Raw genomic sequence first — 66,910 nt, 5'->3', positions numbered from 1 at the left:
GTTAGGATGGACGTTAGGGGAAGACAGCTTGTGTCCTTCGCCTCTGACCATGACCTCCAGTACCTGAATGACGGAAGCCCGACCTATATACGAGGGGTGACTTATAGCAGCTGCTTGGACTTGACTTTCGTTTCAAAGTGCCTTAACAACAGCGTTCGGTGGTTTTCGGATGTAGAAACCCATGGCAGCGACCATATCCCAACCTATCTGATTATTACCGGCCATTTCACATTTTCCCCAGCCACGTGTAGGCAGCGCATTGACTGGACAGTTTTTAAATTACTTATGGAGGCTGCTTGCGCAGAGGGCTTCTCTATCGGTCTTGAACAAAAAATTAAAGAGGCCGTGGAACACTCCACCTGCCCCTATAACCCTGTCGCTAACTACACCGATTTTGACTTCGAATTGCAGCGACTGCGATCACAACGACGCAGGGCAGAGCGCAGATACCGACGCACAAAGTCGCGCCTAGACCTAAGAGATGCTAGGCGCATACAGAAGAAGATTCAGCGCAGAATTCAGGCACTGCAAACACAACGGTGGAGAACATTTTGCCAAATACTTGATCCACGGAAGCCTTTGTCACGCGTTTGGAGTGTAATTCGGGGTCTTCGCACGCACCCTCAACACCGCTACCCGTTCAAATCCGTAGCGCTCCACCAAAGGCGCAGTGTGGTTGAGGTAGCTGAAGATTTCTGCGCAAGAATAACAGGCCCTCCGAATCCAGGCGCAATGCTGCACTGCAACAATGTTCCACCCTCACGGGATTCTCGGATGGATGCACTATTCTCCATGGAAGAACTTGATGCTGCGCTGGCTTGTTGTAGGTCATTATCACCAGGGCCCGATGGTGTGACGTACTCCGCACTTTCCGACCTTGGCCAAGAAGCTCGACGGGCTCTTTTGGACACTTATAACAAGTCATGGACTGCTGGCATAGTTCCTCAGGATTGGAAGACCAGTCGTCTGGTTCCACTTTTTAAGCCGGGGAAATCACCGCTCGACCTTTCATCATACCGTCCAATTGCACTCGCCAGCTATGTCGGCAAAGTCATGGAAAGAATGCTGCTCACACGCGTGGAATGGTACTTGGAGCGATATCAGATTTATCCAACCTTCATGTCTGGGTTCCGACGGGACCGCTCTTCTATCGACAACGTGATTGACCTTGTAACGTCGGTGCACCACAGCAAAAGTTTGAAAAGATTGACCGTGGCATTGTTTTTGGATATCAAGGGCGCGTACGACAACGTAACGCATCAGGCCATTTTGGACGCAATGGAAGCTGCTGAGATCGGAGGCCGCACGTTCAGCTGGATACGCAGCTATTTATCAGAGAGGTGGCTTTTTGTCCTGACTGCGGACGGACTAACGTCCTTACACCGATATTCGCGCGGAGTCACTCAGGGTGGAGTGCTGAGCCCAGTTCTCTTCAACCTTGCTCTTATCGGCCTGGTCGACGTATTGCCACAACCTGCTCAGATCTCGGTATATGCAGACGACATCTGTATTTGGGCATCAGGGGTGACCCGTCCTCAAGTTCGTGCAAGACTTCAAAAAGCGGCATCGATATTGACATCTTATCTTCGCTTGCAGGGCCTGGACATTTCGACCGAAAAGTGTTCACTTGTGGCGTTCACACGCAAAATAATGTCACGTTACACCATTCGCATCAATGGCAAATCCATTCCCTATGAGAGAAGCCACAGATTCCTTGGTGTTGTCATCGACAGGAACCTCTCGTGGAGTCCACATATCTACGACATGAGAAAGAGGCTAATTTCGATTGTCCACGTCCTCTCCTTCCTCGGGGGAAAGTCGTGGGGCGCATCAGTGCGCTCGATGCTACAACTGTACCGTTCCCTATTTCTGGGCTACATGCGGTACAGTCTTCCGATATTCAGTTCCATTAGAAACACAAATATCAAGACTCTTCAAAGTGTGCAAGCGCAAGCTCTCCGTATCTGTCTTGGACTGCCTAAATGTGCATCAACAGCAGCAACTGTTCTTGTTGCCCGGGAACATCCTGTTAGTACATACATTGCTGTTGACACCATGAGAACACATATTCGGCCCCTCACACGGATTCCTTGTCATCACCTCGCAACACTCCCAATAATTAGGCCGCGTACTGCGTTCGCCAAAGTCATTGAAGCCCATCGCGCATATCTTGCATCGCAGTTCACCCCTGCGTCAAGACCGAGCTCACCCTTATGGAGTCTTCATGAACCTCGGGTTCACCTCTATATTCCTGGAATTACAAAGAAAGCTGGAGATTCACTGCCCGCTCTCAAACAACTGACATTGAATCACCTGCATTCTTACCACAGTCACCGCATGCATATTTACACAGATGGATCAGTTCACTCGACCAGTTCGGCGGGGTCGGTGGTGATACCGGCCAGATCCATCTTCATGAAAGTGAAGACGACCCATCCAACATCTTCAACTGGTGCGGAACTCGCAGCCTTACGGGCTTCGGTAGAGTTCATCAGTCAAGAACCTCCACATGACTGGACGGTTTTCACCGACTCTAAAGCAGCCCTTCAAGCCCTGCAAGCTGCGCTACGCCGCGGGTCGCAGGAGCAACTTGTTGCTGAGATCCGTCTACTGTACCACGGCACCGTTTCCAAAGGTCATGACATCATTTTTCAATGGCTTCCAGGACACTGTGGTATTAACGGTAATCACCAGGCCGATCCGGCTGCGCGTTCTGCTCACAACGACGGGCTTCCAGTGAGGATCCCAATATCGAGACCTGACGCTGCGTGTGGGCTTCGCCTTTTGGCGCTGGAGCTCACACTTTCAGCGAGGAACACGGGAGAGTTTTGCAACCTCCGCCTCAAGGCACTGGACCCTGAACTGCGCCTTCTTCTTCCACGTAACTTAGAACGTCGCGACGCAACACTGTTATGCCGTTTATGGATCGGTGCTGCATTTACCAATTACTATACTTTCCGGATGGGGATGGCCGACAGCCCTGCCTGTGAGAGCTGTGGTTGCGAGGAGACAATCGCTCATCTTCTCTGTGAGTGCCCTGCATTTGCGAGTGCAAGACATACACTGTGTTGTGCCCTGGACCGCCTCGATCCTCGCCCATTAACAGAGCAAAAGATCCTCGGTCCGTGGCCACAGCAGTCGACTGCCCTCAAGGCATACAAGGCCCTCTTTGCCTACTTGAGAGCGACTGGATTGAGTGACAAATTGTGACAGCGTTGTGCGTGTGTGTGTTATGCCTTTTTCCCTTCTCTCTTCCTCCTTTTAGTCCCCTAATCCCTCTTCCCCATGCAGGGTAGCCAACCGGAACCCCTTTCTGGTTAACATCCCTGCCTTTCCCTCCTCCTATCTATCTATCTATCTATCTATCTATCTATCTATCTATCTATCTATCTATCTATCTATCTATCTATCTATCTATCTATCTATCTATCTATCTATCTATCTATCTATCTATCTATCTATCTATCTATCTATCTATCTATCTATCTATCTATCTATCTATCTATCTATCTATCTATCTATCTATCTATCTATCTATCTATCTATCTATCTATCTATCTATCTATCTATCTATCTATCTATCTATCTATCTATCTATCTATCTATCTATCTATCTATCTATCTATCTATCTATCTATCTATCTATCTATCTATCTATCTATCTATCTATCTATCTATCTATCTATCTATCTATCTATCTATCTATCTATCTATCTATCTATCTATCTATCTATCTATCTATCTATCTATCTATCTATCTATCTATCTATCTATCTATCTATCTATCTATCTATCTATCTATCTATCTATCTATCTATCTATCTATCTATCTATCTATCTATCTATCTATCTATCTATCTATCTATCTATCTATCTATCTATCTATCTATCTATCTATCTATCTATCTATCTATCTATCTATCTATCTATCTATCTATCTATCTATCTATCTATCTATCTATCTATCTATCTATCTATCTATCTATCTATCTATCTATCTATCTATCTATCTATCTATCTATCTATCTATCTATCTATCTATCTATCTATCTATCTATCTATCTATCTATCTATCTATCTATCTATCTATCTATCTATCTATCTATCTATCTATCTATCTATCTATCTATCTATCTATCTATCTATCTATCTATCTATCTATCTATCTATCTATCTATCTATCTATCTATCTATCTATCTATCTATCTATCTATCTATCTATCTATCTATCTATCTATCTATCTATCTATCTATCTATCTATCTATCTATCTATCTATCTATCTATCTATCTATCTATCTATCTATCTATCTATCTATCTATCTATCTATCTATCTATCTATCTATCTATCTATCTATCTATCTATCTATCTATCTATCTATCTATCTATCTATCTATCTATCTATCTATCTATCTATCTATCTATCTATCTATCTATCTATCTATCTATCTATCTATCTATCTATCTATCTATCTATCTATCTATCTATCTATCTATCTATCTATCTATCTATCTATCTATCTATCTATCTATCTATCTATCTATCTATCTATCTATCTATCTATCTATCTATCTATCTATCTATCTATCTATCTATCTATCTATCTATCTATCTATCTATCTATCTATCTATCTATCTATCTATCTATCTATCTATCTATCTATCTATCTATCTATCTATCTATCTATCTATCTATCTATCTATCTATCTATCTATCTATCTATCTATCTATCTATCTATCTATCTATCTATCTATCTATCTATCTATCTATCTATCTATCTATCTATCTATCTATCTATCTATCTATCTATCTATCATTAAGTCTCGAGGAAGCTGTTTTTAATTTTTAGGTGAGATACGTCTCTCGCAAATTCTCTGTCGTGATGCGTGCGGAAGTTTGATTCAAGGATTGTTATATTCAGGTAAGTGAATTCATAACCGGCAATGTTAGCATGTCTGGACAAAGGGACATTGGGAAGAGATAGAGTGTGCACGATGGTTGTTGGATCGTATTCAGAAGCCCGTCTCTGTTTGGGCGATATACCCAAATTTACACGTCGAACACTCAAGAAGGTATACCTCTTTCGAGCTGTAACAATTAAAGTTTCCTTTGATTTTAATGGAGAAGTCGCAGGCTGTGCTGAAGGCAGTGCTTGATGAAATCATCTGGGCGCAGACCTGACAACAAGGCTTATTGCAGTGTACGCAGCCCGCGCTTAGAGGAAAGCAAATGTTGGACGAAGTTAAAATGTAACGAATGTTTCTTTCACTGGACACCCTTCTGGACTGTAACTCATCACGCGCCAAGCGCAGGAAGGAGAGGGGGGGGGGGGTTAACTCGGGCGCATTGTAGCAGCCTTTATCCAACCCCTACAAATAGACGTGTGAAATAACCATGTAGCACTCTGAAGAAGACTGGTCCCCAGCCGAAAGTCGGAACGTAAGTAGTACCTTGTTATGCTTTTAAGCGTGTGCCAGTCTACTTCATATAATATCAGGTTGCCCAGAACTCGATGGACAGCCTGCAACGAAGCAAGCTTCAGACAAATCAACAACCAAACAACGTTTAAATGCGGCAAATTTGCAGTATATGTGCTATGACCTAAAATAGATTGAAAACTATACATTGACAGATTTGACGCTAGCTACTGGCCTCAGTCACCCCTGATGAAGGAGCCGAGTCGGCTTCGAAACGTTGGGATAAAATTTAATTTTTTGGTTGGAGATGTACAGTTTATTATAAATATCACCTAAAATAGAGAAAAGGATAAGGCACGGAAGAAAATATTCACTCAGTCATTTAGTTTTTTTTTAACTCCTAATGTTTGTGTCACACTTCTAGCAGCGTGGCCAGCGTGCGAGCAATGCAAGACCGTTTCATAGAGTACAGAACCTTTGTCGCTGTTATCGGAACTATAGCCTAATATTTGTTCTGAATGTACGCCGAAGAATAATTTCCTATGCTGCCTTTTCATTCAAAACCTTTGGCGCTGGTTGTGACGGTATAGTTGAGAACTTGAGAGCGGACTGTGTTTTTCTTCCTATAAAAACCGCAAATAGAGCATCTGCGTGAAGTTGTCTACCATTGATTTTTCCGAGAATGCTCATCATTTTTTTCCACCAGAACTAGGAGAATTTTGTGAACGGCCCTTACATTGGGTGGTGACAAATTAGGACTTATGAATGTTTAAAAGATTACACAAGACCTGGGCCAACCATGAGTTTCTGCAAATCATTCAGCTTTATTTTCAGGTGTATGAGTTGCAATTCAACTAGTCCATCCTCTCAAGTTCTGCCATTTGCTCACGCAAGAGACGCCGTTTGATCTTCCCGAAGCCGCTCCTTGGAATGGAATCAGTGAAGAAAATACCAGCTTCGATGAGAGGGGCTGTCGGCAGGTTTTCTGCAATGCAGGGCAGACAAGAGCGAGAAGTTGGACATGTTGGTACTGTTTTATCTTGAAGAAATTCAGAAAAGAACAAATTCACGCGTTCTTTCAGATTAGTATGAGGGAACGCCTCCTAAGACGTACCATACACAGCGCATTTTATAGTACCGCGTAAGAAAGCACTTGTTCCGCTGATAATGACATCATATTATGCTGTAAAGGCGGCATAAATAAGCAACCTGAACACTAGTGTACAGCTGGCGTGTATATATCAGTTTTGAGTAAGGAAACACGTGTGCACCTGTCAACGCAGGCAGGTCGCAGGTCCAGGGCTGTTCTGATTGATGGAGTCGCGCACCATTGAATTTTGGCGTATTCTCATTTATAAAGAAAGACGGCAATGGGTACCGATGTTCTTGTGTAGGACTATTGCCGTATTGATAATTTTTTTAATTAGGGGCATCGGAATTGAAAACGTTACAACCATTGTGCGGAAGGTAGGCTAACAGTGGGCTCACGGCTGGTTTGCATGGGCGCATGACTGCGTGTTCCCTTCAGTATTGCAGGCGCTGGTACTACGGTTCCCTGGGAGACGTGCCCCATCTCCAACACTTTCGGAAAATCAAGAAAATGCTTTTCAGTGATAATACGTGCTCTGGAAGGAATTAGATCCTGTGTCATTTATATGATTGCTTGTTTATTGATGTTTTTGAATAACTGATTTTTTTGTCAGAGCTGCATTGCACGAGGAAAAATTTGGAGAAAAAATGCGAGATGCTGTATCGACCTCATTTTAGCAAAACTTTGAGTTGGCCTAGTTGGTATAGGTTGATTGTAAAACGACGCAAAGAACGAGGGACCAGAGAAAGAAAGACACAGGGCAAGCGCTGCCTCGCAACTAAAGGCTTTACTTGCTAAAACCTTCGTATATAAAGGAAAACTCAAAGGCATGAAAACTGATAGATAAGCCATGAAAACACAACAATAAGAACCACCCAAAACGACCTCGTTTTGTAACTACGCGGTGCGTACCGGCCCATACCACACACGAAGTCGATGCCGTGCTCCTACCTCTCACGAAGCTTTTGATGCGCTGGGCAAGCTCTCGACTCGGCTTGTGCTCGGGTCTGGTGACGACAACAGCCGCCAGGTGACCCTCACCCTGGGAGGCAACGATGGGCACGACCGCAGCCTCGGCGACGCTCGGATGAAAGTGGAGGCATTCTTCCACGGTGGAAAGGCCGCTCCGGAGTGCGGCAGGCAGAGTGGCAGCTTTCACTCGTCCCGTGATGAAGAGCCTGCCGTCTTCGTTGTAGTAGCCCAGGTCGCCTGGAAATGAAAGCCAAAGGTAAAATCAACGAATCTATTGACAGTACTCTTGTCAGTAGATGACCAGTTTCCTAGCTTAAGTTGTTCGCCAAAGTTATGCAGATTGTTTACCCAGCTCGCGTTTTTTTTACAATCCAGTGCACTTTCGCTCGGCTTCAAAAAACAAAAAAAAAACGTTCGAGTGGCCGTTACCAAAGGGGAAGAAAGCACACCAGACATCATTCGTGTGTGGTTATAGCGAGAACAAACCAAGTAATACGTCTTATAAGCACCGTTAGCTATGTTAGGCCAATTCAAGAACCAATGCTTTTCTCATTGATTGTCAATTATATCTGTCCTGCACGATTAGCGACTGCCGCTCTGCATCGGAAAGGTGGTCTGTGAACAACTTCATGTTACACGAGGAGTTCGAACAACGTTGGAGATTAGGGGATTTTTTTTATATGGGTAGAAACGTTCTTCTGGATAACACTTATCTCCACAAGAAACTGCACCGAAATGATCGGCTTTGTTTTCGGCAGAAAGGAATGTTCGTACTGTATGGTTAAACATATTCAGGCAAACTTCTATAAACACAGCAGTGGCCTTGTTGCAGATTGGGTAGCAATTAGATTACTGCAGTGACATCGCACTACATTCTTTTTTTCCTCGGAAAATTGTAATGTAATGAACATCTTTCATTGGCGTGTAATTCTGTACTGTATTGATTCACTCTGCGACCGTAATTTTAGAGCAAAAGTGATCAAATATTTTCTAAATCACCTTTATTCAAGATTTGTTTGCTGCGTCTAGTGGCTTCAAAGCAGGAGGGATGATCGGAAAGCCCGAGCAAGGAAGCGAGACAATTTGTATATGTGGGCAAGCGGCGAAAGGGATGCAGGTGTGAGCCGCTCTCTTGAGCCGAGTTCAACGAAGCGGAGGCTATGAGGCTCTGGCTCCGCATACGCACGCAAGCGCGCGCGCGCACGCACACACACACACACACACACACACACACACACACACACACACACACACACACACACACACACACACACACACACACACACACACACACACACACACACACACACACACACACACACACACACACACACACACACACACACACACACACACACACACACACACACACACACACACACACACACACACACACACACACACACACACACACACACACACACGCACACACACGCGCGCGCGCGCGCACACACGCACGCGCGCACACACGCACACACGCACACACGCACGCACACACACACACACACACACACACACACACACACACACACACACACACACACACACACACACACACACACACACACACACACACACACACACCACACACACACACACACACGGACGCGCGCACACACACGGACGCGCGCACACGCGCACACGCGCGCACACACACCCACACACACACGTGCTGGCACAGTAACGCCATTGTGCGATTTATTCTGATGTTCGAAGTCTGGGTTTTTGAAAAGGTTTTCACACTGCACAAAAACGGGCTGCTCTCCACTGCACGTGCAGAGCTGCTGCTTAGCTCGGACCGGGACACCCTTTCTTCGCGGAAGGGCAAAATGTTCGCAGCCACGTTTGGAGAATAACTGCTCTTTTGTTAGAATAAATGAGGAAATCTTAAATTCTTGTTGGAGCCTCAACCAGTGCGCTTCTTTGTGCGCTTTACAACTAAACATTAATTGCACCTCGGAATTAAATGTGACGTAATGTTGTTTTTTGAAAACTAGTTGGTATTGTAGATTTATAAATTTTTCGTTACTTTTAGGAAAGTAATTTAGCGCTGCAGGCCTGGCTCTATAACATTTACATCGCATAGGAGACGGGCTGGGGTCAAATAACGGTGTCCGAGGGGCCCCACTGATTTCCTCAAGCGTACGTGCAGTTGTCCCTGGACCTGGTGCTCTGCTTTATTTGCCATAAAATGATTAAAGAGGCCCCACTTAGTTTTTCGCAAAGCCATTGTCTGAACGGGCCATGCATTCGTTCCATCCTCAGACAGCATAACACTAAAGGTAATTTGAAACTTATGTTCCTAATGAAATGAATTGCATGCATCACGATTATATGACCTGAAGTTCAGCTTAAGATAAGGGCAACGCAGCGAGCTATGGAAAGACACCGGAAGCGGGCAGAGTTGGTGAGGGAACAAACTCTTGTTAATGACATCCTAATCGAAATCAAGAGGAAGAAAGTGGCTTGGGCAGAGCATGTAATGCGAAGGCAAGATAACCGGTGGGCCTTAAGGCTAACGGAGTGGACTCCAAGAGAAGACAAACGTAGCAGGGGGCGGCAGAAGGTTAAGTGGGCGGATCAGATTAAGAAGTTCGCAGGCAAAGGGTGGGCGAATCTGGCAAAGACACAGGTTAGTTGGAGAGGCATGGGAGATGGCTTTACCCTGCAGTGGGTGTAGCCAGACTGATGATGATGATGATGAGCTCTTTCGTTGTAAGTAATAGTTCTGTCAAAATAAAACTGACTAAGAAAGAAAGAAATCATGAAAGGATGCCTCTATCAGCAAAAATCCGGAAGAACATATGGTCGCCTCTTGTTATATTCCTTGGACGGCTTCTCCGCATTCAGCTCCTTTAAGCGTTTGTCATTTACCACGTGCTGCATTAGCTACAAAATATTTTTCTACGATTGGCGCAGAAAATCTGTACCTGTGCGCTGGTTATGATCGGGTTTTAAGAAATTACGCTTGTTAAGGCTTCGCGTTGAGAGTAATCGAGCGGCAAAGATCAGGCAGTGTAACAAGCCACAAAGCTGGCGGTATTGGCAGGTCTCTAAGCATGCGTTATTAGGTGATAAATTTCAATGTCGCCGTTCTGAGGATAGCTTATATATCTATATATGAGGGTGCAAAGAACAAACATCACGAAGAAGCCGTATGAAGCTGCGCAGCACATGAATTAGGGCTGTGAACTGTACTGTTTCCAATGGCACTGCTTTTCTCAATAAAAATTTGAAACCATCCCGGATAACTCCCAGAGCAGCATACTGGTGGCCACCGGTTTCTGAAATCTGTGCCTAGTAGACAGATGGAACGAACGAAGAGTATAAAATACGAACACCAGGGTGAAGACCGGACTATAAAAATTGGTATACAGTCCATCGACATTTATCAAACCTGGTTATTTCAAATTAGTGCCTGCATTAAACATATAGATTAGTCCTTACAAAATTCGGTGTATAAGGACACGAATGTCATCGAGTATATCGAACCCAAATTTCTCCAGTCGTTTATATATCGAACTGCGCACGGCTCCCCTGCAGGAGGCGCTTCTCCTAATAGCGCTCTTCGATTACTCTTTGCGCACAGAGACGGGTAATCTCCACAGGCGTGGCAGTCTGTCGGGAGCACGAGCGCTTTGAAACCATCTTACAAAGTAAATACAAGTGTGCTTGCGGGTGGTCTTCGATATCCTGTGCTCAATTTCAGCATCACATGGCTGTGATGTGGTGAAGTCATCCCAACTTAAAAATCTTTGCGGTGGCATTCGCCTGGCGTATTTCGCTCGCTTCGCTGCCCAGGGTTTCGCAGAAAGCAACTGCGCAATGACTCTAATGAACCATTACTCTATATTTTTCTGATAACATGAGTGATGAACCATTACTCTATATTCTTCTGATAACATGAGTAGATGTCCCATTATAGGCAGTAGCTATTTCCAGAAAACCGTCCTCTGTACTCTTGTTCCTGAGTTAGAGATAAGCTTATCTACTGCCACTTTTGATGCATAAAATTATCGATATATTGAACAATTTTGCAATGCACTTAGAGCTCGGTATGTCTGAGTTGGACTGTATCACTCAAATGATCCAATTTTACATCTAGTATTTGTATGAATGCAGTAATCAGGAGATGCCAACTACACGGATTCGTTGCTTGCCTCACTATGTGCACCAGCCCTGCTCGATGAACAGTTAGACCAATGCTCGGGAGGATCCTTGTGTCTCTTTATCACATTTATAAAATCGGATGTGCGCCTGGGAGCCATCCCAGGGAGCTTCGATTGAGTGCAGAAACGGTCTTTCGTAGGTAGAGTTCGCGAAGTTCGTGAGAGATTGAAGCTCAAATAGCACGCAGTGTACGAAGAAAGCTCGTTCACAGAACAGCTGGAAGCAAACTTAGTGGAGGCTATTTTGCTTTGTCTTGCTAAAAGGGTCGTTGAAATGACAGGGAGTACAAACTCAGCAACCGATTTCTCAATCTGAGAAAATCTTTAGAGCTTCCAGTGTGAGCTAATAGTATTAAAATGTGTGGTGCTCTTGGACCCACCAACACTGCGAAGCCTTCTTGACGCTCCTTGAAATGTTCGGTAAGATGTAACCGAAATGGAACAGTCCTTGTGCAGAAAAGACGCCCAGTCGGGGGAGGGGCTTCAAAGCTCTTATGAAATTTCGTCGTGCAACATCGCTGTACTATTGCGTGGTTGAAAAACAACGCAACGCAAGCGGAAAAGCAAGCTGGAAACTAAGCACGATATTATATGCTTTGGGTGATTTATTGTACCATGGGATTACGAGAGACGCCGTAGTAGAGGATTCTGGTTTTGTTTTGTTTTGACCACCTGGGGTTCCTTACGTGCTCTCACAGCCCACAACGCATTGAGTTTTGCATTTATCCTTTACTGAATTGCTTTCAATATATTCCGAACGAATATTTTGTTCCCAAGAGTTCGCGAAGCTCTTGAGAGATTGAAGCTCAAAGAGCACGCAGTGTACGAAGAAAACTCGTTCACCTACACCAAAAACTGTGTGGACACTGAAGTCACATTAAGCGTGCAATTCTATAGCTCACGGTTTCACATTTGCCCCAGCCTTTGTAGCAGCTTCGGTGTGTGCTTGCTTCTGTTTCATCGCAAATGTCAGTCCATCGAAAGCAATATTCAGACTGCTATCGGCAGTATCAGGTGTCCGCTATACTGTGACAGTGCCGACGTTTGCAAGTGTCCCATTTTACGGTGATTTCTTATTTCGATTCTCTTTGGAAGTTGCTGTCTAGAAAATACGTTGCTCGAAAGCCGGTAGACAGGTTGTGATGACGTCACAAGGTAACGGGACACCCCTCGACGAATAATTTGTCATTACCACCTGAAATGGTGGGCGGGTTGTTATTATGTTACTTCTCTCGACAAATCACTGAACATTCAATGAAAATGAAATAAGACAGGAAAATTTGGGTCTATGGGGGTATAGAACCTGGGCCTGCGGTGTACGCGAGGGGGACGATTGCACTGCGCCCCGACGGCCCGACGTTTGCTGCTGAATAAAGGCGCGTCTACTGAATGCAGAATTGTCTTAGAAGCGTACATAAGTAAAAATTCTGAGCATATAAATTACACACGTCGCAATTAAACGAGTACAAAATTACGTTTTCGGTAAATTTTCTTCTTACTTGGCGTGGCGTAGCACCATAATGCTGCACCCACTGAAAATTCCGTTCGCAATGTGCGACGGTGGCCCAGCAGAGGGCGCCATAATGCAAGCACGAATGCTTTAGGGTTACCGCACGTAAGTTGTCTTAAGTGCCTGCTTGAATTTTTGGTTACCTTCCATCTACTCGTCTGTTATGAATCCATTTGTTGCGAAAAGATAACAGCTGCCTTCCAATTCGCTCAGCTGGCTGGAGCTTCGCTTTTCGATGTGTAGGGCCGTGACGCCACGATAGTGCCGGCGCGTTGCCATGCCGTCTTCCGCAGGGGCGCAGTAGTGTACGTATAGACAAAGCTTTATCTGGATATGATGGAAAACGTTGTGGATATTCGAAGAAGTTTAATGGTAGCACTGGAATGTAGTGACACAGAGTTAGTAGCCGTGCGTTAAGCGTGAAGAATTTTGGCTAAACACAGACGTCTATGTATCACCGCCGTATAAATGAAAGATAAAGTTCAAGCAACAAAATCACGAGCTGTTGAAAGATGTGATATTTTGCAAAGATTAGTACTTTTTTGTAAATAACATTAAATAGAACCATATGTGCGCTCACCCGTTCGAACCCAGCCTTCATTGTTGGTGAAGCTTGCCGTCTCTGCCGGGTCCTTGTAGTAGCCCACCATAAAGTGAGGAGTGTGAAAGAGCACTTCACCCGTCTGGTTTGGACCCAGCAGAGTTCCTGTAGCAGCGTCTACGATCTGAAAAAAAGGTATCTTCGTGATTGGGCAAATCATGTGCGTGCAGAGCGTAGGTTTTAACGCACGGGCTTTGTTCGGCATTGTTCTCGTCGAATGCATAAACCACCAGAGCCGGAATGCGGTATGAACAAGGACGTTGCAGTACCCTTCAAGCGAAGTCCGTCAGCACGCGGTAATGTGGGATGATAGGAGTCACGGCAAAACAGCAGCCGCTGTGAATGGGTGGTACACCATGCGCACACTGACGACCTAAACGGTATGTAGCTTTCCACTACCAGGGAGCGTTTAAGTAAGGCAGAGGTTTTTTAGACACAGGATGCAAACTATGAGGACCAGTTGTCATTGCGTGGACTGACATCTAGCTGGCGCGCATTTTCAAATAGGTATATTTATTTATTTATTTATTTATTTATACAGAATACCCCTAAAGACCCTCGAGAGGGTATTACATAGGGGGGGGGGGGCACAGGCAAATGAACAGAATAAAACAAAACCACAAATATAAAACAACAAAAGCAAAAATAAGACACTTCGCATGACATAAGTAAGCAAAAAGATCAAAAGAATGGCAGCGCGGCAAAGAACGAAGATTACTGCAGTATTAAAATTATACAAACAGAACACTAATGCAATGAATCATTTAATAACATACCCTGCAATAACATACCATTAAAAATAACGATGTATGCGAAGAGTTAAGCAGTAGTTATTGAAGATATAAGATTAAAATATTTATAAGGATCAGTGGTGGTTGTGATATGTGAAGGCAGAGTGTTCCAGTCAGATATTGTGCGTGGTAAGAATGAATGTGCATAGTTAAATGTTCTGCACGTGAAACGCCTAACTTTAAAGGGATGATCGCGGCGGTCAAAAATCGAAGGAGGCAAAGAAAAAAAGTCGTTATGAAGAAATGGATGATGATAAAGTTTATGAAAAAGTGATAGTCGTGCAGTTAGTCGTGCCATAACACTTTAATGTGTTATGGCAAATGCGTTCGCAGCTGCCTGAAAGTGTCGAGAGTCAACATCGTTGAGTAAGTTTCCCGTTTCAATACAATATTAATTACATCGTGAAGGTTCTGAATATGAACGAATGAAGTACAACACCTGCGAGGGGTCAATGGCGACAATACGGAGGCAATTATATCTTGTGTCGGGTTTTGTGGCAGATAAGCAGCTAAGGTTACCACGCGCCAAACAATCGAAAATAACTGATTGGTCGAGCGTAAGGTGCACCGGCCAGCCCACTGAAATGAATGCCAGGATTTTCCTCGCACACTGTAATTACACAATGAGATGAGAATTGCTGGCACGTTGAACAATGGTGGTAAAGGTGACAGAAGAGCTGCTGGCTTGGCATTTTTTCGCCTGAGTGGATGATGAAAACCTTCGAGAATTTCGAACGCTGTTTACTCTGGCCACGCTACGAAATATAAACTCCGGACTACACATCGAGAGCTTCCAACAGGCGTCGTTTAGTGCTGGGCATTGTGAAACACAGTGGCATGCTGGCGTCACTTATTCAGTCAATAATCAGTGTAGGCGAAAAGAAAATGAAAAATTCGGCGATTTATAGTGACGGTCGTCTTACCCCATGAGAGGCAAAGAAAACAATCCCTGGATTCAAACGCAAACAGCTGATATGATCTGCAGCATGCAATTCTTCGGGTTTCATTGAACTTTTGGGCTTTAAAACAGGACTGTCATGGTCATAATGTAAAAAAAAAAGGTTCGTCTTACAGCTGGGATTCTGCGCGAAAAGTTTCGATATTTAAACATATGCAGAGTACGGGGGAAGAAATGCGAGGCTTGCTGAGAGAAGATGGCTTGCATTGAGGGAATCTATTCACACGATGATTGCTCGATGAAGAAGTACCGAAAAGTGTTTACCCAGTGAGGCCTCCCCCGAGAAGGTCACGCCTAGAACATGAGTATTGGGCATGTCATAGACGAGGACTAGGTGTGGGATTTTCTCATTAATCAGGATATAGCTGGCAACGTAGAGGAGTTCTGTAGTATTAACGAAAGGGTGGCAGATATCGTAATTAGGCTGAATAAGAGGTAGAAGCTGAAGGTAGTGCAGGCCTACGCGCCCATATCTAGTCATGATGAACAGACTGTATAAAGCTTCTATTAAGACGTGGAATCGGCAATTAACGAAGTAAAAACACAGTACACTGTAAAAGTGGGCGACTTCAAGGCGAAAGTGGACAAAAAGCAAGCTGGCGACCAGGCGGTAGGCGACTATGGGATAGCTTCTAGGAATAGCAGGGGAGAGCTATTGGTAGAGTTCGCCGATAGAAATAATTTACACATCATGAATACGTTTTCCGAAAACGACAGAACAGGAAGTGGACCTGGAAGAGCCCCAATGGTAAGGCTAAAAATGAAATTGACTGCATACTATGTGCTCACCCTGGCATCGTTCAGGATGTGTATGTCCTCGAAAAGCTGCGCTGTAGCGACCGCAAAATGGTGAGGTCTCAAATCAGCTTAGACTTGAAGAGGGAACGGAAGAAGCTAGTAAAGATGAAGTCCATTAACGAGCTAGCAGTAAGAGGGAAAATAGAGGAATTCAGGATATGGCTGCAGAACTGATATTAAGCTTTGACTGAGGAAGAAGTTCTTAATGATACAATGAACGATAATCTCACAGCTATCATTAGGGACTGCGCAGTAGAAGTAGGTGGTAGGACGGTTCCACAGGATACCGGCAAGCTATCTCAAGAGACGAAAGATCTGATTAAGGAACATCAAAGCATGAGGGCGTCTAACCCTACAGACAGAATAGAACTAGCAGATATATCGAAGTTAATAAATAAGCGCAAGGTAGCCGACATAAGGAAGCTTAATATGGAGAGAATCGAGCATGCTCTAAAGAACGGAGACAGCCAAATTTGGTGAAAGGAAACTAGGCACAGGTAAAATGAAGACATATGCGTTAAGAGACAAGGAGGGCAATATCATTAGCAATATGGATAAGATAGCTAAAGTAGCCGAAGAGTTCTACCCAAATTTATACAGTAGCCAATACAATCAGGACGTTAATGATGGAGACAGTAGCGCACAGCAATGCGTCCTCACGGCAGTAACGAAAGAGGAAATAAAGAAAGCCTTAGGAGCAATGCAAACGGCAAAATCAGCTGGTGAGGATTAGGTAACAGCAGATTATCGGAGGGGAGATTCTGCAAGAGAAACTAGCCACCCGGTGTACTCAATCCCTTATTGCCTCGACCTTACCAGAAGCTTGGAAGAATCGAAATATAAACTGATTTCATAAGAATGAAGACGCCAAAGATTTGAAAAATTACAGACCGATCAGAATACTGTCCGTTGCCTACAACGTATTTACTAAGATAATCGCTAATAGAGTGAGGGCAACCTTAGACATTAATCAACCAAATGATCAGGCAGGCTTTCTTAAAGGATATTGCACAAGAGATCATATTCACATTCCGCATCAGGTGATACAGAAATGCGTCGAATATAAGCAACCCCTATATATAGCCTTCATTGATTACAAAAAAGCATTTGACTTAGTGGAAATCTCAGCATTCATAGAAGCATTGCGGAAACAGGGTGCACAAGAACCTTATGTCAAAATACTGGAAGATATATATATATATATATATATATATATATATATATATATATATATATATATATATATATATATATTGAAACTGTACAGCTACCATAGTCCTCCATAGAGTCTGCAATAAAATTCTAATAAGAAAAGCCGTCAGGCAAGGGGAGACGATCTCCCCAATGCTATTCATCGCCTGTTTACAGGAGGTATTCCGAGGCCTGAATTGGGAAGTGTTGGGGATAAGAGTTTATGGAGAACACCTAAATAACTTCCGATTCGCTGATGATATTGACTTCCCGAGTCATTCAGGAGGTGAACTGCAAATTATGATCAATGAGTTAGACAGGCAGAGCAGAACGCTGGGTCTAAAAATAAACATGCTGAAGAACAAGGTGATGTTCAACAGTCTAGCAAGGGAACAGCAGTTCAGAGTTGGCAGCGAGGGGCTGGAAGTGCTAAAGGAATACTCCTTAGGGCAGGTAGTGACAGCAGATCCGGATCATGAGTGGGATATAACTAGAAGGATAAGAATGAGGTGGAGTGCATATGACAGGTTCTCTCAGATCATAATAGCAGGTTACCAATATCCCTGAGGAGAAAAGTATACAACAGCTGTATCTTTCCGGTACTCACCTACGGGGAAGAAACGTGGAGGCTAACGAAAAGGGTTCAGCTTAAGTTAAGGACAACGCAGCGAGCCATGGAAAGGAAAATGATAGGTGTAACGTTAAGAGACCGGAAGCGGGCAGAGTGGGTGAGGGAACAAACGCGAGTTAATGATATCCTGGTCGAAATCAAGAGGCAGAAATGGGCTTGGGCAGGGCATGCACTGCGAAGGCATGATAACCGCTGGTCCTTAAGGCTAACTGAGTGGATTCCAAGAGAAGGCAAGCGTAGCAGGGGCGGAAGAAGGTTAGGTGGGCGGATGAAATTAGGAAGTTTGCAGGCATAGGGCGGGCGCAGCTGGCAAAGGAGGGCCTAATTGGAGAGACATTGGAGAGGCCTTCGCTCTGCAGTGGGTGTAGTCAGGCTGATGATGATGATGATGATGATGATGATTGTTGTGGTGAACTTCACCGTCCGGAATGAGGTATGTATTTTATCAGTGTCGTGAGAGTGGAAATCTTAAATCTGATGTGAATTTGCGGCCGACTTGACTCCCATGAACATCGGTATTTACTGTACTTACTACCTGCTGTAAAAAAAGGGATTTCTGCCCATAACGCAGCATTGTTCTCGGCTTCACATGGCTCGTGCGGCTAACATTTTACTTTCTTGAAATATCTCAGTAAGAAATGGAGCATTCAGACACGGGCTTACCTTCAATCGCGCGCTGGAGACTGGGAAGCCTACGTCGCCGGCCGAGAATTCTCCACTAGGCGGAGCTGAGAGATACCCGCTAACTTCCGTCATGCCGTAGCAGCTTCGGACCTCGGAAGGCGAGAAAGCTGATAAGATCTCCGATTTTATCTTCTCGGACATGGGCGTTCCCAGAGTGGTGAACTTCTTCACGTGGGGAAACGACTGTCCACTGTTCTTCACATCGAAGACTATTTGAAGAATCTTCATGGGCGTAGCGTGCACAACATTGGCCTTAAAAGCAAGAAGTACACAGCCCGACAAGAGGTCAGTAATCACGGAAAAAATACTATTAGTGAAATGTATCGAGAGGAAATCCTCAATGTGCCGTATATTTTAATTATGAAAAAGATTTGCTCATTTCTGCCCAGATGAGCACCGCCTGATGGGTACAAAATAAAGCTACACAGTTAGTCCAATGTACTGGGGGTAACCACGATGACGGAGAAGTTATTTTATTAGGCAGTGATTGCCGATCCGCGTCCACATGACTTCTGAGAAAGTTGTGTGCCCTATCTTTGTAGCCGTACAGCCGCTCTTGGGTGTATTCTAATGAAGAATTACTCCATAAATAAACACTCCTACTGCCGTATTTGCCCGAATCTAGGCCGATATATTAAAGAAAAAACCACGAGTTATGAAACTCTTCAGTCGACTTAGACTGGAGGATTTTGTCGCGGCAGTTTTAAAATGCGGTGACAACAGATAAAAGATAGAAATAAGTAGTATGTAGATGGCGCGTCAGCGAAACGCCAAAAGAAGACGGCATTGTAGTCATTACTATACGTGGCCGATGCCGATAAAAGCCCACAAGAGCACTGTCTGCCTTTTTGACCTCGTTTTCTCTTCGTGTGGCGGCTTGGGAACGATCCGGGGCTGTGCAAGTTTTTCACGCGTGATTTTTCACCGATATGATGGCACCAAGCAGACGGTGTGATTCAAACGAAACGTTGTGCTCGCTGCAGAGCAGTCTTCGAACCTGCAAGCCGGTCGGGGCTTTGGGTCGACAAAAAGATATATTGTTCACCGCTAGACGGGCAGCCTGGTATTTGCTTGCGCCGCAAAAGAGGAGGGCCTTTTAAGAGCCCAACGAAAGGGCGCCTTCCCGAAGGGCAATGAGAACTGGCTGAGCTCGTGAAATTGAGGAGCTCAGCGGTGCTTCCAGCGACCACACAAGTGCTACATGCCAAAGCGAGTGAGCTGGCAAACGAGCGAGTAGTTTGTCCTAATTTGCTCCTGTTCTACAGTGCCCATTTTGAAATACCTAAACCTGGTTAGATACAAACCTTGGCTCATCTATGTCTTCGAAATAAATGAAGCGGAACAAAATATCTCAGGCGGAGAGGGTTGTTTACGTCTGCTAATTGGTTTCAATGTAAGGCACTCTTCAACAAAACTCAATTTAGAGCTTCGTTAATGCCCCGCCTTGGCCAGGTAGCTTTTAATCTTTTTACATCACTTAGATTCTTGAGAAAGTAAAGTACACCTTACAAAAAGACGTGTTTACTTTACCCAATGTCGCGCTGGATCGACTTCCGGCCACTGCGGCCCGATTTCTTTTGAGGCGAAATGCAAAAACGTTTACGTCTTTCGTGATGGCAGTGCAGGTTTAGAAACAGCAGCTCGTCGAAATTTTTCCAGAGCCCTCTGTTACGGCGAACGTGCATCCTCTGGATGCGAAACCTCGCATATCATACCGTACCATGCCATACCGTACTGTACCTGAGAATACCGTACCCAATCGTGCAACACAAAACGCTACCGTACCACACCATACCATACCAAAAGTTTCAGGGTGGACGTAATTCACCTTGACTATTTTAGCGCTAAAAACATTGAGGAACCGAATGAAAAGGGTGCAAAATGGTTCACACCTTCGTAAATTCCACAGCGTTTTTTCTTTTACAGCCCTAAAATAAACGCTAACGCAATCATGCATTACCATAAGGGAAGGAAGGAAAAGGACTTTAATGGAAAAGGAGATGTCAGCCTGGTTGTTACCATAAGGGGATGAAGTGACATCAACAGCGGCATTGTAAATGCCTGCATCCTCCATAAGTACGCCGATTACGAGGGCTACCTCAATCACGTGACCGCAGATGACAGAGTAGTGACCAATATCAACGGAAGAAAGTTCTAGCAAGAATTTATGGATTGTTACATATTTATATGCGACAAATAAAGTTTTTGATGTCTAGCTAGATATCTTTTCAACGCATAATATAAAAAAAATCATTCTCAAATTCGGCAAAGAAATGAGTAGGCAATTTGCAACTTTGTACAAACAGTTTTTTCCTTCACATATTGCTCCAGGTCCAAAGCCTGAGCCTTACGGCATGTTAGCAGGCTCTCTACTCATCAGGCTGGTGGCCTCAGGCTCATAGCCGGAGCCGTACAGAGCAATTTTTGTGGCCAGGAGGACAGCGGGAGAGTTTTTGGTGGCGGCATTCGACTGGGACTTCAACGCTTATGCCGACACCATCAACTCAGAGGGCTCTCTCGCAAAGTACCATTGTAAAGAAACCCGCGCCACTCGGCATAATAATCATACCACTGGAGCGGCGCCTGTAAACGAGACAGGAAGACAAGTGACAGGAATAGGCGCTGTGGCTGTCAGTTCTTGTCTTCCTGTCGCGTTTATTGGCGCTGTTCCAGTTCCATAGCTAGAATCATGAACTAACGGGTCCAACGATGTTCACTTCGGCATGGTATTTTGCGTGGGTACAAATGCTCATGTGGCTCCGAGCTTACCTTATGATCTCGGAACGCGGCGAAGACATCTGGGATTGGACTATACTTGTCGAGCAGCACGAGGGTTGCTCCAATAGAGACGATGAAAAATGAGTACGTGTAGCATACATAGAATGATATGTTCCCGCCTCCAAGGCAGATGTCCTCCGATGTCGCAAGCTTAAATGTCCTGCAAGAACAGCGTCGGGTTTCATTAGCACTGAAGCACCATTTTGGTAATGAAAAGTGTCCGTGCTCTCTTCAAACAATTAGCCGATATTTTTTCTCAACAATGGCTTTTGAACAATTTTTAAAGACCATTTAGTGGAAATATTTTAGATAAAAGAGCTGCGGTTTTTATGCGGCCTGGTCGTTTACGTGCTGTGTCTCAATGGTTCACATAAGTCGAAGACCATTTATATATATGGATTGAAAGAAGAAATGGTGATAAACTTTGATTAAAATTATGACGCGCTTAGAAAGCTGTATATTGGTGGCCTACATCATGACCACTTCTTGGGATTCTTTTCTTATTTTTATGGAATAATGAAGTACGCTTACGCTGCGTAGGTCGTAGAACTCACCAAAAGAAAGCATGAAATCTGCTTGTTTTTCGTTAAATATCTACCCTAGGAGCCTTCCTGAATCCAATCGTTGACGGTACGGTCAATGTGGTCACCTGCTTGAAAAAGAACTGGCATCGCGCATTTTCATATAACCGTTTAAAAATTCGGGGTGCACTTTGACGATCTAAACTGCGTGAGGCGAAAGCTTTCCGAGCGACTTTGGCTGCTCCTCTTGCTACCTCTGTAAATTTTTTAATCAAGTAATTAGTTAAAAATCATTACTAATTACCGTTACTTAGTAATTACTAATTACTTAATACGGCGTTTTTTCCGTCCATTGTTTTTTTTCCACTGCGCTGTGACAACTTCCGGTGGATGTGACGTCCCACCATTCCCGTGGCTAAATTGACGTCCGCGCTATTTCGACGCATTTCTGACACTTTTGGCTATAATGAATTGCATAATTACTCTACAGTCATCAAACTTTGTTTCTATGGTCATTTTTTCCTCCTCTATCTGAAGCATTCATTCTTTTTTCTCCTATCTGTATTAGTTCCCACTAAACGATGCGTCACGGACTGACGGACGGGCACGATCGTGGCGGCGAGCATGAGCCATTAAAGGCTTTTGCCTTAAAATCACTACGCAGGACTTGGTGTTGTCCGATAGATATTTAAAAGTGTTTAAAGCACCTTTAGATCTCTCGTCCCAACCGATGGCAAGGATTGTGCAAAGGAAAAAAAAGGCACTTTCCACCCCTGAAAACACGAGATGGAGTCCAAGAATTGATTTCAGCAACAGTAACATTGCGTTTCTCTCAAATTAGGGCAATGACACAACTTCCTTTAAAGCATATCGGGGACCGGTAAAAATGGTTGATTGTCGAGAAACTGATTTGCCCACCGCAGCCAGCGAAAATGGGCTGGAAAAAAGCAACTCCAGCATCGTAGCAATATAGCAACATGGCTCAGGCTCATAAAGTGCAATGTGAGTTGACAGAATACTTTTTAGCATGGAAATTAAATACGGAGAGAGTTGAAAGAACATGACGAGTCAAACTTACTCTCGACAACATATTTGTGACAGGAAGTTTCGCTGTGTTATCTCGATAATTTTAGAGACGCCAGTGGTTCCGGTCGAGTGGGCGACAAACACAACGCGGTCGTCGCAGCCCAGCACTTCCTTGTACTCTGTGGCTTCTATGGAGGAGAATTTCGCGATGCTAATGCATCCAGGCAGGTCCGTGAGGGAGAAGATTTTCTGAAATGAAGACAAAATAAATGTGCTTGGGAGGAATATGGTCCTGTGGTCGGGGAAGAAAAAATGCCGCATTACTTTGAGCGGAAATAACTTTTACAACATACATAAGGTGAATTTTCAGTTTGGAGAATGTTTGTACGCGTATTTAGCAGGTAAAGTTGGTAAGCTTAAGTGCGCGAAATGAGCACATATTTGTGGCTGCTACACAACGTCGAGGAATATCCGAAAGATTTAAAGTTGTCTACAGCCCGCAAGCTTTCCAGGCTGGTCGCAGGAGAATTTATAATGTTAAGTTGTCTTAAGCCTTAAGCTTCACTTTAATTATTGTAAATGCAATTTTCATGGACCGAAAAAGCTCTTCACTTTACTCTTTTTGAATTCATTGGCTTCATTTTAATTGCGCATTCAAGAAGGTAACTGCACGTAGACGTTACAATGCATCGTAATCATTCTTGTCAACTCTTTTAGGAACAAAAACATCTTTAATCAGGAACGCGTGCGTCACAGCAAGGAATATATGCCCTAACCTTGTGTAAATTCGGCAGATATCCAAGTAATTGACCTGGCAGAAGTGACAGAAGATTATTCCAGACTCAGGCTTAGAAAGAGATGGCGAGGGCGTATTAATGAAGGAACACTGATTCTGTCACAAATTCGGCCCTTTGAAACATTCATTCTTTAACACGATCCCAAGGCAGAAAATTGAGAAAGGCATCACAAACACTCCTGTGCCAGTACTAGAAGAAACGGTTAAAAAGAAAGAAACAAGAACTGTTCATGTCGCACTTATAAAAAGTTTCGTGTTTTCTCGTTCTTTAGGTGGCGAATAAGAAACATCGGTATATGTGCATCATAATCTGAGATATCTGAATCCCGCGATTGCAACTAATGATAACCCGCAGGAGTTTGCCCGCCTACTACTCAGTTATAGGGGTTAAAATAGTCAGCCTATTGTAGAATCTGTGCTTTTTTGTCAAAACGTATTTTGGCAGCATTGCTTAAAATCCTGTTCACAAATATCGCAGTTAGCATCACAGTTACAGCTATGGTTCCTAAAGTTATGGGCGTGCTACCAACCACAAATCTTTGATCATGGTATTCCCCATCGCAAAGTTTACGGTAATTTGAAACACAATGCACGGTCAGGAACTTAAGGCGAATAAGATGCGTGTCTTGCCTACTTCGTCTCTTGTATCTTCTTTATTTGCGAACTTGTGCGTCTGCCCCAAACGCGCCCCAAAAACAGGGCATGCCAGCATCAAACATCAATTCGCACGCGATCCATGGGTATGTCAGATAGTGATGCGTGAGCATGGCTTTTTGCCACTGCATACGTCACACCACATGCTTCTTCTGGTTCGATACCTTGATTTCCGGCTTGCTGGCGTCATTTTTGGTCATTGCTTGCGCTTTCGCGATTCCATTTGCGGTTTGGTGACGTCACATGACATGCTTTTCATGACAATGCATCATTAGCCTTGCTCCTTCCTTCTCTCAACTTTTCGATGTTAAAATTTTTTACTTCTCTCTAACACCCCTTCGCACACTTTTGTGTGCGCTTCCAGACTGCCTTAGAGCGTGTGGGGGTAGCGGTCTCAGTCACAGAGGAGATGCCCGCGACTCAGCGTGGCAAGCTCAGCCGGAGACCAGCTACTAAGTGACAAGGAGTTTGGTCGTTTGGTGCCCAGCTTTCGCCGGTCGAAAACCAGATAATGGGTCGGAGCCAAAGTACACAAAACGAAACAAAGTTTATACAGCATAGAGGCGATACAGAGGTTTTCACAATCACTCGTACGAGCACATACAAAGTGATTCACAAATACCATGCAACACGTGCAAAGTAACAATTGAGAGAGATTACAATTCAACAAAATCTTTCCACGTAAAGTGCGCTAACACAGAGACAATCAAACAAAACACAATTTGTTCACCGGGCACTGGGACAGTCCGACAACCTAAGGAGCACGACGGGGCCGATCCGCAGACTGGCGCACGTTGCCTCGCTGGTCCGTGGCTGGGCGAGTGGTGTCCTCCCGGGAGTAGAGCGGGCGCGCTTCTCTGAGGCTTAAACGGCGGCTCGGGCTGACTGACAGCGGTTACAGCCCCTCATTTATAGACGCGGTCCGCGTCTGTTTGTTCTTCGCGCCAAGGCAGGCGCGCACCTATACGCATTATCAACTGCACAAGCTCCTTCTCGCACCGGGCGCGTGACTCCATTGGTCGAGCGCGGAAACCACCTCCCAGAAAAATCCGGGTCATTCTCGCCACGCGACGTCATCGGCGCAAGAGCGAAGGGGAGAGGGTATCACTTTAGCGCGGTCAAGGTCACGTCCTCTCCGTCGACGATGAGTAGAAACTTCTCAGACATTCTAGAGAAATCGACGCCGCGCGTGGCTAAGTTTACTCTGGCGCCGCCCCGGCGAGCTGAGTGGAAAGGGCAGCGGCACCCGCCATGTTACGCGCTCTCCGGGGGTCCTTCCCCGCTGTTGTTTTATTTTACAGCGCGTGGGCGCGATTGCTTACGCGCTGCGGCCTTTCTAATATGCGCCGAATTTTGTGACTCTCTCCTCCTATTTTGCGGCATTCACTCCCTCCGCGGCACGGCTTCACAAGCGCAGCGAAAATTTGCGACGTGGCTACTCTAATGCTCATTAACTAATAATTTCTCCCTTGTGATTTTCGGCAGCTCACCGAGATTTCTTGCTCAGCGTTGTTAAGAGGCTAACCTCAGTTCACACTGCAAAATAATGTTGTTAAAAAATTCTATGACCTTCTTCATTGCGCCGAGAACCTGCATTAAATTGGCATTTCATTACAATATACCCAACAATTCTGGAAGGAAGCATTTTTGGGCGAAAACCGTTTATGAATGCAATTTTTTATATTATGTAGGATTTCACCATAACAATAAACATATCCGCAGATCACTGATGGCAGTCTTGTATTTTTTTATTAACCTTTTTGGTATCGTCAGGAGTGTTCCTTATTGACTTTCTACGGCAAACGTCAGCACTAGAACCTCCACAGTCTTCCACAGTCCTCTACTCTGCCTCGTTACCAACCAGCGCCATCTATCAGCGCGCAGTAATGAACGCAACCTACCTCAAAAGAGGATATTTTAATATGGAATAGTGAGAAAAGTGAGGAGCACGCAGATATCCCGTGAAAACATAATAATGATAGCATACTATTTCTGCCCGGTATAAAACCTCTCGTCGAAATGTGCTCCGTCTGACTACTTCTGACGATCATAGAAAATACGTATTTGCGTGACAACCGTTCAACACTCCTGCAGTAATTTCGTATGTCCAGCGCTATGCGGCGCGCGATGGTAGTGGTGAAAACTAAGATAAAAAAAAACTGAAGCTAGAATTAACTAAAGCAAAAGTGGCGGTTCAGGTTTTCTGGGTTTGTGTTTTTTCTGTTTACATGGCTATGTTGCCAGGCTGCTGCCTGACAGTGGCGTCGTCTTCTTCTTTCAGGGTAGGCGAAGGAATTAGCAGAGAGCTGGCGACACAACAACCAAGAAAACAGAACAAAAACTCCAGCAATACTAAAAGTGAATGGGACAAAAATGCTCGGCAAATTGATACTGCAATTGCAACTAATAGAATATAAATAATGAACAACAGATTAACAGGAAAAAATTACGGAAGGACCTGAAAGCCTAAGAACAAGGTCACAAACCAGTGACATCGAAGTGATCTCTAAAATTGGCGGCCAGACATACACTGCAGCCATGAATCAGTAAGCAAGCACAGCAGACAAAGCACTATAGCGCGCGTGCACTCAGTCAGGTAGTGTACCGAGCAGCTAGTAATCCCTGATGTTTGAGTCTAACAGTAACATCCAGTTACACAGCGTTTGAAAACTAAATTTTCAGTTATTGCTAGCTGCTGAGCTCATAGTTTATTAACTGAAAAATCGGACGAAATTCAAATATTAAGTACCTACCTTGAATTTCAGGCGGGGGGCTATGCGCTTGAAGAGATCGAAATATCCTTCATCAGTGAGAACGTGAGTAGCGTCAGTCTTCGCAGCGTGGTCTAGAAGCTCCTCTGTAAGTTGGCAGAAGTGGGACAAAATTTGAGCACTGCGCTCTTGTCCAAACCGTGGCGTTTCGGAAGGCAAAATTTTTATTGAATATAGCTCCTTCAGATATATTGTTGGCCAAGTAAAGATCCTGCAGTTTTCTTTTTCGGGTAGTCGGGAAGTAGGAGGGCTCTTTCGTTCAGTAGAAAAGTAGCGTGCATGTGCTTAATAAATGATTCACTTCTGTTGAATCGTACGTTGAATTATTAGGAGTAAGAAGTGTGTTTCATTATAAAATTTATTATTGCACGCAATATATTGTAGTGTTGACGGCAGACCGACAGTAAGGAATGCAGCAAAGAGTGCTTCCAGAGCTTGTCTGTGAAACAGAGGAGAAAGTAAAAACCGGCTCACATAGCAGCGACCAACTGCGTGTCGCTTTAATAGTTTGGTTTGGTTCATGGGTGTTTAACGTCCCAAAGCGACTCAGGCTATGAGGGACGCCGTAGTGAAGGGCCCCGGAAATTTCGACCACCAGGGGTTCTCTAACGTGCACTGACATAGCAGAGTACACGGGCCCCTAGAATTTCGCCTCCATCGAAATTGGGCCGCTGCGGCCGGGATCGAACCCGCGTCTTTCAGGCCAGCAGCCGAGCGCCATAACCACTCAGCCACCACGGCGGCTTCTGTAATGGCATCATCTGTGTAATCATGTAGCAGTAAAGGGGAGAAGTCGTCCTGGCATCAATGTTGTGTGGATATACCTAGAGATAGATTTTAAGTAGCCATCTGATAGTTGCAGCAAGTTGACTGTGTACGCTGCGTAGATAATTTAAGAAGACTGGCTCGCATGCCTTGGCAGTGATCGCATTAATTGTCCATTTCTCTACCTCGGCGCATATCTGTAACCGTGGACTACTATTTTATTTCATAATGTAGACACTAATTTCGTTATTTGGACAAAAAATAAAAATTAAAAACCTTCTTGAAGATAAATTATCGAGTCATGATGGACAACGCATGGCCTCCTTCGTAATTGCTGGGATGATCTCAGCGTGTAACTACAGCAGAGCCTTTCGCATAGAGCAAATTTTATTATAAACGTCTTTACTAGTACAACACGGGTCTGCACTTGACTGGGCCGGTTACTCCACTGGTGCGGCAAAATTCCTTTTGTAGCGATAGCTACATTGCGTAAGCATTTCGAGGCTTCAGCGTGGCGGTGTCGCCACCCCGTGGTTGCGCCGCCACGATGTCACGTGGTTGGTGACGTGTGCGGAGCAGCTGCCGGCGGCGCGGCACCGTGGCTGATCACGTTGTTCGTCACATGGTTGTTCACGTGACTAGCCACGTGGTGCGGAGCAGCTGCTCATGGCGGCACGGCGCGCCGGCGAAACCGAGCTGCCCGAGCATGCGCCGTGTCAAGTGGGACAAAGATGAAGGTACGTGCAGCGGAACGGAGCGGCGAAAGACTGACTTTGCAATTCAACTGAGCAAGTTCCACCCGGCCAGCTGTAGCTATCGCGTCACTGCAGGTTGAACCATAGCTAAACCACCGCTCTTTTTTGTGTTTTGGACAAGGGCTCTATGTTGCGAATAACTGCTGTTACCCATTTCCGGAGCCCGGAGAAATGTGTTCGCTCCGGGCAAGAGTTGGAAGAGAAGAGCAGGCAGAGCAGAGATGCACCGGATGCGCGATTCACTTGATTCTGCGTGCGCCACTGCTCGCCTAAAGAGAGCATCGCCGATGCGCTGGCACCGGCTGCAATCGGGGCTTGGCAGCATGAATGCCTGATTGTGAGAGTGCACCGCAAATGAAAATTTCAAGCAGAGCCGCCTCAGTGTTGTACCTTGCGCGGTAATGAGACAGCAAAATATACAGGAGAAACGACTGGGCTGAGAAGTGGAAGCTGCTAGTCCTTCACAATGGTGAAGTTTCATACGACATCCGATAGATGTCGTTGCTATATAATCAAAGCTTTTCTGTAAAGGGCTTCACCTTGCAGTGAAAAGCAGCGAGGTTAATTTATTCAAAGCATTGGGGTTTAAGGACAGTGAAGGAAGAGCAGATTTTAAGCGGGTAGAATTAACCAAGTGACGGTTATCTGATTGCTGGCTAAAATCAAGACAAGAGTAAAATTTCACAAGCCAAGGCTAGGTGGCTTGAGCCACTGCCCTATCTAAAAGGTTCAGCCCCATCCATCCATCCATCCATCCATCCATCCATCCATCCATCCATCCATCCATCCATCCATCCATCCATCCATCCATCCGTCCGTCCGTCCGTCCGTCCGTCCGTCCGTCCGTCCGTCCGTCCGTCCATCCGTCCATCCATCCATCCATCCATCCATCCATCCATCCATCCATCCATCCATCCATCCATCCATCCATCCATCCATCCATCCATCCATCCATCCATCCATCCATCCATCCATCCATCCATCCATCCATCCATCCATCCATCCATCCATCCATCCATCCATCCATCCATTCAGCTCATTTAGGATTCTCCCGCTTGCCTGGCAGCCGCTCACCCCTGCATTTTGTTTCGCAGGTACGCCGACAGGTGTTGCCGCATCAACGTAGTCTGCTCTCAAGGGCAGCAGTAGACGAAAGCGTGAACAGACGATCGTCGCCGAGAAAAGCGGAGGGGAAGAGCACACGGCTGTGAGAGCTTCACGCCAGCGTAACATAATCGACGTGTTAGGAATGCCGGGTAGTACAGCCGTCAGCATTACTTCCTACATGGCGTATTTGAAGCTCGCAAGGTCTCCAGTACCAGCAAGTAGAGAAAAAAAATATTTCGTTTATTTACTTTGAAGCACTAATAATAAACCAGTTTGAAAGCGAATGAAGGAAAGGAGAGAAATTTGTTTGGCTCGTAAACTTACTTATAGCATATAAGAAACCGAAGACTTCAAGACTAAGCTAAACGGTTCGATCAGTACTACTGTCATGAGTCCTTTTAATGTTTACAGAGATAAAATGACCTGAACATTCCGGACGGTGCACAAGAAGGCTTCTCGGTTTAAGTCGAAAACACTTGGTAAAGCTTACTTTATGCCTTGTGGAAATTTTTGCGCCACAAACCTTAGGTAGGAGGGTTTTGTGTATGGAGTTTGGTGTTCTTCAATGACTTTCAGGCTCGCTTTCAGCTCGTTCTAAAAGCATTCCATGGTGGGTAGACGTAAAAAGGAAAGATATTCGGCTTTGTTTGTACTATATATGCGTTATTTTGTAGAAACATGTGTAGGGGGCCCACTAGCTAATTTTGCAAAAATATAGTTGCGTGGAAATTGAAGCCCTTGCATAATTTACCTCGGCAGTCACGAAATATTGCTATGAATGAGATCGTTTGGACTATATGATGGAGCAGAGGGATTGAGGAGTAATAAAAAAGCTCTGACAATTAAGAACAGACAAGTGGAGCGTTCGTCTCGGCCGCCCTCCGTGTCGCGAGTTTCGGCACTAGCTTTCTGTATTGTGCCAGAAGTTTTCAAAATATTTCTGAATAGTAGATCTTAAGAGATTAACCGATTAGGAAGATGACTGTTTTTCTCAGCTTTTATATTAGAGCCCATCGCGCGAAGGAAGCCGTGAAGGAGCATGAAACCCGCTGATCGCACGACGGAGTTGGCGAAACCCACCTTCGCTAAACGTGACGTCGGAGGTCACAAGTGTGGCGCCGGTGAGCGGAATGCTGCAGGCTGCGACGAAACCGTCGATGCCGTTGTTCACGTGCACAAGAACTCTGTCGCCCTTGCCGATGGCTTGAGACTGGAAGCCGGCGGCCGTGGCTCTGAGTCTTTCGAGGAACTGCGAGTAGCTGATGCGGTCCTTTCCGTGTATCTGCAGTGTTGAAACAGTTGATTGAGCATCTGCACTACACATGCTCTTTATCAGGAATATTACAGCAGTTCATGCTGCTTCGTCAAGTAGTTTGCTCAACAGTGCATTGGAGAAGTCAGAAGATGGGAAAGGGGGCAAGAAGGCTAATCAGGGAATGCCTGGTTGGCTGCCCCAGACATGGGGAGGGGATTTAAAGGAGAGAAAAAAGAAGAGTGAATGTGAGTTGTCACTACTGGAGGAAAAACACACTCGAGAACTGGGCTGTGAAAGGCACAACAATGCAAAGCCCCACCAATTCAAAGATATGATAAATGGTCACCGAAGTCGCTGCACTCTACATTCTTCTCATTTCTTCTTATCTGTCGACTCATCTTTCACGTTGATTTCAAATTGAACCTAAATTACCTATCTGCCCTTTGAACACATCTTACCCGCTGTTAGAGGCCCCTGATTTTATCTGTCTGCAGGAGAGTAACAGTACCTTGTCTCAGTAGTTAGGGTGTTGTGTTGGATACTGTGCAGCCGGGCGCGAACCGTCGGCGGCAATGGGTAGGCGCCCGATGTCGATCACTGCGGCCTTGAAATTTGAAGTATTCAGCTACGTGAAGGAACACGATAAACGGGCAGCTGGGCGCAGGTACAACGTTTACGAGGAGTGTGTGTATTCTGATGTCGCCAAAAAAATTACCTGCTGTGACCAACACAATCCGAAAGCCTTTCCGTGGAAACACATGGAAGTTTGACAAACTTGGAGAGGATCATGGAGGTAAAAGCGCGTAAAGACAGCACGAAGAAACAACAAGGACGAGGGCTACACTCTCAACTGAATATTTATTCCTGAATGTACAAGTATGTATAGAAAATGCTAAAAATAGTGCATCAACAAAGCAGTAGTCATCACAAGAAAAAAATCACCTAAGACCATCAAGCAAGAAACACAGCAACAGAGCTCAGAAACTTCCCTGATAGCCCAAAGAGGATTCTAGAAAATAGAATTCCCTGTCGGTCAGCGTCACAGAAGGCTGACTTGTGCAAATTCCCTTGCACATTTTTCGGATTAGTTAACTCTAACGTTTGGCTGGAAAAATTAAGTCAATATGGCATACGAGGACAGGAACTAGCTCTTATGAAATCTTATCTATCCAATAGAACTCAAGTTGTGAAAATAGGCACCTTTACATCGAAGGCTAAAACTGTCCATTATGTACAGACGATATCATTCACTGTATATTGTGAATGATATCGTCACTATTAAACCTAAAGCAAAATTTATTATCTACGCAGATGACACTGGTATTTTGTTTTGCTGGCAACGATATTAATCTCCTTGTTGAACAATGTAACAGTGCAATGAAATCTTTAGAGGAATGGTCGTGAGTAAATGCAGTGAAGATAAATGAAAGCAAAACACAAGCGATTATATACTGGCTGAAAAACAAGCACATACCTCCGCATGAAGATATTACGACAAACTCACGATGCATCGATCTAGGCGAGAATTTCTGATGTCTGGTGGTCACTTTTTCCCCAAAATTGTCCTGCGGTAATCGCGTCAAGCATATTCTAAGCAAAATAAGTCCAGTAACTGGTGTAATAGGTCGTTTAAAATATATCCTTCTCACACGCATCAAACGTTTGCTTTATCAGTCACTCCTTCAATCCCACTTGAACTATTGTCAGTTAGTGTGGGGAAACACATCGCCTTTTAATATATAACACATTATACCTGTTACAGAAAAAGTATCTCCGATACACACGTAATGCCTCTTATACCGCTTGCACATCAACTTTCTTTAACAACTCTGGTGTAATTCAGCTTACAGTCTCCATAGATATCGCTTGAGTCATGTATATAAACAGGAAATCGACAGGAATGTCAATAACATGCGTAACCTTTCCCAATTACAGGACAGAACTCCAAGTTACATTACAAGGCCCTTCGAGGATTGTTAGTACCGATGTCAGGTTCAAATTACGGCAAACAGTTCGTTAAGTACACTATGCCAACGCTTTCAAAATATTGTAATTTTGTCCATTTCGATCTCTTCGCGGCATCCTACGAAGACCTCCGGCAGATGTGTCGGGATTCTATTTAATGTTGTCTAGACTTGCTGTTGTTTTCCTTTGCATTTGTAGCAATGAGTTCCGTTGTTTTTTTTTCGTTTACATTTGTACTGAGTACTACATCTGCATCATATTAAATATTTATGTATATGTTTGGGTATGAAGAATATGTTTGCATATGTGATGCTGCCACTCTGCCGAAATAAGGGATTGTGGACCGGTCAAGCTCTCCAAGCACGGTGTTTTTTGTACAATCCCGCCATCTGTCTTTGATGGCAAATAAAACATTTCAATTCATTACATTCTCACATGAAAAGATTCCATCAATTTCCTGACTAATTGCTCTCGGCGCCGGAAAACTACCGTCACTTTTGCAAGAGGAGCTCGTCAGTTACATTCACCGCATCTGTTGAAACGGGTACGCGGTGTCTACTGAAAGGGTACTCTTGAAAGCCCTGGCTACCGCCCACCTCATGCACATCACGCCAGCAGACCACGACGCAAAGGGCCCATCGATTTATGAAACGGCACGAACTGTACACGCTCCACCGAACAACGCCGTGACAGAGGCTAGAAGCCGAACATGAGGACAAGCTTTTAAAAGTTCCATTGTTTTGTCAGCGTCGTCAAAGAGGACACGCTTAAGATATGTCAGTGATGGCAAATTCGGCTCGCACACCTGTCTGGCTCGATGTGCAAGGAAGTTGCACTGTAGACCTCAAGGGGGCTAATATCGTCACTCTACGCACGACAGGCGCCGAGCGACAAGAATGTACGGCGACGCTCTGCTTCACCACCAACCTTAGAAAAACTTCCACCGTACGTGGTGTTCAAGTGGAACACTTTCGCTAGGGCAAAGTTTCCCATTGGCTTTGTGATACAAGTTCATTTCAAGGAATGCGTGTCACCCGACCTACTCTTCGAGCGGATAAAAAGTGAATGGAGGAAACGACATAGAGATCAGCTGTGACGTAGGGCCGTTATCGTCCTCGGCATTTTTGGGCGCTACTTGCTGATTAGTGAATTAACTGTGTTATAATTACTGAAGGCATGTCAATAATGAAAGAGACGCTGAACATGGGCGTCAACCACCCATTGAAAGTGAGGTTTCGACACTCCTACACCCAGCGGATGGCGATGGCTGAGGGCAGCCATAAATTCACACCGACTGGGGCGACTGAAGAGCATACCGGTGCCACAAGCCTGCACATGGATTTCGAACGCTTGGTGTTGGTCGTCGCCTGATGCGGTCTCATGGTGATCGGAATTTCTGGACGGCATGGAAGACGAAATCTATGGGGACGCACTAATAAGCTGAGGTCATCGAACAGCAATCAGAGCGAAAGTTGCAGGGATCAGAGAATAAAAATGCTTCTAAATCGTCACCAGCTTTTGCTTTGTTCTCTGCAGAAGTCGCAGCACTTCTACATTGCTTCTACGGGTATTCTATACTGCAAAAAGAGCCGACTTGTGCAAGACTTCCTCCCAGAGAAAATTCGAGAAAAAACTGCTGATCTTGCACTAGTGCACACGTTACTCTTTTGAGTAAGACAGTACACATTACAGTGCGCAGTAGATACGCTGTGCAGATGTCTACAACGGCTTCTATGCACTCAGGCCCTGCTCCTTGAGGGTCGTGAATGCTGACAAATATCTACTCAAAGAATTCCACCTGCCAAGATTTATCCGAAATTTCCGCGGATACATAAAGCTTCTATGCGCAGATAGCAACTTACCTGAATCTGAGAAATAATCGCAAAGAAACAAAAGGAGGAGGAAACATTTATTACAGCATTGTACTGATTTTGCGGAAGAGAGGTGGGGATGGTCGTTGCGCTGGGTGACAGTCCCTATTCCGGGACACCATTGGCCGCTGCCGCTGCCCATGCTCTCTATACCATGGCCCGCTAGGCCACCAGGTTCCAGCTGGACAGGGTAGCCTCCCAGCCCTCCCTCACTTGTAACGGCTATGTGTGTATTGTAATGGCAGGCTCACCCCATGTGGTTTAGGTGAGCATAGGTCAGCGTACGGCCCGCTGAATCTGCGCCTTCCCGTGAATGTAGGTTCCACGTGTTTTAGTATGGCGAGATATAAGAAATACCCGCCTTGGAGTCGTCTAAGATGGCACTCCTCAGTTTTGTTGCTACCATTGGCGGGTCTCGGGAGTGCCCTTCTGTAGATGCGTAAATGATTGGTAATATCACAGCAGTTGTGGTAAGTTAGCACTTGCCTGGCTAATCCGTATGGAAAGAGTTTTTTTTGGTTAATAAACCAAGATATATACCAAAAAAATTTCGAAATAGTCTTTGAACGACTACATTTGCGGATCGTCGCTGTTTTCCGCAATGTAGGCGCCAATGCATTCTTGTTTTTGATATCCTTTTTCCTATTCCAGCCTGTGTGACAGCCATAGCAGCGTCATCGTTAGCTGCAGCACGCTGTGCCTGACTGCAGTTGTGGTAATTTTATGCTTGCCTGGCCCAACCGTATGGAAGAGTTTTTGTTAATAAACAAAGATATACTCTTTCATGCGGATGAACCAGACAAGCGCAAAATTACCACAACTGCAGTCAGGGATAGCGCGCAGCAGCTAACGATGACGCTGCTATAGCTGTCACACAGGCTGGATTAGGAAAAAGGATATCAACGACAAGAATGCATTGGCGCCTACATTGCGGCAAACAGTGACGAGCCGCAAATGTAGTCGTTCAAAGAATATTTCGAAAACTTTTATGCTATAAGCAACGCTTCGTCTTCGGATGCGCAATAAGAAAGCATGCAAATTGCAGCCGTGCTGCAATAGCTGGTTTGCTTGGGTGGTTGACACATTATACTTTGTGGTAATCAAGAAAACAGCTGTATCGCCGTCTCAGCCAATTTTTTGAAAGATTAGGTAAATACTTCACTGATTTCACTCGTTTGAAGGTACAACAGCAGTATATTTAATGACGCAATTCGACATCGCTGACAATGAGCTCATGCAGTTAGGCGCAAATCGGATGCATTTTTAGCTGACGTCAAGACGCTACGCAACACTGCAGAACATGATGACCGGAATATGCGGAGAATTTCGCTGAACTTTTCGGATACAGCTTAACTCTGCATTTATACTCCACTCATATCCGCGACCGGCCTACGCTGTTCTTCCTCAAGGCAACGTGGTGCTTTGTTACAACATTTCATTTATTAAAATAGATTTTATCGCGGGGCGAAATTATGAACAAAACAGTTATGAGGCTCTCTTTTTAAATAAGCATTAAAATGGCGGTTTAGTTAGTATTATTAGCTACTGCAGTAAAACAACACCCAAGTAGCAAAGTAGCGATAAGCTACGGTTGGGTTTTGAATTGTATTCTACTATAGCGATGCACATGACTTACGACTGCTGTTTTGTCTCCAAATTTCTTTAGCCTTCGATGCAGAAAGGCGAACATGGACGGATCGGTGAGTTCTTCCAAGTCAGGAAATGGAGAATACACAATCCCGGCTTGAATTTTTGCTCGCATCTGAAATAGATTAGCGGCTGTAACAGGATGAGGTACCCACGGCGGTTAATCAAGAAAGGCTGCGGTGCCGAACTTCCCCAGTTCCACTGCCCTGCCCACGGTCGCCGACCTAAATGGGCTCTGCAACACCTTCAGAGTAGAGCATATCATCTCGCTCAATCACTACACTGTGTTGACATAAAAACCTGACAAATAATACTCTTCTACACGCAGCAGAGGACCCACAATCACGCGCGAAAGTTGGCGAGCCCTTCGCGGCGACATTTTCATGCTCGCACTCTCCTCTGTCGCTCTCTCCTGCGTATAGCAGTTGAGAGATGACCATTGGTTAGATTGTTTCAGACGTCAGGCAGCTTCCATGGCCGCGACCAATGAGCCCCGTAGCTCCGGAGGTTCAGGAAGCTCCGCTGCCAGAGGTGGGGCAGGTGAAGGAGCGCTGACCTTTCGGAGTGTAAAACGTGACGAGAGCAGAGGGAAAGGCGGGAAGACGCTGAAACTCAAATTTTGACTACAGATAACTCAGCTTCCGCAAAGCGCATTAAAAAAAAATTCTTGCTGGACAATATTCTTGAAGCGGCGTGTTTAACACCCCGCGCATACCGCAACTTTATTAGAACCCCTTTGAGAGCCCCTTTAAGTTGGATCGCGACCTGAAGGTCGACTTTCTGTCCTGCTTTGAGCCACGGGAAAAGTTTTTCTTCTTATTCGAGCCACAGCGTCGCAGAGCCGAAAAAGCCAAGCTTTCCTAAAAACTGAGGATCCCTGCTGGACATCAGAGTCACAAAAACTTAACGACTGCTTACGCTAACTAATATAATCACCTAGCGCCGTCTATCGGCTGCCAGTAGCGAACTCCCGCTTAATGGGATAAGGATATTTTCACTTGGCATTGTGAAAACACTACTCTGTACGGTGAGGTGCGTCCCAAAGATGTCAATGGTGAAGACCTTCTCTTTCTAAGCAGCGAAACATCCGACTTATAAAATGATTCCGTCTTCGCGCTCACTCGCATCGAGGGCTCTACGAAACGTCATATCTCTAGCTGGATTTTAAGGCGATAGGTTTTAATGGCTCATTGTTGTCAGTCCATCCGCCCGACCGCAAAATCTATGACATTATGACGTCATGAATGGAATAATTGGTATAACCCATAACTCTATAACAATTACTAAATAATGGGTGATAAGTAATTAAGTAATAATTACGCAATTTTTAGTAGTTAAAAAAAACAAAAAAATTAAGAAGAAATTGAAAATCTCGAAGAAATAAAAATAAAAACTAAGTAAACCAAAATAAATAAAAACAAAATAACATAAAATAAATAAAATAAAAGTAAAGGAAGAAATGGAAAAAATCAAAAGAAATAAAAATTACTAACAAAACAAATATTAAAAAATAAAGAATGAAAATACGAAATAAAAGAATAAAAAGCAAGAATAAAAATAACTAAATAGCAACAAAATAAAATTATAAATTAAAAAAATGGGCATAAAATAAAATTAAAAACGATAACATTAAAAAACAAGCAGCCAATGCGGGCGCAGAAAGGCTTTCGCCTGGAGTGCCCCCTGAATTTTTTGTATGATCACCTAACCCTTGTCTGGAAATTGTGGTTTTATTGCGAATAACCATTTGGAACTGAGATTGTTGAGTGCCCTGCTGTGACGTGTGTTCGTACAGGAGAGCAAGTAGATGTGTGTAGGGGCTTGCATACGTTCGGTAAGAACACCAGAGACAGAAGTATCCATCACTTCGCGTGCCTCAGCAACAGAGACTGCCTGAAGCGAGAGCCAGCTAAAAAGGGAAAGCATGGAAATAACTGCCTAAAATGGCCACCCATGGTAGACTACGCGAGATACTGCGCCGTCTCATTCATCACAGCTTTTGCTGAGAGGGGGGATCCAACAATCCGGACTTAGTGAGCATGGCAAGGAAGAAGACCAAAATATAACTGAGACGCAAATTCGACTGCCTAATAAATATAAGGGCTGTACAAATTAATAGAGCATCCGTCACGATACTCATGTTACTTGCCTGGAAACAACAGGAGCACGAATTACGCGATGAAAGAGATACAATGAGCCAATAAAAGTGAGAATGCCCTGTAGAGCTGTGATTAATAAGTGCCTACTCAGGCCTTCACCTACTGACAGCTTAGCCTTGTTCTAGTTTGTTTCGGTTGTTGCTGCCGTTTGCACCTGCTGTCTCTTGGCACAGTAGTTGTTATTGTTGTCCTCAAGGAGATAATGGAGCGTACCCACTGCGAAGGATTGGCCATGACACAGGCGGCGACTAACATGCGCTTAAAAACTTTAAAAAATAATAAGAAATCCAAATAAAATTAGGAGCCCAGATTTGTTGTTTCAAGTTAAAAAAATCTCATACTGCGATATCGGTGACTGAAAATGGGAGCGGGGCTAACCGAGCCGTGCTTAGGAAGCTGTGGAGAATTTTGAGATGTATGTTCAACACCAGTAGCCAGAAGATGGAATTCAGAAAAAAATTAGAGTGGCAGTCATTCTGTGTCTGAAAGGGAAGTTTGAATGGCGGAGAGCACGTTCCTGTTGCTGCCGCCAAGGGTGGAAGCACCAAGAGACAGAAGAGCCCCAGCAGGCACACTTAGACCAAGCTGTCGTAACGAGTGCTTTAGCGGGCGCCTCCTTAATGAGGAGAAGCGGCGGCAGGTCAACAGGAAATGATCTATCGTTTAGGGTTCCGCGCAGGGCGGGAACAATGGGGAGGCCGCCTGACCAGACCTGTGTTGATAGAAGTTTAATTGAGGCACCCGACAACGCAGACGCCTGTAAGAAACCTCAAGCTTGCACGGTCGCTATCCTTTAGTGCACCACAAGTAGAGAAGTCCCTGGAAGTCGGGAGAGCAGGTAAATACTGTGGCTGCAGATTCCTTCAGTAGCAGACACCTGCGAAACCTGGCCGCTGTAATATATGGGCAGTGCGAAAGGAGAGATATGACGGGGACTTGAAGAGATGCTTTCGCCAGGGTATCCGCAAATTAACTGAAATGAATTCATCGGTGCCCAGGCACTCAAACCGACCGTAATAAACACACGAGGGGTGGGACCAAGCATATGAGTAAGCGGAGTGCCTGTGATCCTGTAGAAGCGGTGAGAAAGGAAGAAATGAATAATGAATCCGTTGTAATTATGACACAAGACAAAGAGCTGTCTAACGTGCGCAAAGCCTGGACTACTGCTAAAATTTTGAAAATAAATATGGGCGAAGACCGGAAGGCGGAGTGAAAAGGACCAATCGGGAGTGACAGAGAGAGAAATACCCACACCGGCCTTTTCACACTGAGAGGCGTCTGTCGAAATGAGATTATGAGAGTGAAATCACAATAGGAAATCTTGTAGTAAGCTGTTCAGCAAATGAAAAGGATTAAATTTTGCATGGTTTGTACACATGTCATCAAGGACAATCTGAATAGACGCAGAATTGGCGCACACTGGATGGATGTTCGGAATGAGGACGCTTAAAGGGTCAAGGACAGATTGCAGAGTACAAATCTGTGATAGCTCGCAAATACGAACGCGATCTATCACGAAGGCAGTGACATGTGTGGTGTGAGCAGTTTTCTGTGAAGTCGTCGAATCCATCTCTCTGGCGAACTTTCCATGCAATGGAACACGGTCACCGTCGCTCCGATGCAGCTAGCAGCGCATGCTTCGCAGCTAACTTGTCTCCGGATGATTTTGCCAGAGAAGCTGCACTGAAATTCTTTCCAAAATTGAATTGAATTGAATTGAATTTATTTCTCCAGAACAACTGGAAGGATTTCCAGGCAAAAAGCTGCTTTTGCAACTTGACTGGGCCCGGAAAACCTTTACATAGCAGTGGCTTCGACATACCAGCTGATGGAAATGAACATAAGAAAGATACAACAAAGGAGAACAAATATACACACTATCAAATACAAACAATGAATACACTTTTACATGCAATTGCATGGTTAAAACTGCAACTTCTAGGCTCATCTAGTGCAAAAATAATACGTAATTAAGAAATGCACATGTAATAGAATCTCGAAGACGCACTTAATGTTCACTTATAAACATTTTGAACCTATATACACACATGAAAAGCAGAATACACACATCAAATTGTATGAAATAATCGAAATATTAGAGAAATGCACAAAATTCACAAAATTTTGATGTGTTGATGTGATGTGATGTGTTGCCCCCAAAATATGTGATGTGTTGCCCCCCTCAGCTAACCAGTCTAACTTGGCAGGGATTCCTGCTCACGTAGATACACTGCCATCTGCACCAGATGCCGAGGGTATTGCGTCTCCTTTTACCATGCCTGAGTTGCTTGCAGCAATAGATGAGGCTAAACTAAAGACATCGCCCGGTCCGGATGCCATTCCATATGAGGTGTACAAGAACATGAGTTGTGCTGTCCTCCCTCAACATCTCGACACCATTAACACAGTATGGCTAAACGACTCTGTGCCTGAGACCTTGAAATTGGCCACTGTGATCCCAATTCCAAAAGCCGGGAAGCCACCGACGGATCTTGGCAACTTCACGCCTATTTCTCTAACATCAACACTGTGCAAGCTGACAGAAAATGTTAGCCACACGACTGTCGTGGTGGCTGGAGCACCACGGTTTTGTACCACCCCGCCCAAATTGGCTTCCGTCCATTCATCGGCACCGAAGATGGTTTGGCTGTCTTGGCGTCGCAAGTTCTGTCATCAACTCGCAGCCACAGTGTACGTACCGTCCTCGCAATGGATGTCGAAAAGGTTTAAGATAACATAAGTCATGCTGCCATTTTGCATTCTATTGACATGCTGCATTTCCCTCTTCGAGTATGCTTTTTTATGAAATCCTTCCTTGAAGGCCGACGATTTGCCATACGCCTCAGTGGTGACTCCATAGGATCATTTCAATCTTTTCGCGGTGTACCCCAAGGCTCGGTGCTGTCACCAACACTGTTCAATATTGCCTTCATTCCTCTTGCATGGCGCTTACATGATGTCCCTGACGTTAAGTTCTTACTGTACGCTGATGATATCACGGTATGGAGCACTCACCATGACCTGCTAACCCAAGCGGCGGCCCTACAGTCAGCCTTAGAAATTACCGCCAATTACGCTATGTCTGTCGGCCTACAGCTTTCAGTGAGCAAAACTACGTTCGTGTCAGTGGCCAACCGCTGGGAACGCCGTAATCTTGCTGCCACGCCAATCCGTCTTCAACTATCTGGAACCCCAGTTCAAGAATCTTCGACATTGAAAATTCTGGGTTGGTCGATACATCAATCCGGAACGGGTACTGCCTGGCTTTTTCAGGCAGTACCCGTTCAAGCAGGCGTTGCAGAATTTGGGCCTAATCAGACGTATTGCTCCCAAAACCGGCGGCGCTCGCTCCCATGGCGCACGACATTTGGTGAAAGCGGTTTTGCAACCGCGTCTCATTAACCAAGCACAGTTCCAACACTTAACCAGAGCTCAGTGGGATCGTCTGGAAGCCGTCAATCGAGAGGCAATGAGAGTTATCACTTGCCTTCCAGGCATCACGCCGATCGTGGCACTTCAAGAAAATGCTCAGTTAAATACCCTTGACGAGCTTGTGCAGCAGCGCCGTGATGCTCGTAGCCTTAAGGCCACCCTTTCGCATTCACCGCGAGCACTCCGGACCTTTGCTTCATCACACATCATACTGCCGCCGCCACCGTCAGTTCTTCCTCCATGGGACTTTGTGCAGTTGAGCAACAACAAACCTACCGATCTACGTCGCCCAACCTCACCTTATGCGGCATCGTCCCTTCGCGAGCGAATCGCGGAACAAGACAGCCACCTACCCCACGGCTCAATTATTGTATATGTTGATGCCAGTATCGAGGGCTGTGTAACGACAACTGCGCTTCACTGTCCCTGCCAGCCTGCACTTAACAAGTCGGCCAGGCTTCGATTCGAGGAACCCCCTACTTCCTTCTGTGCTGAGCTGCTTGCTATACAAGATGCGCTTCGCTCTGTAGTCGCAGTTACTTTGCTCCCTACAGCTCACATTATCATCCGTACTGACGCCCTTCAAGCAATTCGTCTACTCCGACGCGTCAGCCGTAGCCCAGAAATGTGCCAGAATATACATCGCCTGGTGGCTCGCATCCCGCAAGCCATTCGAATTGAGTGGGTCCCACGTGACCTACTCAGTTCACAAAGATCTGCAGATTCTGCAACCCGCTTGCCAACCCTACCCACGTCAATGCCTCAATTCCTCACTATGGATGATGCTACCCTCCTACTCACAAGAAAGGAACGCCTCCGGCGCCGCACACGTGCTCTCGTCCCTCCGTGTGCGATAACCCTCCCCCGCTGTCTTACCCGTGCAGAGGAGGTTGTGCTCCGGAGGATCCGGGTCGGAGTTGCCCTCACTCCTGCCGTTACTCGGACGTGGCCTCAATTTCGCCACTTGTATCCCCGCCCCAAAATGTCCAGTCCGCAACTCACATGACACTGAGGCTGACATTCACCACTTGTTGCGGGTATTGCCCGGCACTGAAGCCAACTAGAATTCGTCACCTGGCAGCAGCGGGTCTCCACCCAGACAACCCGTCCTCATACATTGATTGGACGTAGGGGCCACATCACCGCTCCCTCCTTGCCTTTATTAGATCGGCACATCTTTCCTGTTTTATTTAACACCCACCCACTCTTTTCTTTACTTTCTTTTCTCTTTTCTTTCTAACCCCTTTATGCCCAGAGGCAATAAACAACGCTATCAAAAAAATCTGACGTATGGAACCGAGGCCAGTTTTTGTTGTTTTTGAATATCATTTTCTTCGTTTTCTTCTATCGCAATTTTTCCCCTTCTTCAGTCAGCTGCATTGGGTAGCAAAACGTAACTTTCTGCCTGCCCCTGCTAAGCTTGCCTTCTCTTGGATTCCACTCCTTTAACCTTAAGGACCAGCGGTTATCTTGCTTTCGCATTACATGCCCTGCCCAAGTCTATTTCTTCCTCTAGATTTCTACTAAGATGCTATTAAACCACGTTTGTTAGCTCAACCACTTCGCCTGCTTCCGGTCTCAACGTTACACTTATATTTTTTTATTTCCGTAGCTCGCAGCGTTGTGCTTTACTTAAATTGAGCCCTTTACGTGAGCCTCCACGTTTGTGCCCCGTAGGCGAGTACCGGTGAGATATGGCGGTTGTAGAAATTTTTTAAAGGATATTGGTTTACTGCCGTTCATAGTAGGAGAGAACCTCCCAAAACCTCTTCACCCTACTTTTTATTCTATTTAGTTAATTCACTCTCGTAATCCGGATCTGTGGTCACTAACTGCCCTAAGTACAGTTATTCCCTTACACTTCAAGCACCTCACTACAATTGGGAACTGCTGTTTCATTCCACGACTGCTGAACATGGCTTTGGTTTTCTGCATGTTAATTTTTAGATCCACTGTTCTGCTCTGAAAGTCTAACGCATTGATTATGGTTTGCAGTTCGTATCCTGAGCGACTTAGAGAAGCAGTGATATCAGTGAATCGCAGATTACTTCTGTATTCTCCATTAACTCTTCCCCCACATTCCCCAATCAAGGCCTCGGAATACCTCCCGTAAACAGGCGGTGAACAGCACTGGCGAGATCGTGTCTCCCTGCCGGACGCCCCTCCTTATTCAAATTTTTTTTGCTGTCTTTATGGAGGACTATAGTAGCTGTGCAGATGGTATAGATATCTTCCACTGCTCTCATAAAAGGCTCTTCTACACGCTGAGTTCGCGATGTCAGCATGATTGATGAGGATTCCACCGAGTCAAATGCTTTCTGGCAATCAATGAAGGCTATATATAAGGGTTTGTTTTTATTGCGCTCAAATTTATATTGCCCGAATAACAGCGTGAATAAGGTTTACTTAAAGGTATCGTTTACGAATGCCCACTTGATCATTTGGATGCGGAAGTCGAAGGCCGTTGTGGCTCTATTAGCGGTTATCCTACTAAATAAATACCTTAAAAGCAACGGGCAGTAAGCTGATCGGTTTGTATTCTTAATATAACTATAGCGAAAGCTGGCTGCACTACAATTCATTCACCATAGAGAGGCACAGAAATCTCGCGAAGACTAAGCTTTTTACTTGGCTTGAATATCACGTGGCATGAAACGTGGATTTGTCTTCAGGAATACGAGTCTTCGCGAGGAAAACCTCGCAGAAGTGCTGTGCAAGTTTGTATTACAGCCTAACACCAAACCTTTAATGGCGTAAAGTTTACTGAAGTGAAAAACACAGCCCTGAAATAATTTAATCTGCGCATTCAAAAGAGCTTCGCGGCGAAAGTACCAATTTCGAGGTACAATCCACGTTTTCTGCCCAAGACTAGCGAGGCCAAACGTGAAACATTTTCTTGCCAGAATTCCCGCGGGCATGAAGTGCTCTTGAAGAAGCTCGCATAGATGGTGGGGCCAGCTTTCGCTATAGATAATGTTTAGGAAGTCTACGGCTTCAGCATTCCGCAATACCTCATATGTAACTGAAATCGATGTTACCAGAAGAAGGAACGTCTGGGATGATTTGGTGACTGCGGACAACTTTCAGCAAACAGATTATGGAAGGGGGGATTTGACGCAATATTCGCTGACAAAATTTAAATGCTCGTGATAAGACCCTGCAATAGCGTAGTCACGTGCTACCATTCTACAGGGACTACTTGTCGACCAAGTAGAGAAAAATGGACGTCATCCCCCCCCCCCATCCTAAAAAAAACATTACAGCGGACAGCGACGGCCAATGCATGCGTTTTATATCGAAGTCTGCGCCTAAACCTGCCAACGGTAGTTGAAAGGAGAGTCATGAAAGTAGCGACGATTTTAAGGACATGGAATAGAAACCAATTGTGATGAGGATCATGATCTTGGCGTACTCACTGCGCTCTTGACGTGGTTAACAGGTTGACGAACTAGGGACATACAGCTGCAGTGTACGTGTAGCGAGTCCCCCTCGCAGACGAGGCACGAGCGCGAGCTCAGTCAGCAGCAAGCCACCAAATGGCTGCACAACGCTGTTTCCGTGGCGAAACCGCAACTGGAATACAGCGGACGTGTTTCACAGAAAACAGCTGCCAGTGAAACGTGTGCGTTGCTGCAGGATCAGTAACCTTTTTCTGGGGCCTGCAAAACCAGCAGAACCCAGGAGAATTTCATTGGAGCGGTGTAATAGCACCGGCGCCAGTCATACATGATATAGCCGTTATATGAAGCGCTAAAATGAATTCAGGACAGGAAAGTCACTGAGCTAATGGATGGAAATAAAAAAATGTACAAGCGACCACGCGAAGTGGTACGGTAAATCTCCTCTTGCTGTGTTGTACAGTCCCGGCCATAATATTACTGAGCAAGCTTCGGGGATTCGAATTCTCAACACACCTTATCTAACGCAAATTAGAAGGTACTTCTTACACTGGTTAGCACACGTCACTAGCGCGTTCACGTATGAACAGAAGACACACTCATATCTCCTCTACGGAACACGTGAGAAAAATTTCAAACGCCAAAGCATGGTCGCCTTTACATTGCTCGCCGTCTTATTGCGGTTTCGAATTTCATCTTTCGTTTTCACACACACACACACACACACACACACACACACACACACACACACACACACACACACACACACACACACACACACACACACACACACACACACACACACACACACACACACACACACACACACACACACACACACACACACACACACACACACACACACACACACACACACACACACACACACACACACACACACACACACACACACACACACACACACACACACACACACACACACACACACACACACACACACACACACACACACACACACACACACACACACACACACACACACACACACACACACACACACACACACACACACACACACACACACACACACACACACACACACACACACACACACACACACACACACACACACACACACACACACACACACACACACACACACACACACACACACACACACACACACACACACACACACACACACACACACACACACACACACACACACACACACACACACACACACACACACACACACACACACACACACACACACACACACACACACACACACACACACACACACACACACACACACACACACACACACACACACACACACACACACACACACACACACACACACACACACACACACACACACACACACACACACACACACACACACACACACACACACACACACACACACACACACACACACACACACACACACACACACACACACACACACACACACACACACACACACACACACACACACACACACACACACACACACACACACACACACACACACACACACACACACACACACACACACACACACACACACACACACACACACACACACACACACACACACACACACACACACACACACACACACACACACACACACACACACACACACACACACACACACACACACACACACACACACACACACACACACACACACACACACACACACACACACACACACACACACACACACACACACACACACACACACACACACACACACACACACACACACACACACACACACACACACACACGCACGCACGCACGCACGCACGCACACACACCGTCAGATACCCGCGCGCGCGTGCTCGAGCGCGCCATGGCTTTTTCACCTCTACTGTACTGTACTGTACTGGTGACGCACTAAAACAAACAATTGTTTGTAGACGATGAAACCGCATTTTCCTCACTGAGAGCATTAGAGGCTTTGATCAGGTCACATCGAGGTAGTAACAATTTTTGCTAGATACGCAATAAGAACCTGCGTGGAAAGGCTGACTCTGGTGTGCTCAATCGTTAGTGCTAGCTGTATTGCTCGCACTGCACAGTATATGTGTTAGGACTAAACAGACCGAGATGAAAACGTAGGGGAGGTATTCTGGGTGCTATTTGATGATATTCAAAAAGATACATATAAAAGTGGTCTCTGCGTAGTGTTCTTAAAGCAGAAAGGAATTCCCGTTCGTGGTTAGTAAAATTTAGATAGCTTTATTTTTGCTTGCTGTAGTATTGGTACCTGTCTGAATTCTAGATGCAACGTTTTTGAAAGTAGTATTTGCGCAATACTGCAGTGAAGGTGCAACTCACAAAGCTCGCGTCATGGCTGGGGTAAGAGAATATTCCACACAGACACTAAAAATGCCTATGGAAAGTGCTAAAGCGCCACGTAATTACAGAAAGATTCCTGCAAAGTTGAAACATTGGGTACGTTAAATGAAGGCCTAATATTCCTTGCAGATAACAAACGAATACATTTCAAATTATTTATTATTACAAGTCGCACATAGCATTTTAACGCTTCCTCCAACAAGAAACGTCGCTAGTCCAGTAGGCTTCTCAGAAATATCTCAAAAGTGTACTTTACCCTCAAGAATCCCTCCCTTTTCAGATGCTCTAGGTCTGCATAACTGCGAACAGCATGAACTAAAAATAATGCCAATTCACATAGTCCCATGGCACGCCGGTAGTATTTATGACGAAGGGAGCATCAAATGGTACGTAGCTATTACCAGCGCAGGGATCGGACCTGGTGGTGATGACGACCTCAGGTATAATGGCACATAGCCGCGGCGGGAAATTGGCCAGGGTGCATTGCTGATACAAACGCACTCGTTGGCAGGGACTGGAGTAATTGGACAATTTTGTGACCTAAACTCGAATTTGGAGCAAAAATGGAGGCAAAAAACAGAAAAGAAAAAAGCAATGAATAGTCGTTTTAGTAGAAGAATCTACCTGATCTAATTATATATTCGTGAATATAATCGCACACTGATTTCAAAGCATATCCCTTGGCGACACTGATTTCAAAGCATATCCCTTGGCGCTTGCCCCGAAGGAGAGGACAATCGGAATATATAGAGGCTTTTTCTCCCCACCTCCCCTATCACAATAATGGAAAATAAAGGCGTTAATATTATTTATTAATTCCCGAGAGACCGATGGGATCTCCAAGTAAATTCTACGGACAGAAGCGAACCGCCGGCAAAAGAGGAAAAAGTGATCTATGCACTCAATTTCGCCACAAGACTCACAGAGGTTGGCCGAAGATAACCCTGATCGACATCAATAAAAATTTCGTCGTGGTATTCTGTACCGCAGGAGGGTCATGAACACCTCACATTTCCTCGAACTGGACATGCGCACACTCCACGGAAATGCTAAGTGTTGAAAATCCGCTGCTAGCAAGGTGAGGCTCGTGGCTCAAGTAGTGGAGGCGCTTAAACCATTGGAAGCGTGCTGCAGTCAAGAAGACATTATTAGGGACGAAAGGGACCATAGGTTCACCAAGAGTGAACTTCGCTAAAAAAATCTGCCCTCTGATTAGAAGCAATGCCTCAGTGCCCAGGGGCCCAGTGAAAGCGTACTACTGCAATGTATGGTGGAATAAAGAATTGAAGGGAACCGCTCATAGGAATTTCCATCATTTTCCGAGTGCTGTCAAGACGGAAAGGCTATCTGAAAGTATAATAACCTGAGAGATACTGCACGCAATCCTTATTAAGGCCAACTCAATGGCCAGAAACTTAGCGACAAAAATAGGGGTTTAGTCAGGGGCCCGGAATGAAAAACTCCAATCAAGATCCATTGAATGAATGCCAATGGCTGCCTTTTCATTTTGCTGGAAGGCGTCTGTAAAATCGGCTTTATATTAAAGAAAATTCAGATACTTCTCAATAAGCCGATTCAATACAATGGCATGCAGATTCTTAACATTCCATGAGAGGGTGTCGTCAAAGACGACTACGGTGTCAGCCCGGCGGTGTTTAACTGGTACTGCAGAAGTTAATTACACAGAAATTTTTGACAGCGGGGAATTAGTGACCACAACCTGAGGAAGCTTATACCTAGTCCAAAAAGTACCAAAGAGTAGAGATGGGTTTGTTGTAAATAAAGGGTAAGCCAATCTAGGAACAGGCTCTAAGCAGCTTAAAAACGTCCGCACATTGATAAGCTATAACCGCAAATTTAGATCAATTATCCCCGCCTCCAAGTACGGCCCAGCACTTGCCACTGATTTAGGCACCTAAGCAAATGCTCAGGCTGTGCCGATGCATAAGAATCAGGTGTTCAAGCTTGCACCTTGGGCACCCAGAAAAGAGAACAGAGCCGAATTCAAGTATTGGTCGTACATAGGTCTTATAAAGAAATAGCAGAGTGACGCATTACAATTTTTTTTTTGCTGAACTTCGCCAGCCAGCCAAGTGCACGCTAACCTTTAAGTACAGTGCTCTAATTGGGAGCCGTCAGTCTAAGTTCCGGTCATATATCGTACCGAAGTATCTAATACAATCAACTTGCGGGATTAGGATGGAGTGATACGACAAAGACGTGTAAAGAGGGGATGCCTGTGGGAAAAGAAGGACTGCACACTTGTTTACATTTATAGTTAACATCAGACTGTCGAGCCAAACTTCCAGAACATTTAAATAATCTTGCAACAATTAATACAGGATATGAATATTTTTGGCAGAAGCGAAAAAGCAATATCATCCGCATACACATAGACTTTGACGACCGGATAAATAGGGATGCCACACATTAGTAGAATAAACAAAAGTGACGAAAGATTGGAGCTTTGTGGAACACTTCTAGAGTGGGCGTATATGCTAGAATTTAACGTACCTTTGAAATCCGGCGGAGCCCGCCAGCCGGTTAACATGGCTTTCTTCTGCTTGCCTGATTACTAACCACATAGACTGAGGGCCCTTGGACGACCTGCCTGGCTAACTATTTCTGCCTACTTATCGTCTACCTCTCGGCTACCTATCGTCACGGCATTTTTGTCTCCTGCGACGCTTGGATCGAGCCCTGCACTGATCAAGACGCCTAATCAAGACGCCAAGTGCGCCAAGGCATATAAACCGTCGTTTTGCGCTCGGGACCTGCAGTCCTGCGAAGCGCGCGAGGCAATTACCATGGTTTTTTTCGACTTGCCTGATTAGGTAAGAAGGAATTTTCCTTTAGCTTTTCTTCGCTGGCACTACTTTTTACTCCGCCTGACTGCGAAAACAAGTGTTTACCCGACATGTCATTTCACTGCCTTGTGCGAGTTAAGGCGTTCGCTCCTGATTGTTCATATCTTGCATGTAGTGAATGTAGCAATCGATATCACACTGGAAAAGGCTCTGGTGTCACAAAGAATGCCTTGAAAAGCATACCAAAAGAAAAGGTGGAGGCGTGGTCTTGTTTCACCTGCATTACTTCCAAATCTCGGTTAACACGATGGCAGGGGAGCACAGAGTCTATCTCTGATCGCAAATCGGAAGACAACGTTGAACCATCTCTGATGGACGTCATGGCTAAATTCAGTCTTGTGCTTTTCTGCCTAGAACAATTAGAACAGAAGGCCAGAGAAGCAAATGGCAAAACAGGAATCAACGCAAAGTTGCATTTAAGGGCAAACCGAGACAATTGAGGCCATGGAAAATTCAATGCAGTTGCTTTCATCCAAAAATGATGAGGCACTATCCACTCTAAACTCTCAGAAGGAAGACATAAAAAATCTCAAGAAAAAAAAAACAAGCGACTTGAAAGTCTGCTACTTGATAAAAATGTAGAAATTGCTAGGTTAGAAGTAGCAGAGGACAGATTGAAGCTATATTCAAGAAAAAGCACTTGTAGATTCACGGTCTAAACGAAGTCCTACTGAGGATCTGAGGGAAAATCTTCGATAGATAGCAAGCCAACACATGTTAGATGCTCCAAGTCAATACGACATCGAGGCAGTTCACCAAATTAAAGGGAAACACAAAACAGGTCCTCCAAAATTAGTACGGTTTGTAAGGCGGGAACCAAAGAAAAATGGATGAAAAAAAGTACTTTAGGAAAAAGATGATAAATTCACTTAAAGGAGAACCTGACACCGGCTAGAAACAAGCTTCTCCAGCAGACGAAAACTCGAGCGAAAGAAATGAAACACCGCGATCTCTGGCTTCGAAATGAAAGCATTTTGGTGAGAAAGGTGGAAGGTGTTACTGTAATTCACTTGAGCAAAGAAGATTTGAGCACAGTAATATGAACATGATATTCACTAAGATACTAACTAAGCCGCAGCAAAGGTGGCGTATTTTATGCTCGCACTGCCTGTGTTTCTACCAGGAAGCGCTTAATCTATTACAATTTTTCTTTCATCACGGAAGGGCCCATGTCTAGCGATAAGCATGTACCTACTTGCCTCCTGACGCCGCACGATTTCATAGCACCAGTCGCCATAAGTAAGGGGCATACTTCATGCTTGCATATTAATGCGCAGTCAGCTCGAAACAAACAAGACGCGATCGTAACGTTGCTAGATAGTCGTAATTTCTGTTTCTATGTTATAATGGTGACTGAGCCATGGTATCGCGATGACTATGAAGTGTTAAAACTACCTGGCTATATGTCGTTCTTTTTAAGCCGCTGTAGAAGAAAAGGCGGCCGTGCTATCGTACTAATCAAAAACACTTTCAACTGCGAAGTGGTTAGCTCCATGACAAAAATTACATCTGACAAAATTCTGGCAATAAAAAGCACATTTGGTATTTTTCGACCGTATACAGGCCGCTTGGAGAACATATGGGGGCTTTTATTTTGTTTCTTGACACGTATTTAGATTGGATTAATGGCAATAATTGCAATTTTATTCTAGGTGGCGATTTAAACATAGATCTCTTGAGCCCTTCAAGGTATCTTGACCAGATTTATAACTTATTAACTGCTCATGCATGCAGAAATGTTATCACGACTCCCAACTCGCACTCAGTTTAACACGTCAACGGTGCTAGACGTTTGAATTACGCACTGTAAAAACACATCGCTCAGCTCTGGTTATTTGAGAACAGAACGCGAGAAAGCGCATTTTTGTTTCCGGTGACTGTGAATGAGGCCAAAGAAGTGTTCTATCTATGACACCCAGTAAGTGCGTGGATGTTGATGACTTGCAGATACATCCAATTAAACATGTCATTGATATTTTAGCGCCTTTGTTAGCACACGTTGTAAACTTGATCGTTTTGAAAGGGCATTTTACGTACCGCTTACAGATGGCGAAAGTTTCCGTTACTTTTAAACGTGGCGATAAAAACAACATGACGAATTACGGGCCAATATCGATGTGACCAGCCTATTTTAAGGAAAGTTAAATGTTTATGCGTGAAAGAATTAACCGTTTTCCGGCAAAACACCACATATTAACACACTTGCAGTTTGAATTTACTAAGTGCCGTTAAACCGAGACAGCTTTATTAAAACAGAAAGAAATTATTCAGGACTCTTTCGAAAATCAATGCTACGCGGTTGAAATTTTTGTGGGCTTTTCCAAGGCCTTTGACCGAATTAATCACACTACTCTTGCAACTAAGCAAGAACATTACAGATCTCGAGGTACGTGCTTGAATATTTTGCAGAGTTACTTAAATAATCAACAGCAGCAAGTGCAAATAAATTGTTACACATCTAATTTCACACGTCTCCGTATTGGTGTTCCTCAAGGAAGTATTCTCGAGCCACTGCTATTCAACATCTAAATAAATGACATAAGAGAAATTAATGACGAATCTAGATATATCATATATGCCGACGACACAGGTTTATTCTTTTCAGAACCTAGTTTTAGTGAGCTCGAATCAAAAACAAATGATGTGCTTATGCTGTTAGGAAATTGCAGCATGGTAAACTATTGAAATATAAATGTCTATAAAATGCAAGGAGTTCAGTTCCACCCAAAAAACAGGCCAGTAAACGTTAACTTAAACCTTAGCCTAGCTGGATCCACCATAAAAATTGTGTCCGTCGCGAAAAGCATCGGTGTTCTTTTCCAAGAGCACATGTCGTGGAACGCTCACGATGTCCGGCTCCAAATTGTCTGATTGTGTTGGGATGCCATCGCGCCTGCGATTCCTTTTATCACAAAAGACGAAGTTGATACTGTATCATCTCGATACTGTATCTACGTCGAGATATTGGTACTTAGTTTGGGGTACGCCTACTGCTACCAACCTAGATAAAGTACACAAGTTACAAAAAAAGCAGTGCACATCATTTCGAATGAGGTTCACTACGCACACACCAAGAACATTTTTAAAAAACTAAACCCCATCCCACTACCAAATCTTTACAATTCAATGCTTGCTTCATGCTACCAGACCTCGACGAAAAATAACGACCCTTATCTCCGAGTACTTGCAGTTATGAAATTATGGCACAGTATATATAACACAAGAAACACAGAAGAATGGAAGTCACAATACACACAAACAAATTACGGTCACCAGATGGTATGGTACACCTTACAGAATGTATTAAATTGTTGTACATTTTGCTCATTTCCAAAAATCAACTCTCCACTTTTTATGACCACTCTGTGATTGTGTTTTACATGTATATTATAGGTTTTTTTAAAGATTCTAATCTTCTGAAATTCCGTTGTATCAGCCTTATCTTATAGTCAGCTTTACCACTCATTTTTGTTTGTCTTATTTCACTTGAATTGTAATTTTTGGCTTATTTTTGGTGTTCTTGCACTTAGTTTTGTTTTTGCTTCCACGTGCTTTTTCATTTCTTGCTTATTTTGTGCAACTTGCATGTATTTTTATCATACCAGCTTCTGCGTCACTCTGCCACCTGCAAGCGGGGCGCAGGCCTTTTTCAAGCCTTTTTAGGCTTTATGCTTGCCGCTCTTCAACATCACACGTGTCCAGTGGACAGTAATGCTGAAATAAATTTGACTCTGACTTGGCCTTGGGGTAAAAGTATGATCTATTCCTTAAGAAGTCCCTTATCCACGCGAAGAGGTACCAAGGAGGCTGTACACCACCTAGCTTTTGAAGCAGAATGCTATGTTCAACTCTGCCATACGCCTCGGCAATATCTAAAGTAACAAGAGGTAACACCTCTTTCTGCTTCATTGCAACCCTAATATGGCTCTCCAAGTCTAAGTGCACGGTCCAAATCGAACACCCACGGCGGAAACCAACCTTAGCCTCGCTGAAGCCTTGAAGAGACAAAACATGATTCGTGAGGCGGCTGAAGACTACCATTTCTACAAGCTTAACCAAATGTGAAGTGAGAGCAATCGGCCGAATACTTTCACTATTTTCTAGTTTTCTGGAATCCAGGCTTTTTCTGAAGACCAATCCACAAACTGCAAGAGGTCCGGGGCAAAGTGTTGCATTGGTATTTGAGCATGCCAACTGTTACTCCACCAACCCAAGGGACAGCAGACTGCAGACCATTAACTACATTCGCTAAATCAGATATAGAGACCTCAGTGAAGTCAGCACCCAAACGAAATGGCATTGAAGGAAAGCAAGTGCAAGCATGAAAACGATCAGCAAGGCCTTGAGCTATGTACTCCAGTTGGTCTTTTTCTCCCGAGGGGGCAACACTGGAGTGAATGCTATGAGAAGAGGGCAGTACGTTAGTACGTTCCATGTGTCTATAGAGAGACTTTCGGATGACTGGGTTAGACAGATAGGTGTTCAGATTTGCATTTTATTCATCCTTAGCCTTCTATATCGTTCTTTTCAAAGATGCTGGGGATAATGTTTTATGTTATTCAGTTCTTATGCACTGGTTATGCGCTAGGATCTTCCATGCGGCTTTCCTCTCAGGATAGGCTTTTTCGCAGTCTTCATTCTACCAAAACGAAGGAGTGTTATTTTTAACCGCTGACTGAACTGCAAAGACCGATAGCCAAGTGGTGTCTAACGCGGAAGGTAATACTTAGGGACCCCGTCAGATTTATCCGAGGGAACAATAGATAAGCAGGCCTCACATAGGAGTCTGTCTCTCGGGCAGTGTATTATTTACAAAGATTTGTGCTTAACCCGTCGCCCTAAGCAGACTGCGTGCAATGGTGAAAGAGTGGGTAGTGGTCACCTGACCTACCGTGGTCAATTGTAGACCACGAAGTTATCCCAATACCATTGACAGCTAACGTTGTATCAATGGCTGAATGGGAATGTGCCCTCACGTTAGTTATGGGGTGACTGTTGTAGCAGCACACATCATTTTCTAACATCCAAGACCAAAGTATATGCCCGCTGCAGTTTTTTCAGAAACCCCATATAACATTATGCGAATTAATTCCCCAGCCGAAACTACATTTCTGCCGTTGTGCCGTAAAGCATCTAGCCCATCCGTCCTACGGGCACGTGCGCGTGAGTAGATATTTGCAACTGTAACAGGAAAACACTGCGGAACAAGGATGCTGCAAAAACCTCACAATCATCTCGCATAAATTTATGAGACACGGTGATACAGTTTTGTTTAAATCAATGTTAATCCCCCACGCCTGCCGTTCGGGCGATCAGCTCTAAAAACAGAGAAGTTTTTAATTGTGAAATGTCGATTAGGAGACAGCCACGATTCCTGTACTAAAATTATGGCTGGAAGAAATTTAATAATAAGCTGCTCGAAGTCATGGAAAGAAGATGAGATTGAGCGGCAATTCCACTAGAGTACAGACATACCCGCCATGAATATTGCTTTAAAAATGAGGCAGCAACAGCCTCTTTCAACAAACATGATTTCTTAGCAGTTCCTGGCGACCCTTTCTTAGTCTTGACATACGGATGGCCAGACATAGAAGGAGAAGAGGAAGCACGGCACTTCTGAGATTGCGATGTCGATTCAATATCTGACTGACAAGCGTTAGAGAGGGAGACTGGGTCAGAGTCATGTACACCCACAGGCGTGGAGGGTGAAGAGCTGGCTGGTGGATCCTTCAGGTACAGAGTTATGTAATTATTTTCGTCGTCTATTAAGTCTAATTGTATGAATAACGCTCAACAGAAAAAAGTCGCATTCAACAGTAAAGTGCCTGAAAAAAACAATTATTTTAAGTTGAAATAACAATCTATTGAGTACTTTCAACTACATTTAATTGATGAAAGACATTAGTTAATGGTATGGAAATAGTCCATTCTTAAGGGCAGTGTATTAAGTATTGGTGACCACAGAAAAGAAGCCCTTTTTACATTGTCCGGAGACGCGCTTCTTCTTAAAGTGCTCATTAGCAGGAACGATCACAACATCGTTTGCGGAGAGAAGCATGAGGAGGCGAAAATATCGGGGCAAAAATGAGTAACCTGGCTGGCTTTGTTCTGTCTGCACTGTTTGTCGAAGCATTGTGATAAGCAGTCAAGAAAATCTGGAAACCGAAAAAGCGGCGTAGAATAATGAATTTCTTAAATTACACTTCCGCAAATTATTTTTCGACGAGATGGTTATCGTGATTAGAATTCCTCAGCCTTCCTGTTGGCGGACAGCGCCACCATCAAAATCAGACAAGAAACACCTGACGCTACATGATGCGTCGAATATGAGAACTGTCTGTCTGTGAAATGTCTAACCCATTTTACTGGATCAAATTAGCGAGTCCCCACCTCGGGGTCCTCGCAAACCTCACGTTCTAGCTCGGCGTCACGAGCGCAAGCTGCGAGGCCCTAGCGAGCCTTGCGTTTCGGATCAGGGGTTAGTTCTTGGCCGCGTTTCAATGGATGCCAAACCCAAAACTCGTCCCTTGTACTCTGCGTTGTCATTGCACGTTGAAGATCCCCAGGTGGTCTAAATTATTCTGGAGCGCTCCGCTAGGGCACCTCTTTCTATCTTTCTCCCTTCCCACATGGTGCCGCACGGGTCCCCACCGAGATGTGAGACATTAGTGCGCTGTTTTCTTTCTAAAAACCATTCTTAATTTTTTTTTCTGCACCACAATTTTCACACTACAAGCCAAGTACATGGTAATGGTCGGGCAGGTATAGTCAACCTCCTTCGCATGTGCAATGGCCCCAGTCAGTAGGGGTCGCTTGTGCACGGCACGCAGGACTTACTGTACCACGTCGATGCATGAACCATCGAAAAGTTTTATCACACCTTTCCTGGCACATCGATTCGTTTGATCTCTGAACTGTATTCCACCGGCCGCCACGTCACTGCACAGCCCAGAAGCGCGTCTGTATATACCGCTTTGTTGCTGTCCAGACCGGCACCTCACGGCTGTGATCGGCGTCGATGCCTGGGGCCTGCGTATGCTTCCCGTGGAGAACTTCCGAAAATTTTCTTTAGACTTTCATAAAGCATACATTCCCTGATAATGCTTTGGTTTGGTTTATGGGGGTTTAACGTCCCAAAGTGACTCAGGCTATGTGGGACGCCGTAGTGAAGGGCTCAGGAAATTTCGACCACCTGGGCTTCTTTAACGTGCACTGACATCACAGGCATTATAGAGCCTCCTCTGGAGCGCTCCCCACTGCATTTCTGATTTTGATTATTTTGATGTTCAGGCGGAGCAGTGTCTCAAAGGAAACAGGTACGAAATTTGGATTCGCTTTCTTTCCTCAGGAGACCTCCATTACGGCGGCGCCTGTTTCTTCCTTTCTACTCTCATTCCCTCCTGTAAGCCTTCCCTTACGGTGTGGTTTAGATGCTCACCGAGATGTAAGACAAATACTATGCCGCTTCCTTTCCTCAAAAACCATAATGTTAAAAGAGCGCTAGGCAATAAGGACAAACTAAGAAGGGAACACACACAAAGGCGCTAAGAAATACTCGATGCATATCATAAAGACAAGCTGTTGCGTCAGCACACCTTCAGTAACCCTAAACTCCAAGGAAATGAGCCTGTTGCACAGGGGGTAGCATATCGGCGATAACTGCACGAGCCTTTTATGCGGTGTGTTTTTATTTGCATTTTTAAATGAGTACATCTGTGTTTGACCGTGCGCATGTGCGTAGTTCTTGTGCACGTATAAATCGACCTGCTTACTTGAAATACAGTTTAGTTGTAAGAAAAATCAGCACCTTTGTGTGTGTTGCCTTCTTTCTTCGTCCTTGTTGCTTAGCGCTGTTTTAACATTATGGAGTATTTCCAACTCGCCCAATCTGCCGTTCTTCTCAAAAACCAATTTTCAGATTTTTCGCTTCCCCACGTCACCTCGCCATACCGCTACAAATATCCTAGTACCATCCATCTTGCTGGTTCAGTCCGACGCTGGTGACAGCGGTTTGCACGTGCAATTGTGTAATATATAAAGCAAAACCTTGATGACAGAGAATTCTGTAGTTTAGGAACTAGTCTTCCTGGCCCATTATTCACTTTGCATATGATGACCCTGTGGCACGCACTAACAAGAACTTTAGGATAATGGAGCGACCGCCTCTCAATTACGCTGCACGCTTGCAGCGGCATTTGAGCTGAAAAAGTAAAACCTTAAATAAAAATCTGCAAACTTCAATTTCTAAAAAACTGATAGACGATTTGGCGTGGTTAGACCAAGAAAGGAGACGCCAATGACTTGAAAAATTACATGCCGATCAGCTTACCGTTCGTCACCTACAAGGCATTACCTAAGGTAATCGCTAATAAAGTCAAGGAAACCTTAGACTTCAATCAACCAGGTGATCAGGCAGGCTTTCGTAAAGGATATTCCACAATAGACCATACTCGCACTATGAATAAGGTGATAGAAAATGCGCAGAAAATAACCAATCACTATATACAGCTTCAATTGATTACATGAAAGCATTCGACTCAGTGGCAACCTCAGCAGCCATGCAACACATTTCGGAATCAGGTATAGAAGAACCTTATATAAAAATACTGGAAGGTGTCTGTAGTAGCTGCACAACTACCATAGTCGTTCGTAAAGTCAGCAATAAAATTTCCATAAGGAAGGGCGTCAGGAAGGGACCCACGATCTCGCCAATGCTATTCACCGCCTTTTTAAAGAAGGTATTGCGAGGTCGGAATTAGGAACAGCTGGGGGTAAGAGTTCATGGAAAGTACCTAAATAACCTCCGATTCGCTGATGACATTGCGTATGCTGAGTCACTCAGGAGATGAAGTGCGAAGCATGATCCTCCTGTTAGACCTGCAGAGGAGAACGTTGGCTCTAAAAATCAGCATGCAGAAAACCGCAGTAGTATCCAAAAATCTAGCAAAGAAACATCAGTTCACAATTGGTAGCGAGGTGCTGGAAGTGCTAAAAGAATATGTCTACTTAGGGCAAGTAGTGACCGCTGATCGGGATCATCAGGTTTAAATAACTAGAAGAATAAAATGGGATGGAGCCCATATGTCAGGTTTTCTCAGATCATTAATGGCAGTTTACCGATATCCCTCAAGAGAAAAGTGTACAACAGCTGTATCTTGCCGGTACTCACCTACGGGGCAGAAACGTGGAGGCTAACGAAAAGGGTTCAGCTTAAGTTAAGGACAACGCAGCGAGGTATGGAAAGAAAAATGTTAGGTGTAACGTTAAGAGACCGGAATCGGGCAGAATGGGTGAGTGAACAAACGCTGGTTAATGACATCCTAGTCGAAACCAAGCGAAAAAAAAGGGCTTGGGTAAGGCATGTAATGCGAAGGCAAGATAACCGCTGGTCCTTGAGGGTAACGGAGTGTATTACAAGAGAAGGTAAGCGTAGCAGCGGGTGGCGGAATGTTAGGCGGGTGGATGAGGTTAAGACGTTTGCGGGCATACGTTGGGCGCAGCTGGCAAAGAACAAGAATAACTGGACGGACATGGGAGAGGCCTTTGCCCTGCAGTGGGCGTAGTCATGCTAATGATGAAGGTGCCCAAATGAGAATAAGGTGGAGTTGCTCTTCTGTTTAAAGGCGAAAGCCTTTAATGGCTCATGCTTCGTCCGTCCGTCCTTCCGTCAGTCTGTAAGTTACTATCATTAACAATGGCCACCGAGATGACGCGCCGCGCTAGCGCGGGGAGAAAATTTCGGCGGCCATGTTGCGCCATTAGTAGTTCACTGCGAGTGCGCGAGGTGGCGCCACCGACGCGCGCACCGCGCCCGCGCCAGAAGCCTCGCAGCTGTCGCTCGAGACCGAGTCGGGTGTGACGCAACCTCCCCCCTAGCGCTCGCTTCACTGGGTTCTTAGAGTGCGGGCAAACGCAAGCACTTGTTACGTTACAATATGCCACAATTATTAAACCAATTACGCTCGATGAATGTCGATATTTCAAAAAGCAGCTTGCGTGAAATTAGAGCCATCTTTACGTAAGCAATAAAGCGCTGTGTCAGTATATATATATATATATATATATATATATATATATATATATATATATATATATATATATATATATATATATATATATATATATATATATATATATATATATATATATATATATATATATATATATATATATATATATATATATATATATTGTGTAGAAAATATTTTGTTTGTATATCTGTGTCTGTGTAAAAAGTTTTGTCTGTAGAGTTGGCCGATCTTCTGATGTTTGCAATCTCTTACATAGTACTCATATTTCCTGCTGTATGCCATGTAAAGGGGGGTCCGGGGGCCCCTCAAGTGATCTGCGCTCACTGTTTACCCGGACCTACCCACATCTTTGATGCAAATAAAATAAACGTGAAACATGAAGCTTAATTAAGATCTTATCCACTCATTAGTGACACAAGCATCAACACCGCGCTAACGGCTTTCGCCTCACGGCACTTTAGGTCAACAAAGTGCCCCCCCCCCCCCCCCCCGAATTTTTCAGTTCGATTTCTGTTCGAGGCTCGGTTTAAGAGGACGATGCGATAGCGATGTCTTCTGGATGCGTTGTACACGGAGGGAATTTGAGGACAACAGTGGAGTCACAATTCTTTTACCCCCCAGCAGCCGCAAATTACAGACGCTAGCGCCAGTTCCTCCTTCAGTTATTTTCATATTGGTTGGTGGCAGAATAACGGCGTATTCATCTCCATCACAACGGACGACTGAAACACGCGGGTATAACGGGTGTTCGCATGGTATCTGCTTCACGTGCGGACTGGTTCAAAATCGGGCCCACTAGGTGAGGTCATCGGATGCATCGTTGTCCCTGTACACTGCGCGTTACTTGGGTTTTCGTACAGCATTTCTCAATGTTGTGTCATGTTAATATTGATTGTGATGTAGGTCAACAATGGTAATCGCAGCGCTTTTGAAATGCACGGTGAAGAGAGAATGTATTTTTTCTGGTTTTATGGACACATATGTCCTTCTCACTACTTTCAGTCTAAAAGGTATATTTCACAAAATAGACCATATGTCTACGTTGTAGATTCCGTACAATAGCGTTGACGATGGGCAACGGGCAGGCCCCCGAAGACTGAACTCTCGGACTGCTAGAAGGGGCTTTAGTGAATGCACCCTAAACCGAGATGGAGTCCGGCACATCCCAGCGCATGTCCCCTGGCGCACACTCCCAGCGGTGTTCCTTTCGCTCGCTGGTTGGGCAGCGAAGACGATGAAAAGAAGTGAACACTCCCGACCGTGAAATATGAGGGACCAAGTTCCAAGGGGGGCACAATGTTCACTGACGTCTTACTTTATGAAAAAAATCGGCCTGGAATTCAGCACGGGATCTGTCTAGGTTAACACTGTCGTTACCTCTTCAAAGCTAAGATTTTATTTGCCCAAAATCTTCCTTAGTGGAAACTTTATATTTCGCTCCAGGCGCTCCCTCCAGCCGCCCCACCAAGTGGCATTAAGCACAATGAACTTCCACGTTACACCGGTGTTACCAAGGTGCCCAGCTACATCCTCGTTGGACCGCAGTTTATGTAGACGGTGGAGATCAGAGGAAGTCTTCTTAAATGCCATGGAATTGTCCGACTAAATGACATGAGGTACACACCTTTGGGTGACGGTGAGGCGAAAGCAGATCAGAAATGACTGAGCAGACCCGTTAGATATCACTCCCAAATGAACGGCCCGGTATGCGGCACATGTGAACTGCGCCGCCTAGCGTTTGGTTTCTGCGCTTGGCGAGGACACAAAAAGTGGTCCCGCGAAGTCAATGCCGATGACATCGAAGGGGCTCATTGAAGCAAGACGGGGACTAGATATAAGCGGAGCGGGAGCGTTGCCTGGTGTGTTCGTGAACGTCGGCATAAAAGTTCTCAGGGCACTTAAGTCTGCTGACGTGGAGGAATGCGAAAGCGTGGAAGTTTCTAGGACGTGGGTCTTTCCACGAAGCCAGTGCGAGATGTATTTATTATTTATTTATTTTTTAATTAATTCTAATTTCCAGAAACGCTATCACGCGAGCCAGCTCCGACCTAGTCGCAGCGACGTCGTGGCCATAAGTTAATGCGCCAGTTGTATATGATCGACGGTACTGCAGTACCATGGCACGCGGTATCGTCCGGAGAAGAATATCGCAGAGTATAGAGGAAAATGACGGGTTGCGCACACCCTTAAGCTCTAGCCCTGTGATGTTGGTGTGTTCTTACTCGTGGTGCTTACGGAGTCTTCGGTCAGTCGGTGAACGAGTGTGCGGCAACATGCGAAATACAGAAATACTCCTGCTCCAAACTCGTCTTGTCTCCTAATTGTTTCTTGAGCATGGCACCTGCGCCCTCGTAACATGCTTCTATTGTAGGGAGAAGCGCGATGGCTGAGGCTGCGTTTCCTTTCAGGAATAGTCACTGATACTGAACCTTCTCTGTGGCAGTGAGAGCAATGTTTTGATGTATAATTTGCTCATGTTGTTCCCAGAAAACTCGCCGCAGCGGCTCAAGTCCCCAGAGAAAGGAGTGATGGCTAGCTTCAGTAACTTGGCTCCAGGTCTTTCTGGAGATGCGGTGACAACTCGACGAACAGCTCCAGAAAGTGAGGTCACCGTGGACAAAACACGGTTCTGATAACTGAAAAGTTCAACCAGGATTTACGTCGTGGTGTCTTCATACTCGATGACCGTCGCCTACTCGACTTCAAACGTGCGTCAACGCAGATGTGGAGTTAAAGCTTGCCACAAATTCTCTTCAGCTAATCGTTGTTCACTTTCAGTCGCTCGTAGAAGCACGTTAGTCCGTTGAGTGGCGAATTATTGGAAGTCAGAAGATCACTTGTTCAATTGTTCAGTTAATATGTCGGGTGTTTTTCGGCGGTCGAGCCGTCCGCTCGGATTTCAGTATCTCCGTGGAGAAGCCACACTCGGAGCCCTTTGGAGGTCCAGGATCCGTTACCACCCCGCTTCCCAGGTTTCGGCACCAAAATGTTGAGCATAGGCTACGGGCAGGCAGTCAAAGACTGAACCTTTGGCCGGCTAGAAGGGGCTGTAATGAATGCGCCCTAGACTAAGATGCAGTCCAGCACGGCCCAGCGCGTGTTAGTCCTCAGATGCCACATGCACATACCCACTGCGGGGGAGATGCCAAGACACAGGCGGTTAATTTCTAGAGAGAGGAAAGTTTTGACGGGAAAAGGAGTGGTAATAATAAGCATTCACTGCTCACAGAATTATCTTTCTGTAGTGCGCGTGTCCTCCGACACACACTCCCAGCGCTCTTCCTCTTCCTCGCTCTCTGGGCAGCGAAGACGATGAAAAAGATTCAACAATAGAGATAATTTGTGTCGACGCAGCACACATGTTACGTTTATCTCAAACGGCACAGCTGACATTTGGAGTACATCATTTCGCGCGTCATTCACATGTGCGGTCAATTCGTGCATACTGTTCCCGCACTACAGAAAGATAATTCTGTGAGCAGTGAGTGCACGCTCTTTAACGCATTCACTATGCACCTTACAATCATATATAGTCGCAAAAATTTGCTTAGTATTTATGTAAACGCTTGAAAGCAAACCACTGCAATGCAATGCCCTTCACTGTCCATGATAATATATGCGACGCCAGTAGAAGCCGGTTCACATACAGTTGCATAATCGGTTCCCAAGATGTGCCGACTCTTCTGCACAGGTGACACAGGTTGCACAGGGAAAACCTGTTTCAGTGCGTGCTCCTTAACGCTTAAAAGAAAAAAGATTAGGTTCCTCGATGGCAGAGCATGCGCAGCATTTTGCTATTGTTTTCATCTTTTTATTTTTTTTATGCAGTGGGCTTTCCTCATGGGTATATATCGCTCTTGTCTCAATAAAATTCTTTCAGTTGTTAGTAGCGCTGGTGTGTGTATTTCCTTTCACTTTGTCCCGGCCTTAGCGCTTGGAATTTTTTTTGTCATGCACCAACTGGCCCGGCTGATTCCCCTCTTGGATCAAGAAACTGTTTTGTAGAGCTACAAGGACGAAGGCATACCTCGCCAGCTTGCACGCTCACACAAATATACACACTACGGGGCACTTACAACTTAGACGCCAATCGGCGTAACCACATGATGGGTTTGATGAGAAACACCAGCGTCCTACTATGGGTTCCGGTGGCGCTGCTTGTCCTGTGTACTTCTCCTCCTTGTGAATGCGTCCTTTTCGCTGGTTTTCCTCATTCCGTCGCCCTGCCACCGTGTGCTGCAGGTTGACGACCGTCGACAGTCGTTATCGGCGACGAAGCACACCACAGGGCAGGTACAGCCCGGTCACCGGGGAAGGTACCCGCAGGCAGCCGGCTCGCGGTAACGTCGTGGATACCAGGAGGTCGGTAGCAGGAGACAGGAGTGCGTTGGCAGGCCGCCCGGCTACCGGGATGCTGGAATCAGCAGGCAGGTGCTTGTCGGTTGGTCACCTGGACACTGGGAGGCTGGAATCAGCAGGAAGGTGTTTGTCGTTAGGCCACCTGGCTACCGGGAGGCTGGCATCAGCAGGAAGGTGCTTGTCGGTAAGCCGCCTGGCCACGGAAAGGCAGCAGGGTAGCGTGGTGCTGTGCGGGCAGCCAGACCCCGGACCTCGGTGCCCGGTCGGAGCAGGCTAGCTGGCCTTGGGGAAACGCCGAGCTCCACACAGGACATCCCGCCACTTAGCCGCACACTGCCACGACTGTCTCGAAGCCCAGCTCCGACGTTCGATTGTTGTTGTTGTTGCTGTTGTTAACCTCACACAATGGCACATACCCACAAGGGGGATTGGCCATAACCAGGCGGTGACTATTTAAATGACCAGTTGCATGTGGCAAGCATGGGATGACCTACCAAAATTTGGATCGCACAGTTTCCGTAGCCGAGGTGGTTGCAGGAGGTTAGGGGGGTCATACAAACTAAAATTTAGGCAAAGAAGGGGTAGGGATTACTATAAGTGGTTGTAAAAACCGAAATACAGAAGCTGATAATGGGATGGGCAGGACGAAAGCTCCTGATGGTAGACGTTTTGATTCTAGGATATAATTTTGAATGGCAGAGCAAACATTCCCATTGGTATGGCCAAGCATAGAAGCGCCAAGAGACAGAACAACCGCAGAAGACAGGCGCAAACTGAGATTCTGTATTGGAACTTCTAATAGTCGCCTCCTAATCGATGAGTAGCGATGGCAAAAAAGAAGAAAGTGCTCTATTGTTTCCGGCTCCGCACAATACGGACACAATGGGGAGATCGCCAGACCAGGCCTGTAGAGGTAAAAATTTAGTTGCGGCACCCGGCAGCGAAGCCTCGTGAAGGAAACTTCAAGATTGCGCGATCGCCAGACTGAGCTTCTCCAAGGGAACAGTAGGTGCTGGAAGTCGTCCAAGGAAGTAAGCGCTGATGCGCCCAATTCGTTCATTACAGTGTACCGTCGAAAGCGTGCCGCCGTGATGTAAACAGTTGTTGGAAGCGGGTCAACGATCGGTCCACTCAGGGCTGCCTTCGCTAAAGCATCAGCTGATTCATTTAATAGAAGACCCCTGTGCCCAGGAACCCAAAGAAATTGAATTGATGTGATGTGTGGAGGGATCAAGAATTTTAGTATCCGAAAGAGCTGCGATTCAGCGGACGCCGAGAGGGAAGTGCATAAAGATAACGAGTCCGTAATTATTATTACTGCTGATAAAGAAATTGGTACCTTGCGCAGAGCGACAACCACTGCTAGAAACTAAGCCAGATAGATAGGAGTGAAATCTTGGAGACGGAGAGAAAAAGACCAGTCAAGGGACTGGGAGTAAATACCTACACCTGCCTTTTCTGCACACACCGAGCCATCAGTCGCAATTGCAACATGTGAGCTGAAGGTCGACAAATAACCCTGCAACATACCATTTAACCATGAGAAAGGCAGTAATTTTGCATTACATGGATAAATGTCATCGTAGATGATAGACAC

The 66,910-nt window shown here is 45.1% G+C and overlaps 1 protein-coding gene across 2 annotated transcripts; it reads right to left on the bottom strand.

Annotated features, from left to right (window-relative positions):
- Positions 1-6,221: 6,221 nt before the first annotated feature.
- Positions 6,222-45,948, bottom strand: LOC144105583 (luciferin 4-monooxygenase-like). Of its 2 annotated transcripts, XM_077638702.1 has the most exons (10): positions 45,738-45,948; positions 36,717-36,842; positions 31,070-31,271; positions 27,345-27,448; positions 23,194-23,390; positions 21,586-21,754; positions 18,796-19,068; positions 13,743-13,887; positions 7,463-7,720; positions 6,222-6,406 (listed from the first exon to the last, which is right to left on the bottom strand). In XM_077638702.1, exons 1-10 carry the CDS (start codon positions 45,777-45,779, stop codon positions 6,276-6,278), a joined length of 1,647 nt encoding a protein of 548 aa, XP_077494828.1. In that variant the 5' UTR covers positions 45,780-45,948; the 3' UTR covers positions 6,222-6,275. The 2 variants fall into 2 exon arrangements, with proteins under 2 accessions (XP_077494828.1, XP_077494829.1); XM_077638703.1 differs by lacking the exon at positions 36,717-36,842.
- Between the last annotated feature and the right edge of the window lie 20,962 nt (positions 45,949-66,910).

Source organism: Amblyomma americanum, chromosome 9 (assembly GCF_052857255.1).
Source record: "Amblyomma americanum isolate KBUSLIRL-KWMA chromosome 9, ASM5285725v1, whole genome shotgun sequence".
Classification (NCBI taxonomy): Eukaryota; Metazoa; Arthropoda; class Arachnida; order Ixodida; family Ixodidae; genus Amblyomma; species Amblyomma americanum.
This window is presented reverse-complemented; position numbering and strand designations above follow the sequence as displayed.

What these genes read in the sequence shown, in the direction of transcription:
- LOC144105583 (XM_077638702.1), bottom strand. Translation starts at nt 45,779, where the DNA reads ATGTCCCTAGTTCGTCAACCTGTTAACCACGTCAAGAGCGCA. An exon ending in CGACGTCACGTTTAGCGAAG is followed by an intron (nt 27,449 to 31,069) that starts GTGGGTTTCGCC and finishes GCCAACTTACAG; the next exon opens with AGGAGCTTCTAGACCACGCT. An exon ending in TCACAAATATGTTGTCGAGA is followed by an intron (nt 21,755 to 23,193) that starts GTAAGTTTGACT and finishes CTGTTCTTGCAG; the next exon opens with GACATTTAAGCTTGCGACAT.